Source organism: Cajanus cajan, chromosome 3 (genome assembly GCF_000230855.2).
Source record: "Cajanus cajan strain Asha chromosome 3, NIPB_CcT2T_4, whole genome shotgun sequence".
NCBI lineage: Eukaryota > Viridiplantae > Streptophyta > Magnoliopsida > Fabales > Fabaceae > Cajanus > Cajanus cajan.
In genome coordinates this window covers 75629219-75701307 of record NC_138519.1, presented here as the reverse complement: position 1 = coordinate 75701307, position 72089 = coordinate 75629219, and the positions used below count along the sequence as shown (strand labels likewise).

The following is a 72089-nucleotide window of genomic DNA, read 5'->3' as shown; positions in this document are numbered from 1 at the left end:
CAGTTCAGTTCGTTTTGCCCACCCCTATTAATAACTATTTGGAATCACATACGAGATGAGAATTGTTGCTTCTGAAGCAATAAAGAATACAAATAAGAATACATCCTATGAAAGAATAAATATAAACATGAAAAATTCAACAAAAATGCAGAAAAAATGCAATAACAAAATAAATAAAAAATAAGAAAAGAAAATATAATAGATTTAAGTGATTTAATCAATTTGACCTATATCCACCACAAATTCTACTATCTTAAAATCAAGATCAATTTACAATAAAGTAACATCTTGTTCTTCTTAGAAATCCTTTGATCTCTCTAATTGGTTTTTTTTTTTCACTTAACATCTTTTTTCTAACTCTCTATGCTCATATTTAGCACTTTGTTCTTACATTTTTTCTTTCTATGTCACACTTAAAAATGATCTTCAAATAAATATATATAGTGATCCAATAAACTAAGACTAAGTCTTATAAATAAGGTCAGACTGAATCCACCATACTAATGAAAAATATACTAGATATAGTTTGAGTCCATCAAATGAATGAAGACAAATTGAATATATAATATGAATCCATCATATGAATGAAGAGAGATTGTACATGTAAAATTGTATAGATGAAATATTTTATAAAGTATACAAATGATTTATTAGATTTTGAGTTATAATCAATAACATGAATAATTTGTAGGAAAATTCTACCGTATTCATTATAATTGAAGGGTACTAAAACATTTTAATATATTTTTTATATTATAATTACCTGTTTTTATTTTTATCTTAATTTAATATTTTTAATAATCTATTTTTATAAAATTTTCTATATTTTTATATTATTTATATATTTTTTTTCCTATCTTAATGTAGCATCTATTATAATTAAATAGTTTAATATTAATATTTTGTTAATATATTTTAGTTTTTCTTTGATGTTAATTTTTTTTAATTTATAGTATAAATTAGTTTTTCAATTGTATTATTTATTATTTTTCTTTTTTATTTTAATGTTTTTAAGTATTATTACAATTTTTTATTTTTTATTTTTTAATTCTATCACATATAAACAAAATTTGTTATAAAAATTGACCTGTTGATTATTTTTTTTGAATTAATTTTTTTTATTGATTCATCTTATACTAATTTTTAATCTAAAATTTATATTATTTAAAATTTATGTTTTTACTTATATGCTCACATAATTTAACGTACCAAAATTTTTTCGATTTTTATGGATACCGTTGCCGTTCCTTAATATGTATCCTCCTAATAAAATTATTATTTTCTTGAAGAATAATCTAGAGATAATTTTCCAAATAGTGACCATTCTTTTTAGCTATTATGGAGATCGACAAAAGAAATGCTACCAATTCAACATTCTCATTTTGGTAGGTGGGGAGGTCTCTTTTGTTATTTAGTGTTGTGGAGCCATATTCTTGAAAGATAAATAACGTGTAAAGGAAATCATATAAAAAAATGTAAAATTACCATAAATATGTCGGCCATATCCATATGCTAGCTAGCTACTATAATGGCAAAAGATGAATTCATGTAAAAGTTGATAAAAAAAAATGGCATTTTATAACCAAACCGATAGCATATAAGGAAACAAGAATATCATCTTTTGAAGTAGTCTTGCACCGAAAGCTACGAAATTTGAAAAATCTCTAAGAACAAAAATTAATCTTAGCTTTTGTGGTACCACCTTAATTAAGAAAGAATGAATCAAAAGATTACAACATAGTTATGCATGTGAAAGTCAATTAAGGTAGCTATAACCTTGCACTATCAAAGGCTTAATTTTTGCAGAAGGGAATGGAGATATTTAGCATCAAAGTTATACTTCGCACCCACTATAATAAAACTATTGACTGTTGACATTAATACATCAATAAACAGTTGACAGATGTGACTTCGTGGATTAATTGGAAGCTCTGAAAGCTATTCTCCTTTGATTCTATGTCTCACATTTCTCATTTCATATCTAAAGTTCATAACTTCTTTTGCAAGTGGGAAAACTAGTTTTATTGCACTATATTAATTAAATGATGCCCAAAAAAATCCCCTCAAATGTTGGGAGCATCTACACTAAAGCCTAGATTCGTTTAGAAAAATTGAAAGCTGTCAATTAATTTTAACAAAAATATTAATTTAATTTAAAATTTGTGAAAGTTTCACAAGTCGGAGAATTGTTTGGCCAATTCGTTTAGAAAGCGGAAGTATTTCTCTATGAAATATCAAACTTATCAATAAATTATATACAAAACAATTAAATATTCTGTATTCTCTTCGATCAATCTATATATTGCATGCCTAGAAAATTAAGATGAGCAGCAAAGTCATACGTGCAGCAGAACTATTTTAGTGATGAAAACATATAATTTTCATTAGCGTTGATGAAATTATATATAGTGTTACATAGTCAACACTCATAGAAATTTAAAATCTTTAGATGCCTAAACCATATTACCGTAAACATTAGCAGATTTGTGTATTGCATTTTAATGCAAAATTACAATATTCTACTTAAAGTGTATTATATTTATCTAATTTAATTATTTCATACCATATATATTTAAGAAATTTATAACTAAGAAGAGACAAATTCATATCATTGAGATGAGACTTTAGAGGTTATTGATTTATGTAAATACTCTATTTTTTTTTATAAGACTGGATTATCTATTTTATCGTGATTGAGAAAATTAGTTAATTTAGTTGATAATATTAAATTTGTTAAAAATTTATACCTTTAACACTATGTAACTCTTAAACTACCAACTACTAATCGAATCTTAATTATAATATAAAAGACTAAAAACGAGAGTATTACTTTAATGTAATGCCTGCACTATGTAATTCAAGATAAGTCAAAACACTAAAATTCTATATAGATGTATTACTTTAAAATTTAGATAGTTGATTTAGTAAATTTTACCAGCAAACTAATTAAATTGAATGAATTGATATAATTTATGATAACACGTATAATTATAGTATAATATATATATATATAAATAAGATCTAATAGTTTATATTTATAATTTCTTTTCTCAAGATAAAAGTAATTTACGTTAGCAATCTAGACGTACACCTATGACCGAACCAAAGATTAAAAAATGAGTCACGCTACGCACTATGACGAGAAAACCGCGTGGAGGAAAGTAAAACAATTTATGTGCATTCATGTTAAAAGATATGTTCACATACAAATTAGGAATATTTTTAAAGTTTTTTTTTTTTTAATAAATAACTCTAAAAAATACTTCTAATTTTGCACTGAACAGAACACATACGAAGAAAGAAGGCAACAAACGAACGTGTTCATCTTTACCTATAATATATATTAGTTGTGTGCCCAACCAAACATATACGAAGAAAGTAGGAAACAAACGTGCTTCAAAATAAAATAATTTGAAATCTTATAAACATAATAAATTATACACGTGATGTGTGTTTAGAAAGATCACTAATCTTTTCTTATAACGATCAGTTTTAATAAAAAGCTAATTTCGATCGTATTTAAACATGTTTACTATTTTTTTTTTTCACAACGTTTTGTTTTTAAGAAAAGATATCTTAAGTAAATTACCACAAGTTTTTTCTTTTTTTTCATTTACTCCCAACTAGAGGTGAAAACATGGCAGGATAGGAATGACAAAGTAATTCATGTATTCATATAAATCCAATTTATCTACAAGAAAATCAATATATTACACAAAATAATTTTAATAGATTAAATTCAATTCATTCATTTAATTTTATGGATAGATAATGATCCATCTAATATATATATATATATATATATATATATATATATATATATATATATATATATATATATATATTTATTTATTTATTTATTTATTTTTTTACATATTTGAATTGAGATTTTAAAAGTTTATATTAGTATAAAAAAATGTCTTTATAATTTTAAGAAATTGTATAAAAATGTGATAACTAAAACAGTTTTTTCAAAACACATTTATAATGAAAATTTTATAGTTTAGATTTCATTATATCATATAAATTTATAAGATTTGAAAAGACTTTATAGAATTATAATATTTGAAAGAGTTCCATAAATTTTAGTAAAATTTAATATTAGAAATGAAAGAAAATATAATAAAAAATTATACGATGTGGATTTTGATAAAGAAAAGTGAAATATAGTATTTTTTTAATAATTAATCATTTAATTTCTCTTTTCAAATGAATATAAAATCTCTCTTTTACAAAATAAACAACAAATTTGCAACATTAATAATTTTTGTGGGCAATATAATGATAAAACATCATAAAATTTAAGACAATAATTGTTAGCTGAAAATTAGATATAGGAGAGTAAGAGAAAAGATAGACAGAGAGAAAAATAATATTTCAAAAAAAAAAATATTATTTTCATAGATGGATTGAATATACATCAATAAAAAAATTGTTAATGAATAATTTTGATAGATGTTTTTTCTTAAATGGATCAAATGCATTATTTTTTTTAATAAATTTAAATGAATTATTTTTATTTGATATATCCATCAATTTTTCACTTATAGGTAGAGATTGGTAGTAGGTCCTCATCATCTATCTCGTTTAGTATAGATATTCATTAATGTTTTATATATCTGTGAGAATCTATAGGTATTCATGAATATTCATTTGAATGTAAAGGTTTAAATAAAAAAGTAAAAAATAAAATAATTTTAAAATATTTATATTCAAAATAATTTTGTAACATATAGTTGCACTAAAAATAAATAATAATGACACATATTTATTGTAAAAATAAATTAAACAAAATTATTTTATTTATGATTAAACTATTTTTAATATTTTTAAACTGTAGGTATGAGTACCTTACTATTTGTTCTTTTTCCATTATTAAGCGAATATTTATTTAAAATCTATAATAAATTTTATTCGCAACTATCCGTGTTTTTTTAATCACTACTCTCAATTGTTTTAAATAAATTGATTTCAAACATTATACTATTATAGCTATAACACTGTTAATCTTATGATTGTTTTATTAATTATATGAATTTTTGTTGTTTAGATGCCAATTGTTAAGAACCCTAAGTCAAAAGATCCTGAGAGTAAGTTGGTCTCTTGATAGTTGAACTAGAATTGGAGTCATTTTAGGAAGATATAAAAAGATTTTATTAAGTTTTGAGTCTCATAACTTAAGTTTTCAAAATTTTAGAGAAATAGACCAGTGAGAAGTTCTTTAAACTTGAGTAGACCTTCACCCTTTTCTTCTCAAGCTTAGAAACCTATTCATTCCTTCTTGTAGCTGATAAGATTTGTTGAGTTAAAGGATCTGGTCTGGTGAAGTTGGAGTTGGGTTTTAGTGTCATACAAGATAGTTCTACTTCTCTTCTCCTCTTGTTGTTTTGGTGTTCCAAGAGGTAAGAGAAGTTTGTGTTGTTATTGATTGCATGTTGATTTGTGTTGATTCAAGTTCACATAGTTGTTGAATACTTATTTTTGAGTGAAGATGAAGTGATGAGTTGTTGAGCCTTTGGTTCTTGATGGTATTTTGTGAGGATTTGGTGATTCTTGGTAATCTATGGTTGCATGCTGTTTTTGATGATGAAATCATATTGTACATGTTGATTTGTATATATCTTATATTTATTTTTGGCAAAAATACATTTTTCGTCCTTTATATTATTTCGGCTAAAAACCTATTTTGGTCCCTTATAATAATTGTTTATTTCAATTTAGTCCTTGTAACGACCCGGCTGGTCACTACACACGGCATAGCACACTAAAACACCAGACAGATAGAACAAGTATATAAATATAGGATCTAGAATATATAAATATACAAGATTCCAGTCTGACTAGAGTTAAAGTGTACCAAGGAAAATTACAACCAAATGCTACTATCCCAAGTAGCTACAAGCAAAATATCCACACAAGCAAATTAGCTCCAAAGTCCGCCGGAGACTCATCCCAAGACGCCCACCTATTTCTGCTCTGCTCCCATACATAGTATGATCATCGCAGTTCCAACCACATGGAAAACATGCAAGGGTAAGCTAGTATTCTTTAAAAATCAAAACATACTAGCAAAGGATTAGCAATGTAAATAAATTCATCGTTATAATTATCAACACATCTGCACAGCTTATATTGCTCAACAACATCAGCACCGCAATGCGGCTATATCAACACTGCTTAATAGCAGCAACAGCACCACTCTAGTGGCTATAACGGCACCGACTTAGCGGCAACAACAACACCACTCTAGTGGCTATAACAACACCGACTTAGCGGCAACAACAGCACCACTCTAGTGGCTATAACAACACCGACTTAGCGGCAACAACAGCACCACTCTAGTGGCTATAACAACACCGACTTAGCGGCAACAACAGCACCACTCTAGTGGCTATAACAACACCGACTTAGCGGCAACAACAGCACCACTCTAGTGGCTATAACAACACCGACTTAGCGGCAACAACAGCACCACAATAGTGGCTAACAGCACCGACATAGCGGCTATAACAGCAGCAACAACACCACCTCAAGTGGGTATAATCAGCATACAGCTCAGCATTATATAGTACAGCAAATCAGCATACAACACAGCTAAGTAGTATTCAACACAACTTACTACTCATAACTCAGTTCAAGATCCTTATAGTACAATACTGTTAAAAATCAACATATAATTCAGCTCGACTCAACAACAAAATTTGACACAGTTCAAAAATATTCATTTATTATTAATCATCAAACAATTAATAATTTCAAAAACTAACTTCCCTTACTTGGATAATCCTGAACCGAAATTTGAGCAGAACCTCCTCCTCTTTCTCCTCTTTTCTTTATTCTGACAGAACCACCTCTACCGGATTCCTCTTCCTCTTTCTCCTCCTTTCCTTTCCTCCCTCTTTCTCTAAGGATTTTCTCTTCCCAAGGTATGAATTTTCGTAACTCCCCAAGCCCCTATTTATAGCAATTCTGGCTCCTCTACCCGGTACGGCCGTTCCAAAAAGCGGAACGCCCGTTCTGGGCTCGAAAAAGCTACGCAAATTTTTGAACTGGAACGGCCCGTTCCAAATACGGAACGGCCCGTTCCCAATTTCCAGCAGAACGGCCCGTACTCCTTTTGAAACGGCCTGTTCTCCCTTTAGAACGGCCCGTTTCACAATCAGAACGGCCCGTTCTCCTTGTCGGAACGGCCGTTCTGAGCCCGTTCTCACTCAAGATTTTTTAGTTAAATTTTAAAGCTTGGAACGGCCCGTTTTGCTTTTGGAACGGCCCGTTCCAAGTTACCAAAACACCCTTCAAACTTTTTGAAAATTGCGAAAATGCCATCAATAATTACAATAATACCCCTATACCTTTATAAAATTCACGAAAATGCCATTTTAATAATAAATAATAATAATAATAAAAAAATAAGGTATTACAGTCCTACTTTTATTTTTTGTCTCAATTTGGTCCTTAATAAATTAATTGGTTGCAATGTGGGACTTCCGTCTAAATTATTTAAACGAAGTTAACTGTTGGCCACGTAGATGCACAAGTGGGTGCCACGTGGATGCCAAATTTCTTGAAAACACCTGAAACCAGAATGGGCCGTTCTAGGTGCACACTTGGTGTGTTAATTTTGCATATGAAACGGGTCGTTCCAGATGCGAAATTAACACACAACGATTACAAAAAAATGGCCTGTTCTGAAACCAGAACGACCCGTTCTGGTTTCAGAACCGGCCGTTCCGGATGCAGAACAGCCCGTTCCAGAACTATAATAATTTTGAAAAATATTTTTTTATGATAAAAATTTTAAAATTACTTATTTTTGTAAAATACAATTGTCTTATAAATAGAGTGATAACTTTTCCTTTTTCTCTTTCTGTCTGAAGAAATATTTAAGTGTCACTTAATAATTTTTTGCAACTTATTTAAAATTATAGGAATAAAATAATAAAAATTAATAGGATAAACATAATAAAATTATTAATTTGTTTTCTTTTAGTGTCCTCTAAATTTTTACACTCATTTAAAACAAAAATATTTTATATGTTATTTTGAATTAATTTAACGAAGTATCATATAATTTTTAATTTTTTAAAAAATTTTATAAATTTGATCTATATATGAAAAGATTTTTAATTTTTTAAAAATTTGATATAGAACATTAATTATCAAGTAAAATAAATCTATCAAGACTTAATCTTGAAGTAAGTAAATTTTTTCTTCATTAAAAATAAAGATAATTTTACAAAAAAAAATAATTAAACAATAAAATAAAATATAAAAAAATATATTAATGTATTTATTATATTAGATATAACAAGATAATTAAAATATAATTAATAATATATATTTTATAAAATTATTAATATTTTATATATAAAAAAAAGAATGAAAATTTTTTTAACTTAGATTCATCCCTGCATGTGGTTGTGGGGTGAAATGTTAGTCCTGTATATCCTCTACCTTTACTTCAGGTTCTACCTCTTCAAGAACAGGTTATTTTTGTTGGGGTACATCGTTAATGACTTCAAGAAAAAATACCATGTCATTTCATCCTTTATAGTATAGTGTCAATTTGGTAGTAAGTGATTCACTCCAATTTGACTAACAATGAAATAAAATCTGTTACCATTGTCTTTAGTGATACACTGCATTGTCCTTAATGATACACTGTATAACCCAACTGTTTAGCAATTGACGTTATCAATTTCCATTGACAATATTACCAAATCCAGTGTTTGAAATGTTTTGTACCTTGGGTCTTTTTTCTTCCACGATTCACAACCGTGAACTATAATCAGTGACAGTTTGCGTTTAACAGTCTAGAACCAGAACGGCCCGTTCTGAAACCAGAACGGCCCGTTCTGGTTGCACTTTTAGTGTGTTAATTTTGCACCTAGAACGGGCCGTTCTGGATGCAAAATTAACACACCAAGAGTACACTCAGAACTGCCCGTTCTGGTTCCAAGTGTTTTCAAAAAAATTGGCATCCACGTGGCATCCACCTATGCATCTACGTGGCATCCACGTGCATGCCACATGACCAACAGTTAACTCCGTTTAAATAATTTAGACGGAAGTCCTACATTGCAACCAATAAACTTGTTAGGAATCAAATTGAGACAAAAAATAAAAGTGGGATTAAATTGAAACAAATAATTATTATAAGGGACTAAAATACTATTTTAGCCTATTATTTATTAGTGTTAATTTAGTCTCACTTTAATTAATTGAATCAATTTAGTCCTACATCTTTAAAATGTATCTCAATATTTAATTTTCTATTTTTCCGTTTAAATACTTAATGGATGTGACACGTGTCATGTTATCATGACATGTATCATGCTATTATGTCACGTGTCATGTCATCATGTCGTGTGTCTTGCCATGTGTCATGATATCCAATCATGTAGCATGACATGTGACATATCTATTAATTATTTAAATAGAGGAGACAAAAAATTAAATATTAAAATATATTTTAAAAATGTAGAACTAAATTGATACAATTAGTTAAAATAAGACTAAATTAAATATAATAAATAATATAAGGAACTAAAAATATATTTTTCCCTTATTAGTGCTATATAATTGTATTGTGTAGTGTGACAGTTATGATCAATGTTATAATGTTTATAAAATAATTTTTTATTATTTTAATATCGATATACCTCGATACACGAATCGTCTTATGTAATATTTAAATACACGATTGGCCTTCTGTAATATTTTTTGTAAATTCTTTTTAACAAACTAGCGAATCGAAAACAGAGAAGACATCATCATGCCACCTTTTTATATATGAACCAATCTGATTTTTTTTAAACACTGTCAATTATGAACGTGGATCGTCTTATAAAATAGAATAATAATAGATGTTTTTCTATATTCTATACTTCATCAATATTTATTATTACTTTTTTTCGATCTACTTATTATATTATATTATTGACTATATTTAAATATATCCATGTTAATTAAATATTATTAATCACTAATCTTTTCATATAAAATATTAGTGAATAATGTCCCTTGATTTGATAACCTTACCATCTCTGTTTTCTATTTAGGAAAAGATAGAAATATCTTGAGAGAAGATTCCATGATTTCCATCTTTCACATAAAGTATAACCGCGTGTTCAATGCATTTTATATTTTATTAGTGGAGACAGCCAGACAGGTACTATATATTATTTAAAAAATAAAAATTAATGAATAAATAATTAGTTAAAAAAAAACTAAAAGAAAGAAAATAAAAATGATAATGGGAGATAAAAATAGGGAAAGGTATTAGTGGTTTGAAAATAGTATATAAAATAAAATAGTATAAAAATTTGTGCACAAACACACGTTATTATTATATATTTATATATATTTTTAAAATATTAAAACTTTTATTTTTACATCTATAAAAAAGTTTAAGGTTATTGTAAATTAATATTTTAGCCTATGTAATGCACAGACTATAATGATCTATCAAAATTATTACACTTTGTAAATCACTAACTAGTAGCGAAATTATTATTTAAAGTCATATATTTATAAATACCTAGATATGTACTATATAACATGGATATATGTGTAAAAATAACTATACAAATATAAATAATATGAGTACAATCATTTAGTAAGAGTCAAATATATGATCTTAGTGACAGTCAAACACAAATTGTACAACTACCACAAGAGGTTAGAACAAAATATCCAAAAGTACAACCATCCACCTAATGGCCTCCACTACAGTCCTATACAACTTATTCTTACTCTACTCTCATATCAAATATGATCATTGCAATCCACACTATATGGAAACAAATAAGGGTAAACTAAATTTTAAAAGAATCAAGCAAGTATATGATTAAAAACATTTATACTATTCACCCACATATAAACCTTCAAACCAATAACACTAGGGTCACATCATACAACAATCCTTAAAATAACAAGCAGTTTGAAAGTTACACATCAAGAAGTCAAACCCCCCACCAAGTAAATATCATACAATAAGATATTGAACCAAGGTATTTGATCCTTCATCTTTAACATTACCAGTTAATGAAGATCATACTTTTGAGCTTATTATTCGACTCAGGAGCAAGAACGAGAAGACGTTAATACTTGGAGGACAAATATAGCTATGAATATATGGGTGAATGTTATTTAAGAGAATATGATATTGTGGAGAATTATTATTATTATTATTATTATTATTATTATTTATCTAGACATTGTTGTTCTTTTTTTATTTTTGTCTTTGACTCTTTTTAAATTTGAATGTATCAAAAAAAATTGTAATCTTATCATATGTTAAAAATCCACGAAAATTCTACAAAATCCACAAAATCCCGTAAAATCCATTAAAATTCTGATTTAAAAGTCTTACAAAATCCATTAAAATCCTTATTTAAAGTCTTGCAGAATCGTACAAAGTCTTAAAAGTCATAAAAATCCTGCAAAGTCTTTTAAAATCTGCAAGATTTTTTTTTAACTAAAAAGTCCTTTAAAATCTTAATCCAATACACCTCCCTTAATTAATCTATTATATAGAATAAGTTTCTTTTTAACTTTAATAATAATCACCTTTAAAAATCACATGTACCCTAATAACTATTGATGAACGATGTAAAATGTGTTATATCAATGATTTATAAAATGACTTTTTTTTTTTTTGTTAGTAAAGGGTGGAGAAAAGAGTAGCATTTATAACAAACGTCCTCACTTGGCGACCATCAAAAGAATAAACATATTTAGTCAAAAGATCTTGAGGTTGATTCGCTCCACTTAAGGCATGTGATCAAGTAAAAAAAAAAAAAAAAAGAAGAAGAAGAAGAAAACCATCATTTGCAACCAGCAAAAGGATTCTACTCGCCAAGGAATAACACGGGTGAGCCTTAGAGCAACCTTTGTTCATAATGTTAATGGCACACAAGGAATTTGATTTCACCAAAGTTAGCCTAATATAAATCGACCACAAGTTTGAATGATTAATTGAACAAAAGCCAATATCAAGAGCATAAGAGAAGATAACATTCTACTGATGATCTCTAAGTAAACCCCACAATAGCTCGTTTATGGTATGTTTTGGATGAAAAATTTTAAAAATTTAAGAAATTAAAAATTTTTAATATTTGAATTACTTTGATTTCAATTTTCATCATTCTTAAAATATTTTGTTTGGATAAATTAATTTAAATTTTTTAAATTATTAGTTTAGATATGGTAATTTGATTCTAATATTATAAAATTGATTTTAAAAATATATCATATGTTGAGATTTTTAAATTAAGTTTTATAAAAATAAATATTAATCAATTTTTAAATATTTAATAATTTTAAAAAGTAATATTAGATAATATTTATTAATTTCAAAAATATTTCTTTTATATATTTAATAATTAAAAGCACGAAGAAATAAGAAATAAAATAAAATGTATGAGTGAAATAAGAAAGAAAAATATAGGAAATTAAAATTCTTACTTTTTTTGAAGAATTTGAAATCCTACTATTTTAAAGAATTTTACAAATATTTGAATTTCATAATTTTTTGTAAATTCTCCAATTAAACAAAGCATTTCACCTCAAAGAATTTGAAATTTTTCAAAAAAATAAATTATTTCATTTAAATTCTTCATTCAAATACATTCTTGGATTCCAAATGCATTAATCCATCACAGTTTAATTTGAATTGACCAATAAAAGGAGTTTGCCAACCAATCAATGCATAGTTGAATTCACTATGACCAATTAGATTAAGGTCTCCTTTGTGAAGAAGACTCAATTGAATGACTTCCTTTGTTGTTGAATGCTGATTGATTTCTTGCTCTTTCATAAAGTCTCAAATTATTCTTTAGACAAAAGTTTAATTCTTTATGTTGTGAATTATAATTTTAAATGAAGTTTGAAGTTTTTTTGTAACTACTCACTATGGTTCCTACACTTAACAACTCCACTCAAAGCAATGAAAAATATAAATAATCAACTAAAGACTTAAGGATATCATCATGCATCAAATGAACCCTTAACAATTACTACAAACATAAATATTTACATCTATTAAGAAAAGGATACATATGTGTATATACAATTGTACACTAATCCATATGGTCAAAATATCCCTAAGTGTCGATCAAACACAACCATGCAATGTACTACACAACAGTAACATCAAAATATGGATGACTCCACCATCCATCTGATGGTCATCTCAATACAACTCCTCACACTTATTCTTACTCTATTCTAATACCACGTGTGATCATCACAGTTCAAATAACATGTAATAGTAAGCTAGAGTTAAAAGAAAATAACATATATAATGAAAGAACTATAAGCAACATTACTCATCATTACATCTTGTATTTACTAACATCAACCACTCCAACAACATTTAGCTCACTCAACAGAAGCAACTCAGTGCATAGCAACCCAAGGTTAACACAAGCAACACACATCATCTTATAACTCAACACATCAACTTGTTTCATTATAGATCAATATTGCATATGAACAACACAGTTTAAGTAGCACATCATATGCACAACACAACATTTACATGCGTCATCATGCATTTCAACTAAGAGATCTTCTATAACACAAATGATCAATTTAATTGGCTAAACCCTACTGAACCAACAATATAAGGTGATCTTTTTTGCTTGCTAGATCAACAACAAATTGGATATCAATATACAACACAACAACTTGGTTTCTTAGATGTTACCCCTTAAACAAGGAAGTCTAGTACTACTATCAAGGTAGAACAATTAGGTATAGGCCTACCACGTCATTAGCTAGCTTAACTAAGCCTCTTATGGGATTAGCTCATCGGTTACCCTCCAAATACAACATCATTCTGATACTCGATTAGGAATTAAGTTCCCTACTTTGTACTTTATTGAATTGGTCAATTTATACATGTATAGTTCAACCTAGTCCCCATACGATATCAACTAAAGACCTAAAAAAGACTAAACTATCCTCTTCAAAGGTCAACTTCTTAAGAAGGATTTTCAACAAAGTTTGGCTCTTAGAGCACCACAATACAATATGCACACAATGTGATATGGAACTTGAAAACAACCTTTCTTCTAGTCATAGGTTGATCAACACAACTCAACAACATCATACCTAAATTCCTAAAGCATTCTCAATGTTCATCACCTTAGCAACACAACATCATGCAAATTCATCACATCTACACACCCCTAGGAGTCTTGATATGGTCACTTCAAGTGGGCCAACACTCACTCAAAGTGAGCATAATTCGCTTAGAACGTTTAAGAATTCACTCTAATCGACGATAGATAGAGACTACCCTTGTAACAGCATGTCAACTTGCTCTAAGTGAGCAAGTTCTCTCTTTGAACCTCTACATCTCGCTCTAAGCACCCAAAATTCGTTTAGAGTGAGCCAAGTCAGAGAGCATACCTAACTTGATCGCACCTACTCGCTTTCAGCGACCACATTAACACTTTGAGTGAGCAAACCCAAAAAAACATACATAATTTAGAAGAAGAAGAAGAAGAAGAAGAAGAAGAAGAAGAAGAAGAAGAAGAAGAAGAAGAAAGAACTCAGAATAAAGTTTCTCAACACTAAACAACTTACCAACCACAACAACATATAATTTAAAAACAACAATGGCTCGAAAAGACTCAAAGTATTACATTTCTACTTTAGTTGATCAAATGATTTTTATTGAGTTAATGTCACTTTTGTTTTTTTCCCTGCGTTTGATATGGAGGAAAAAATGAAGGGAATAGAAGATAAGAAAAGAGAGAGAGAGCAAGAGAGAGAGAGAGATAGAGAGAGAGAGAGGACAAGTGTAAGGAAGTGCTGAAAAATATAGTAGAAATAAAAGTTATTTCGTAAGAGGGAAATAAAGTGAAAGTTGATTTCTTTTATAGATAGTTTAATTTAAAAATAAATATATTATTATTTTAAATTAAAAAACAAATATATTTCTATAAATAAATTTATTTAAAATAAAAATAATTTTATTATATTTATTTATTATAGTTATATTATTTTTTAAATAAATATAATATTCACAATTAAATTTATTGAAAATATAAATGAAAATTATTTATTATTTATTGCTATGATTTTTGTTTTTATTTTATTTTTATTTATTATATATATAATATAATCACTCATTCTTATTATTATTACTAGCTGAAAAGAAAGCACATCATGCCTTGAGTCTTCTTTTTAATACAAATATATTAGTGTTGGTAGTGGATAGTTACCAACAATTTCAAAGATAAAACTTCAATGAAAAAAACTTTTCTTTTATTTATTAATTATTATCATACGATTTATGCAGTTTTTATAAAGGGTTAAAGTTGTCAAAATAATGTGTACACCAAAAGAAAGAATAGTCTTTATATAAATGTATAGATTATTAACTTTCCCACACTTTCCTTCATTTTGGAGGAGAAGTTTTTGTGTGGGTCCTGCACTAATATTTTCACATTTTTTTCTCTCGATTCTCTTTTATAAACAATACTCATTTTTTAACTAACACTTCTCTTTCCCACTCTTATTTCCCAAACTTATTGATAGATCAAAAAATAATCTTAGATTCTTCTGATTTTAAGGTTTTGTTGCTAACAAATAAATGAGTTTTGGATCAATAGAAAAGTTTCAAAATGACTAAGACTAATCTTCTGATAAGACACAACTTCTCATTCAGACACAACTTCTCAATAAGGTAAATCCTTTTATAAGACGAAAGCTTTACTAAGATGATCTTATTACTTTTTCTAAACTTCGATGAAACTTTATTTGTAAAGAGAGATATACATTTAATTTTTATCATTTATGATCTCCAAAAAGGAAAGTGAATGTATTTGAATGTTTCATTAACAAATCAAATTAAAAAATGTTTCATTGTTACCTACACTTCACGAAAAGAAAAGAAAGACATATTTTGTATTAAAAAAAGGATAAACTCTCCCTGTAAATATGAAAAGTTGTTGTTAAAATTATTTAAATACTATGCAACTTGACACACACATGGTTTTACCCACTTGATACCTAAAAGGTAATAAATAACTTATTTAATCAGATAAGAAATGATAATTTGGTAAAAATATTTAATACAGACATTTATCACACCAAATAACATTTTTCTCCTCAAGAAGCAAAACATGATGATAGGCGAAGCAAGCTATATGAGAGAAACTCAAGGATTTGCAACAATCATCTTCTTTTAAGTACTTATATAAGGAAGCTTAGTGATTCAGATAAAAAAATACATAGACACAAGGACATAGAGACAGAGAACGCACATACGAAGAAATATTATTTTCTCATTCTTTTTGAAAATTACTTTATACATCACTGATTGTATCATGTCTTGAAAGGTAGACGAATCAACTTTTTAAAACTTTTACAATTTTAAGTTATTAGATTTGTACCTAAAAAGACTTATTTATAAAAGAATATTTGATGTTAAAGTCTAAAAAAAAATTGTGTAAAAAGAGTACTTAGATAATTACTTAAAATATAAGTAAAAAAATAGTTAGAATTAAATTAGAAGTGATTTAGTAAAAAATATTTGTATTTTGAATAAAAAATCTTATATTTATTATATTTATCCGATTTTAATGATTAAAACGAAATCAATATAAAAACATCTAGTGTTTATTATATTTACCCACTCTTTATCGTGACATTATTATTTCAATATCTTTTAATTCTCCTGTGAGTGACTCACATTCCTTTGAGTATTTTCGTTTAAAAAATTTGTTCAGACGTACGGTGGGAAAATGTGACTTGAAAATGCACAAGAATATTTCTTTTAAAAAATAATATTTTTTATTCGCAAAAAAAAAAAAAAAAGAGAGAGAGAGAGTATTTACGATGACGTGAATGTGAAAACGTGGGGAGTTATATGACAAGCTGTCAAAGAAAGTCGTCAGTGTTAAACTAGAATATTCTATCAAGTATCAATACTCGGAACGTGCCTTTGAGAATATACCTATTTTATTTCTCCTATCAAACAATATTATTACTTTAGTCCATGGTTAAAAATTATGATTTTAGTTCATGTAATTTAAAATATTATTTTAATTATATATATATATATATATATATATATATATATATACTTTTTTACCTTCAAATTTAAAATATATATTTTTAATTTTCAAAATATAAAAATTATTATTATAGTATATCGGATCTTTAGTCTTCAAATTTAAAATTAATTATTTTAGTTTATATAATTTTAAAAATATTATTTTATATTTTCATGATCGTTAGTAGCATAATTAATATTAATAAATTAAAATAATTTAGTAATATTAATAGATTCAATATGATGATTTTTTCTGATAATGACATTATTAATAACAATAAATGATAATGATAAATAAAGATAATATTGTAGTATTAGTAATAATAGGGATAGGTTAAAATAATTTTATAATATTAATTGGTCTAATGTGATATTTTCACAAATAACTAGTTAATGATATTAATAAAAAAAATTTATATAACATATTAATTAATAATATTTAAGCAGATGACTAACATAATAACATTTATATTTTGAGAGATAAAAATACAATTAAATTTGAGAAATTAAAGAGAAAAAATTTTAATTTGTAAGACCAAAATAATAATTTTTTTAATATGTTTTAATTACAATTTTTTTAAAAAAAATTAGGGATAAAAAGATACATAACTCAAATTTAAAAGAGTAAAAATATAATTAAGTCTATAAGAAAATACATTGTAATAATTAATTTATGATGTTTAAAATTACTTTATTACATATTTCGGAAAATTGGAAATAAATATTTTATACATTACAAAATCTAACCAGAAATACTAAAATAATTTATATTTCAATTGTGGAAAATATATTTTGAAATTTTCAAAAATAAAAAATTACTTTAAACCAAGTTTAGAAAATTGAAACATTACTCAAAGTTGTAACGTAGTAAGTTGGTTCAGGGTTTAGTGGATACTAGAGAGAAGAGTATATAAGGTTTTCTCTTCTAACAGAGCCTTATAAGCTCGTTCTCAAAGGAATTATAGAAAGAAGTTTTAAAGAGAAGGGCTCTGGGTCTGTGAGCTTCTTTCTCTCCCAAATTTCTCTGTTTGATTCTTCTTCTCCTCTAGATCACTAATTTCTTTTGTCTTTTCTTGAAATTCAGGCTAAGAAGCTTGTTTTTGGAGGATTGAAGTCCGCGAGTCGAGCTTCGGGAGAATTCTTCTTCTTCCTCCTCTTCTTGGCTGTTCTGAGCCAATCTTCAGGTGAGGAAAGCTAGAATATAGGTTAATTGGTTGCATGTGAGTTTAGAAACTCAATTGGAGCATGAATTTTTAGAATTAGTGGTCGAATGGAAGGACTTCTCATTTTTTTGGGATTTTGGAAAAAATGAGGTTTTTGGTGATTTTGATGCATTGAATGGGTGCATGTTGAATCTGAGTTTGTTTTCGAGTTGTATGGAGCCTATGTGTTATGTTTTTTGGATTGCATGTGGTTGGATCTCCTGATTTTCAAGTTTTGATGGAATTTCTGAAGTTTTTGGAGGCTACTGTTTGAATTTGTGTCGGGCACATGTTCTTGGCGTCAGGCATGCATTCATCAGGAACAACTATTGCCTAATCACGCCGAGTGTGAGATTAGTCGCTCTGGTGTGATTTGAAATGGGAGTCTTTGTATGAGTCACGTCGAGCGCGATATCAAATAGTGGTCCTATATGACATGTTACTAGTATGGCACCGGGCGCAGGGTGGGTGCGCCGGGCGTGGAGACTCCTGTGAATCTCTGCCTACAAGAATGTCGGGCGTGATAATTCTACGCTGAGTGTGAGAGCGAGCCTTAGAGCTCTCGGGTTGGGTTCAGGACGGGCGTGAACTGACTTGCATCGGGCGTGAGCATGTTTGGTATTAGGATAAAAAAAAATGATGAAAAAACATATTTATGTAGAGATGTTATATGTACGAGTTGAATGAGTTGTGTTGTTAAAATGTGTTGTTAAATAGTGTTGATGAGTTGTTATGCTGATAAACTGTGTTGTTAAAGTGGTGAGATGACTGTGTTGTTCAAGTTGAAAGTTGATTGAGATGATGAGTTGAAACCTGTGTTGATTGGGTTGTGATGATGAGTTGTTGATCACTAGGACTAGAGGAGAAGTTTTTGAAGTTGTTCATCCCATTGTGCGGATTGATATAGTTGTGGAGCTCTAAGAGCCCAGTTTGTTGAAAACCCTTCTTGAGAAGTTGTCCATTGGAGTGAATGGTGTGTTGTTCTCCTCTAGGACTTAGTTGGTCCTGTGTGTGGGCAAGGTCGAGGCACACGTGTATAAAGCGACCACGGTATAGGGGTCAAGTCGAGCTATACCGATTACAATCGACCATTTCGAGTAAAGTACGAAGTCGAAAACTTAGTTTCTAACCGAGTATCGGAGGGTTGTAGTATTTGGAGGATAGTCAGTAGGCTAATCCCATAGGTGGCTTAGTTGAGCTAGCTAATGTCGTGGTAGGCCTAAACTCAGTTGTCTTATCTTGACATAGTATTATACTTCTTTGTTTAAGTGGCAAAGTCTGAGAAATCGTTATCGTGTTGTGAATTTTTATCCAAATTTGCTATTTAGCTAGCAAGCCCAAAAAGGTTCTGTGTTATCGGTTCGGTAGGACCTAGCCACTTAGACTGCTCACCCTGTGTTGTAGGAGATCTCTGAATTGAAATGCATATGTGTTGATGTGTTGATATAACGTTGATATGTGTTGTATTGTTGAAGTGTTGTTAAGATGTGTAATATATGTGTTGTTTGTTACTTGCGTACCATGTGAAAAATGAATTATGTGTTGATGTGTTGCGATGATCATACGTTGTATGGGAGCAGGGCAAGGATATAAGGGAAAGTAGCAGTGGAGCCATAGGTGGTGCTTGGAGTTGGATTTTATTTTGTAGACTACCTGTTGTTGGTGTGAGACCCGCTCCCTCCTTCTCCCCCCTCCCTCTCAACATTTCCTTTCATTCTCACTTTCTCCTTCCCACTCTCTTTGCTCGAGTTTTAGGTTCTCATTTCCTTGGTTGTTGTAGGTGCTGATTAGAGGCGTACGAAGCTAGCTGAGGGCGCAGATTCCCTTCTTCCCTTGTCCATTTCTCTTCTTCTTCTCCTCCTCTTTCCTAGAAGCTCGGATTCTTCTCCTCCGAGGTAAGGGAAGTTAGTTTTGTGCAGATTGGTTGTGAATGAGTGTAGGGACTCAAATGTGATTGAATTTCAGAAGATTGATAGTCGGATTTGAGGAGTTGTGCATTTTCGGGGTTTCGGAAAAATTGGGAAAAATGGGGGATTCTAGGTGTTTGATGGTTGCATGTTGAAAAAGAGTTGATTTTTGAGTTGTATGCTGAAAATGTAGTTCATTTGATGGATTGCATGTGTTTGAGCTGTTTGATTTTGCAGGTTTTGAGTAAAAAATTTTAAGTTTGAGGGTTGTTGTTTGATATTGCGCCGGGCGTAGTTCTTGGCGCTGGGCTATGTTCATCAGAGAGCTCCATTGTTCAAGCAGGCCGGGTGAGCTTGGAAATGGAAGCCCCTGGATGGCTCACGCTCATGCTGGGCGTGATATCAGATAGGGACTCAAGGAGTGGAGTTACTGGTATGGCGCCGGGCCTGATTAGATCTCGGCGGGCGTTGAGACTCCCTGGGGTCTCTGCCAAGGGTGGCGCCGGGCGCAGAATGAGCGAGCCGAGCGTGAGACCTTGGAGAGGTCTCTGCCTTACTTGCACCGAGCGTGGGTTTGTGAGACCCTTGGATGTCTCTGCCTTCTATTGCGTCAGGCGCATTTGGAATTGCATCGGGCGCGTAAGAGCTTTAGAGCTCTCTGGTTTGTCCAGGCCGGGCGCAAATCCTATTTTGCCAGGTGCGGATGCGTTTTTTTTATATAACTATGCTGATTCTTGTTGTTAATGTTGTATGATGTAAAGTTGAGCTGTGTTGTATGATGTTTATGCTGTATGATGTAAAGTTGAGTTGTGCTGTATGATGCTTATGCTGATGAATGTTGTTATGTCGAGCTGTGTTGTATGTTGTCTAAGATGTTAATGCTATTAAGTTGAGCTGTGCTGAGTGTTGAATATGCTATTTAAAATAGTTGAGTTGTGTAGTTGAATATGAGCTGTGTAGGCTGTAATGCCGAGCTGTTGATCACTAAGACTAGAGAAGATGTTTTTCGAAGTTGTTCATCCCATTGTGTGGATTGAGGAAGCTGTGGTGCTCTTAGAGCCCAATTTGTTGAAAACCCTCCTTGGGAAGCTGTCCCTTGGAGTGGTCATTGTGTTGTTCTCCTCTAAGTACTTAGTTGGTCCCGTGTGTGGGCAAGGTCGAGTCACACATGTACAAAGCGACCACAGTATAGGGGCCAGGTCGAGCTATACCGATTACAAGCGACCAATCGAGTAAAGTACGAAGTCGGGAACTTAGTTCCTAACTGAGTATCGAAAGGTTGTGGTATTTTGGAGGATAGTCGGTAGGCTAATTCCATAGGTGGCTTAGTTAAGCTAGCTAATGTTTTGGTAGGCCTAAAACCCAGTTGTTCTATCCTGACATAGTATCATACTTCCTTGTTTAAGTGGAAAAGTCTGAGAAATCGTGAAGTTGTGGATTGATATCCAAATTTCTGTTTACCTAGCAAACCAAAAAGGTTCTTTGTTGTCAATTCGGTAGGACCTAGCCAATTAGGATGCTCACCTTTGCTATAGGAGATCTCCGAGTTGAAATGCGTGACGATGCATAAGTTGTTAGATGTTGATTTTGCTGAATGATATGAGTTGTATGTGTGTTGTGTGTTGTGAAGCTGAGATGTAAATGTATGCTATTATGTGTTGCATGTTAACTTTGCTGAAATTGATGATGTGTTGTTAAGTTGAAGCTGTTTATAATCATTTATATGCTAATTCTTTTCACTAGCTTACCCTTGCCTATTTTCATGTGGGTTGGACTGCAATGATCATACTATGTATGGGAGTAGAGCAGGGATAGGTTGGAGTGTAGTAGCAGGACTGCAACTGGCAGATGGAGCTGATGTTTTGTTGTTTATGCCTACTTAGTGTAGCTATTTTGGTAGTTGTGTATATTGACTTGTTGAGCCCCAGGCTAGACCTATGTATATATATATTTTCTTTTTATATGCATACTCTATTTTGTGTGGTGTTGTTTATTGTGCGACGACTAGGCGGGTTGTTACAGTTGGTAGATACTTTTTGTATAGATATTTGTATATAGATGTTGGACAAACAACATAGTTGTACATGTTCATGAGATGTATATGTGCTTATATTATATTACTATTTCAGTATATGCGCAGTTAGTTGTGTGTTGCCTCGTGTGACGAATTTTTTTTTTTTCTGAAATAATTTTTTTTAAAATATAATTATATAATTGGACCTTGACACAATATATATACAAGAATAGACATGTTCACTGTTCACAACTAGAATTCGTGTTCCTGAAAACCGAATTCTAAGCTGTGATGGTGTTTTCTATGGTTTTGCTAGTGGTCGGAATTCGGTTTCCGGGAAATCGAATTCCGGGCAACCCATTTTTTTTTTTCGTTTTGAATAATTTGAATTTTTTTATATTAAAATTATAACTTAATAAAATTATACATTATTATAAATTTTAAAACACATATATATTAAAATTATTACTTATTAACATTATTAATAATTTATAATTATTAATTATCAAAATTATTAATATTTTATACACATATATATTTATAATTTATTTTTACACTTTTTATAATATTTATTATATATATATATATAATTTTTTTTATATAAATATATATTTATATTAACATTATAACTTATTACAATTTAAATTTATTAATTTGAAAATTAATTTTATTTTTTAAAATTTTATTAAATAATTATTTTTTAAATATTACATATTTTTAAATTATTTAAAAACTTTAAAAAAATTTAAAAGATTTTAAATTAATTAAAACAAAAAAACAAAAAAAAATTTAATGGTAGCCAGCAAATCCACGAGTGACACCATCAGAGCTTAGAATTCGATTTCCTGGAACATGAATTCTAGCTTTGAACAGTAAACAAGTCTATTCTTGTAAATATATTAGGTCAAGGTCTAATATATTTTAAAAAATTTAATTTCAAAAAAAAAATTTAATCATGGCGGATCGTTACAAAAGTAATATTTTAAAAATATTACAAATATTAAAATAAAATATTTTGTATGAAAATTCATTTTGTTTAAATAATTTTTCCACCTAGTAGAATAAACTATCGATTAGCTCAAAAATATATTTTTAATCTCAAATGATTTACCACATCCACACTGCTCAAACAAAAATGTTGTCTAACGCACTCAATGTAAAAGGCAACTGATGTTTTTTTTTTCTTTTACAGTAATATTTTATTCCTTCTAACCACCAAGATTTTAACCTTCTTCACCAATGTCAAGGTTCAATTTCAAGCCTCATTTCCGTTTTGTATACGTAATGGTATTTATATAATAATCAAAATTACAATTAACATAGCTGTTTAAATTCTCTGTACCAGCTTAAGCTACACACAAAAAAAAATAAATTATACACATTTGTTTGCAAAGGTTTTTTTTTTTGAAATATAAATTTAATATTAAACTTTTTAATATATTCCATCCATTTTTTATTTATAATTGTTTTAACATTATTTTTTATTCTTTTTTATTATTATTTTTTTTAAAATTAATAACTTATTAATTTTTTTATTTTTATTTTTAATAATTAATGCATGTTTATTGAATAATGTATTTATTCATTTTTTAATGTATTTTTTTTTTCAACTACCTAAAAGATATAACAGAAAAATAAATAATAAATACTTAAAAAATTAAATTATTAATATTTTTTAATTTTTATATATAATCTTAAACGTAAAAAAAGAAAAAGAAAAAGAAAACACGGTGAGAGAAACTTTAAAGTAAAAAAAGAATTTGAGAGAAGACGCGTTTTAAGGGTACGTAGCTCAACACTATAGTCATTTAATTTCCTTTGCATTTGATTTGTGGATTGGAAGTTGAATTTACAAATAGGGGCTCACTTGGACTATTTTGAACGAAAATAACTTATTTGAGTTGTTTCATGCATTGAAAAATAAATAAAAAATGATTTTCAGTATGTCATGTTAATATTAAGCAACTCAAACACAAATTTACTCTAATAGTAAGAAATTTTAAGAAATTCAACTTTTAGAATTTTTTTTCTAATCATTTATGAACCAATTTTAAATTTTTATTAAAAAGAATAATTGTACTACAATGAAAGAAAATAAATTACGAGAAAAAATACATAATAAGTAAATATTAAAAATAAAATAAAATAGTAGTAAATACATACACATTATATGAAATTAGTTTTCATCGTTATTATTTCCGAAACATTCCTAAATATGTTTAATAAAATCTGTTTGAAATCTGGTAAGGAACGATTGCTTGAAGAAATAACTTTATCTTTTCTTCAAACAACTCATGCACGTTAGAGTCCTCCAATGATAAGAAATCGGAGGTTGAGTTGTTTCATGAACAAGCAACTTTCATGGAGTTGCTCTTATATCAGTGTGCCTCACTTCCAAGTTCCAACCCCCATCCCCAAACAAACTCACGCTTTTCATCACTCTGCCTTTGCGCCATGGTTCTTTCCAAAACCGTCTCCGAATCCGACGTCTCTGTCCACTCAACCTTCGCTTCTCGCTATGTCAGAACTTCACTTCCCAGGCAAGCAAGGGGATCCATATACTTTCTTCTTTTTTTCCCTCAATGAAATGAATATGTTGGTGATGAAGGAATGGTGTGTGTGTGTGTTTCATCGATTATGCGGCCGCCATGTGACATGGATCTGCGATGCAGGTTTAAGATGCCGGAGGAGTCCATACCGAAGGAGGCAGCGTACCAGATCATAAACGACGAGTTGATGTTGGACGGGAATCCGAGGCTGAACCTGGCGTCGTTTGTGACAACTTGGATGGAACCTGAGTGTGATAAACTCATCATGGCTTCCATTAATAAGAACTATGTTGACATGGACGAGTACCCTGTCACTACCGAGCTACAGGTATCACTACTTCTCTATCTCGCTCTCTCTTTTATTTTTATCTATTTTATAATTTATGACATATAAAAGAGATTATTTTATTTGGTGTACATATTTTTAAATAATTTTATTTTTGAAATTTTTAAATAATAAAAATAATATTAAAAATTAACTATCTTTATAAATATGAAATGTCAACTTAAAATTTTAAAAATTAAATATAATATCAAATAATCTAATAAATATTAATAAATTTTAAATATTATTATTAAATAAAATATAAAAACTCGATCTTACTAGTCATTATAATTTTTTTAAATATAAATTAAAATTAAGAGTTCTAAGAATATTTTCGTATATAGAAGTTATGCTTCTAAATTAATATCTAGACAAACTCTTATATTGTGTTTGATTGAGAGAAGAAAAATATGTGATAAATAGAGTATAAAGAAATAGAAAAAGGAGAAATAAGATAATATAAAATAAATAATAAAAACATAATAAAAATAAAGTTATTTGATTTAAAAAAAAATAGATAAGAAATAGAAGAGAAATAATATTATATAATTATTTTGTTTTAATTAATAAATTAAAAAAATATTATTAATAATAAAATTATAATATTATCTTTTTAGTAAAATTGTTGTTTATTCAAATAAATATGTTTATTTGAATAAAATTACTTTCAAGAAGGAATTTTATTGAATAAATAATGAGAGTTTGTGAGAGGTGAGAGAGTTATTTATGAGAGACAAGAGTGTAAAAATAAAACTAAATTTTATATATTTCTTATGAAAAAAATTGATATATATTATCGCATCTCATAAATTTTGTCATTTTTCCTTTTATTTTATTGATGTTTCTTTCTAACCAAACATAATTTTCATACTTTTCAATGATGACTATATATTATATTAAAAAAAGTGACATGAATAGTAGGTGAGTGAAAAAAAAACTGTTTAAATAAGAGGAAAAATGGTTAAAAAAAGTGAAAAACAAACAAATGCATTTAGAAATAAAATGTCTTCATTATGTGAAAATTAAAAAGTAATTAGGAAGAGGATATTTCTTCTATCTACAGTTATAGATTCCAGTCAAAGAAAAAAGTATAAAATGAAAACTTGTTGTATTTGTTCAAATTCAATGTGTGGTTAAGTTGAGTTTGACTTGTGTAAAAAAGAATCTATTCTCTTAATTTTAATAATAAATATTACTTATTTTAATCAATTTTTTCTTCATAACTTTTCAAAATGAGTTCCTTTTAACTTAGTTTATTTATTCTAATACTAAATGAAAAGCCACAAATGTTTGTTGAAGAAATTTGATTTATCTGAAGTAACATAAAAAAAAAGAGAAAAAGATAAGTGATCTTAGTTATTAATAAAAAAATTAATTCTTGATATTTGATATTATGTATGTACATATAATATTATTATTGTTCTCATCCGTGACTGACTTTACTTTTTAAAATTAATTGCGAGAAATAGTTCTCAATTTCTTTCTACTACCATGTTGATGGGTGGTTTGAATGGATCTTGATCTGAGAAATAGATTATTTTATTGAAACTGACGTTAATAATATTAAAATTAATTTTAATTAATCATAATTTAAAAGTATTTTTTGATACAGGTATTGCAAGTGTTTTTTAAGTTTTATTCTAAAATAATTCATAATATATATATATATATATATATATATATATAATAACATTTTACTACCAGCTAATTTGGAGGTATTAATGATAAGTGATTTAGGATTATCCAACCCAGGGACACAAGTACCCCACGTTTTTATTTTATCTTTAATTTTAATGTTTTTCAATACGTGGTATTTAAAATTAATAAAATTATTTTTATTTGGAGTTAAATGATAGAAATAATGATATTTGATCAATTTTTTTTATGATTACACTATGAAGAAAATGATATCATGCATCCACGTACGTACCGAAAAGTCTATACTGTGATTTTCAACGCTGCCGCAATTGTAATTGTGAGACAATATTATACAGAACACAAAATGTATATGAAAAACATTATGAGAATGAAAAAATAAGAATCACTAGGTGCTTGTATATTTTCAAACACTAGCATGGTATAATGTGGCATGCTTGCTCTAGTTTAAGGGTGTTAAGCAAATGATCATTTTATTGACGTACCATTTCTTACTTGTATGCAGAATCGGTGTGTAAATATGATAGCTCATCTTTTCAATGCACCATTAGGAGAGTCTGAGGCTGCAGTTGGTGTTGGCACAGTTGGTTCATCTGAGGCCATAATGTTGGCTGGATTGGCATTCAAAAGGAAGTGGCAGAACAGAAGGAAAGAAGAGGGAAAGCCTTATGACAAACCCAACATTGTCACTGGAGCCAACGTTCAGGTACACTTTAAAACATGTTTATTGCTCTATAGCATATCACTATGTTTTTCACAACCGATTAGGTGGATCAACTTATATGAAATTATTGTAATTTAATTAGTAGTCACAATTTTGAGTTTTGAGTTTGTAATAGTATTAAATATTTTAAGAGAGAATCTTACTGCTTAATTATAATGATTCTATCTAGTTTGACCGGGACTATTTGGATACATGTGATCTATGAAAAAATAAAACAAAACAAAATTATATATATATATATATATATATATATATATATATATATATTGTAACGACCCGTCAGGTCTCACACTATTTATAGCGTTCAAATACAAGTATAAAATAAAATCTCACTACTAAACAATTATATATATAATGAGAATACACAATTAAAAAGCCCCATAATATATATAACTGAAAGAAGGGAAATAATACCCTATACAAGAACTAGGTAGTCAAAACTACCAATCAACTAAATACAATGTTAGTCCTCCTCCTGAGTCCCGAAGCTCACCCAGTCCAGCAGAGCACCTATCCTGATTTGCTTGCATACCAAGGTATGGTCATCGCAGTCCCAACCACATAGGAAAAACACGCTAGGGCAAGCTCACAACAATAAACATAAAAAAAAAAATAGTATCAACATATAATAAACAGTGATAGAATTATACTTTCAACTTGCAACTTAAAGCAACACAACATCTACAACAATAGATATACAATATCATCTACTAGCAACAACATTTTCAACACATCGCACTTTATTCAAATTGGCCGCTTGTAAACGGTATAGCTCGGCCTGGCCCTTATACCATGGTCACTTCATACACGTGTGCCTCGACCTTGCCCACACATGGGACCAACCAAGTCCTAGAGGAGAATAACACATCATCCACTCCAAGGGACAACTTTCCAAGGAAGGTTTTTAAACAAATTGGGCTCTCAGAGCACCACAACTATCTCAATCCGCACAATAGGATGAGCAACTTTGAAAACTTCTCCTCTAGTCCTAATGATCAACAACTCATCAAAACACAATCACATAGTATTTATCACAATAGCTCAACTATCAACTCATTTATACAAAATTATATACAACTTGAATACAACAACCCATGCAATATCAACTAATGCGTCGTCACGCATATACAACTAGGAGATCTCCAACAACTGAGGTTGAGCAGTCTAGGTGGCATAAACCCTATCGAATTTAGCATTTGACCTATCTCAACCAGGTCAGGTATAGGACATCGTTAGGAACTCCGACGAGAACCAGGTATAGACAATAATAGGCGATTGCTCAAGTGTGCCACTTAGAGTCGGAGGTTCACTACTACTGTCAGGACAGACGGGTTTGGGTATGAGTCTACCACGGCCTTGGCTAGCATCACCGATCCACATATGGAGTTAGCCCACCCACTGTCCTCCAAGTACCACGCACCCTGCAGTACCTAGTCAAAGACTATATCTCTAACTAGATACCTTACTCAAATTGGTCATTCAACCATGACATGAATCGACTACCTCCATGTCGCCCACACAGTACTAAGGGATTCAACTTTAAAACAAATTTCAACTTGTCTCCTTAGTACTATGTATCTCAACATAGGACATATATCTTCACCATATGTCTCCAACTTTTTAACTTTACAACAATAGGCAGCTTTACAACTTTACTACAATAAACAACTTTATAACTTTACAACTTTACAACTATAGGCATCATAACAACTTTACAACAATATGCATCTTTACAACAATAAGCAACTTATAACAATACAACAATAGACTTCGTACAACAATAGACTTCTTACAACAATAAGCAACTTACAACTTTACTACAATAAACAACTTTACAACTATAGACATCATAACAACTTTACAACAATATGCATCTTTACAACAATAAGCAACTTACAACTTTACAACAATAGACATCTTTATACTACTTAATTAAACAACTATAGTCAACATAATATCAACTTTACAACAATGAACTACTTTAACTTATACATCTCAACTTATTAATAATTCAACAATAAACAACATAAAAACAACTTAGTTTCACCAAATACACAACATATAACAACTTTAACAACATATCACATATTATCAACACACAACATATAAACAACGTAAGCCAACAACTACTCAACTCATCTTCATCAGACAACTTAACAACTTTATCAACAACTTCAACAATATACAACATATTCGACACAAATTACAAATCAACCAACATATTTAGAGTTCATCTATCATGCCAACTTACACAATGCATAAAGCTTTCCTAACCTGAAGATTGGCTCAGCATTGCTAAGAGCTGAGAAGAAGCGAAATTTCCTTCCGAAGATCAACCCAGGAACCTTAATCTTCGAAAAGCAAGCTTCCTGGCTTAGAGTCCTTCTCTCTAAAACTTCTCTCTAAAACCTCTCTCTAAGTTTTCCTTTTCTTCCCCTCCTCAACGCCTATTTATAGAGGTCAGGAATGGCTAGAACGTCCCGTTTCAAATCCGGAACGGGCCGTTCTGGGCTCCATCGTTATGTGTAAAGTTCACATGCAGAACGGTCCGTTCTGGCACGTCTAGAACAACCCGTTTCCAAACTAGAACGGCCCATTCTGGAGCTAAATTTAACTCGCAACAACCACGTTTGGAACGGCTCATTCTAGTCTAGGATTTATAGGCCAATTTAGTCGTTTGGAACAGTCCGTTCCAGTTTGGGAACGGCCCGTTCTAAGCTACTAAATTATCCATCGTCTTCTAAAATACTTACTACGTTATATATATATATATATATATATATATATATATATATATATATATATATATATATATATATATATATATATATATATATATATATATATATATCACTTAGTTTCTCTGGCATTGTTTGATGTTGTGGAATTGATTCTCTAAAACAGGTTTGCTGGGAGAAATTTGCCAGGTACTTTGAGGTGGAGTTAAAGGAAGTTAATTTGCGTGATGGATACTATGTGATGGACCCTGAAAAGGCCGTGGAATTGGTGGATGAGAACACTATTTGTGTTGCTGCTATCCTTGGTTCTACGCTAAATGGAGAGTTTGAAGATGTCAAACGCTTGAATGATCTCCTGGTTGAAAAGAATAAGCAAACTGGGTATCTCTCTCTTTCTCTTCCCCTCCCTCCTCTTAAATACTCCATACTTTGTGCACCAAATATTTTAGACTTTGGCCGTATGGATTGACATGTATGTGAAATTCTTTGGTAGACGGGACACTCCTATTCATGTGGATGCAGCTAGTGGTGGGTTCATTGCACCATTTATTTATCCAGAGCTTGAGTGGGACTTTCGGTTACCACTGGTGAAGAGCATCAATGTTAGTGGGCACAAGTATGGTCTGGTCTATGCTGGAATCGGTTGGGTTATTTGGAGAAGCAAGGAAGACTTGCCTGAGGAACTTATCTTCCATATCAATTATCTCGGTGCTGATCAACCCACCTTTACCCTTAACTTCTCTAAAGGTAACACATTATTGAATTACTCAGTTCCAAGTACTACTAATGAAATAGCCAAGTTACTTGCACTTTCTACCACTTCCATTCACTAATGTATGCACGAGTTACTCACTGTTTTACAAGATATACATTGCAGGGTCTAGCCAAGTCATTGCTCAATACTACCAACTAGTTCGCCTTGGCTATGAGGTAATAAGACCAAGCAACAGATTCATAGTGCTTTTTATAACTCGATGATGATGTGTTGAGATTTATTTTCATTAAATGGGATTGCAGGGATATAGAAACGTGATGGAAAATTGTAGAGACAACATGATAGTGCTGAAAGAGGGACTCGAGAAAACAGGGCGGTTTGACATTGTGTCGAAAGAGAATGGTGTGCCTTTGGTGGCTTTCACATTGAAAGACCACACCCACTTTGATGAGTTCCAAATCTCTGATCTGCTGAGGCGCTTTGGGTGGATAGTGCCAGCATACACCATGCCCCCAGATGCTCAACATGTCACCGTGCTACGTGTTGTCATCAGGGAGGACTTCTCAAGAACCCTCGCAGAGCGTCTTGTGGCTGATGTGGAGAAGGTGCTGCATGAGCTTGATTCACTTCCAGGAAGGGTGATAAGTAGCACCTCTGTCACAGTCAATACAGAACAAAATGGCAAGGTGGTGGTTGCCAAGAAGAGTGCTCTAGAGACACAGAGGGAAATCACTGCGATTTGGAAGAAGTTAGTGTTGGAGAGGAAGAAGCTGAATGACAAGATGATGGTGTGTGTTAGACTTAGCTTTGATTGAAACAAGGGTGTGGTGTGCCTATGCTTGCCTTAGTTTTTAATATATGATATTTTGGGCAGTAAGTACTTTTGTTTGAGTCAAGCCATTTCTCTGATTTAGCTGTTCATTGATGAGAGCAAAAATTCAGGACGTGATTATTTGTATCATTATGATTTATGAATATGATTCTCAAAAGACTATTCAAATCAAGTACTCTTTCTTGTTAAATATTTTTTAAATCTTTTATAGGTGATATGAGACTCGAGTATTTTTAATATAAAATATTAAAATTATTGCATTTAATAGAATATGATTAAATTATTTTTTTAGTTCCTTCATTTATTTAATTTATCTTAATATTTTAAAGGGATTTAATGTGATCATTTTTGTCTGATTAAAACTAACATCTTTAACTTTTTTATATATGTAGTACAATATATAAAATTACGTATACAATATTTAATGTTGTTAGTCTCCATGGATGAAAAACACAACATTGTATCATTTTAGAAAATAAGTTTAAATTTTTAGTTATTAAGAAAACAATTTGAAAAATTAAATAAAATTAAAAAAAACTAAAATAAATTAATATTAAATATTCAACAAATATCCTTTAAAGAATCATACCGACCATCCACGTGACTGAAAATGAAATAGAGTATTAAGAATCCGTATCCTACGAAATTGTGGACAGGAATGCGATGCACAAGAGCAGTGCTTTTCATATATTTTCTATCCGAACTTGAAAATTTTGAAATTGTGCACATAAATATCATCATATATGCACGTGGGCTAAAATAAAATTCTGGTTTATTATTTCAATTTTTTAAGTTTAATCATCAAAGTTTTAAAAGTTTCATTAGAGTGTTTTAAACCAATTTTTTTATCAACTAAATGTTTCCATCAATTTATATGACTAATTTAATTAATATAATGATAAATGTTAAGGTGTGAGAATGTAAAATCTAGCAATAATGACAATATGATCTCGTAGGAGTGAATAGTAAGCTTCCTGTCCCGATCTTTAGTTCATATTTACAAGACTATCCTTTAAGTGGGTAACGAATTTTATAAATACTCATGCATATTATAAAAATTTGTGAATTTTATTTAACAAATTAAAAAGTAAAAAAAGTAATAAAAATAACTGTAAATTTGTATTTGATATTGATTTCATTAAAATATTAATGATAAATAATTAACGTTAAATTTTAAATTTATATTTTAATGTTAATTTTGTTTAGATATTAAAATAATGAAAATATAAGATAAACACTAATTTAAAATCACGAATTTAAATAAATGAAAGTTTCAATTCATAAATTTACCATGATAAAAAAGTGTAATGACCTGCTATAGTTTCTACACTTAGTGGAATCGCACTATTATTAGTGAACTAAGAAAAATATTAAAATTGGACAACTCATACATATAAACACATATATATATGAGAAAATAATTGAACTTCTATGTACAAAATATAACATCATATATGTACAGTCATCCTAAAATAACATTACCCTAGTGTCGGTCAAGCACACACAAAACAGTTACCCAGCACGGTAACTCTAACACGAGGACAAAACTCCCCGTCTCGCAGCGATCACCTCAACTCCAAGTTAGCCCTGACCTGCTCCCATACAAGTATGATTATCGCAGTCCACCCACATGGAAATAAAAGGGTAAACTAGAGCTCAAAAATCAATCATACAAGTATAGAACAAAATCTATACTACACATTCATCCAATCAAGTCCCAAAGAAACTCCCATCTCAATCAATCATCAATTCATCAAACATGAAATCACACCACACACTTCATCATAACATCAATCATGCAATAACTTGCAACTCATGAGAGATATCAATGCATATCAATCATCTAATGCGTCGTCATGTATACACCTAGGAGATCTCCCTAACAGCAGAGTAGTGTAAATGACATCTCAATCCTACCGAAACGACCCCAACCGTTTCACGCCCAAAGCGTCCGCTCGATCACAGCTAAACAGGATAAAAATCCTCACTCGGGTTTACTCGGATGATGTCAATTACACAATTGGAAGTCCGGATCCACCGTAAGGTATAATACAGCTAGGTACAGGCTTACCACGACCTTGGCAGGCATTACCAAGTCACTTGTGGAGTTCGCCCACTGACTATCCACAAGGATCCACGTACCTACTTGGTTAAGGGAATAACCTTCGACCTCATACTCCGCTCCAACACTAGCTAAGGACTTAGAGGAGACTCACCCAACCTAGTCGCCTACCTGAGCACCACTCTCACCTAAATCTAGTGGCTTACCTGAGCACCACTCTCATATATTAGTGGCCTATCCAAGCACCACTCTCAAGAGACTTTATGTGAGCTCTTCCAATTCGAAAACATTTTCCCTCCTCAAGTCCTAGGCTAGACTCATGCCATAAGGCATCACATGCAATAATGCATCACACATCATACATGGTCTACCCACCACCATGATCAATAATCATATTCACGCCATAAGGCATCACATGCAATAATGTATCATACATCATACATAGTTTACCCACCAAAACCAACATGCACTCATCCGATGCATCAAAATCATCAAAACTCCAATTTTTCCCAAAACCCCGAAAAATGAGCGAATTCTTCGATCCAGCCATGGATCCTTGACTTTCATGCATCAATTGAGTCACCAAACTCACATGCAATTAAACAACAAACATTCTAACTTCGCTCACCTAAAAATTGGCTCAGAATTCACTCTAATCGATGATAGATAGAGACTACCCTTATAACATCATGTCAACTCGCTCTAAGTGAGTAAGTTCTCTCTCTGAACCTCTACATCTCGCTCTAAGAACCCATAATTCGTTTAGAGTGAGCCAAGTCAGAGAGCATACCTAACTTGATCGCACCTACTCGCTTTCAGCGACCACATCAACACTTTGAGTGAGCAAACCCAAAAAATATACATAATTTAGAAGAACAAGAAGAAGAAGAAGAAAGAACTCAAAATAAAGTTTCTCAACATTAAACAACTTACCAACCACAACAACATATAATTTAAAAACAACAATGGCTCGAAAAGACTCAAAAGTATTACATTTTTACTTTAGTTGATCAAATGAGTTTTACTGAGTTAATATCACTTTTGTTTTTTCCCTGCGTTTGATATGGAGGAAAAAACGAAGGGAAAAGAAGATAAGGAAAGAGAGAGAAAGAGAAAGAGAGAGAGAGAGAGATGACAAGTGTAAGGAAGTGTAGAAAAATATAGTAGAAATAAAAGTTATTTCGTAAGAGGGAAATAAAGTGAAAGTTGATTTCTTTTATAGATAGTTTAATTTAAAAATAAATATACTATTATTTTAAATTAAAAAACAAATATATTTCTATAAATAATTTTATTTAAAATAAAAATTAATTTTATTATATTTATTTATTATAGTTATATTATTATTTTTAAATAAATATAATATTCATAATTAAATTTATTGAAAATATAAATGAAAAATATTTATTATTTATTGCTATTATTTTTGTTTTTGTTTTTATTTTTATTTATTGTATATATAATATAATCACTCATTCTTATTATTATTACTAGCCGGGAAAAAAGCACGTCATGCCTTGAGTCTTTTTTTTAATACAAATATATTAGTGGTGGTAGTGGATAGTTACCAACAGTTTCAAAGATAAAACTTCAATGAAAAAGACTTTTATTTTGTTTATTAATTATTATCATACGATTTATGCAGTTTTTATAAAGAGTTAATGTTGTCAAAATAATGCGTACACCAAAAGAAAGAATAGTCTTTATATATATGTATAGATTATCAACTTTCCCACACTTTCCTTCATTTTGGAGGAGAAGTTTTTGTGTGGGTCCTGCACTAATATTTTCACATTTTTTTCTCTCGATTCTCTTTTATAAACAATACTCATTTTTTAACTCTAACACTTCTCTTTCCCACTCTTATTTCCCAAACTTATTGATAGATCAAAAAATAATCTTAGATTCTTCTGATTTTAAGGTTTTGTTGCTAACAAATAAATGAGTTTTGGATCAATAGAAAAGTTTCAAAATGACTAAGACTAATCTTCTGATAAGATACAACTTCTCATTCAGACACAACTTCTCAATAAGGTAAATCCTTTTATAAGACGAAAGCTTTACTAAGATGATCTTATTACTTTTTCTAAACTTCGATGAAACTTTATTTGTAAAGAGAGATATACATTTAATTTTTATCATTTATGATCTCCAAAAAGGAAAGTGAATGTATTTGAATGTTTCATTAACAAATCAAATTAAAAAATGTTTCATTGTTACCTGCATTTCACGAAAAGAAAAGAAAGACATATTTTGTATTAAAAAAAGGATAAACTCTCCCTGTAAATATGAAAAGTTGTTGTTAAAATTATTTCAATACTATGCAACTTGACACACACATGGTTTTACCCACTTGATACCTAAAAGGTAATAAATAACTTATTTAATTAGATAAGAAGTGATAATTTGGTAAAAATATTTAATACAGACACTTATTACACCAAATAACATTTTTCTCCTCAAGAAGCAAAACATGATGATAGGCGAAGCAAGCTATATGAGAGAAACTCAAGGATTTGCAACAATCATCTTCTTTTAAGTACTTATATAAGGAAGCTTAGTGATTCAGATAAAAAAATACATAGACACAAGGACATAGAGACAGGGAACGCACATACGAAGAAATATTATTTTCTCATTTTTTTTGAAAATTACTTTATACATCACTGATTGTATCATGTCTTGAAAGGTAGACGAATTAGCTTTTTAAAACTTTTACAATTTTGAGTTATTGGATTTGTACCTAAAAAGACTTATTTATAAAAGAATATTTGATGTTAAAGTCTAAAAAAAAATTGTATAAAAAGAGTACTTAGATAATTACTTAAAATATAAGTCAAAAAATAGTTAGAATTAAATTAAAAGTGATTTAGTAAAAAATATTTATATTTTAAATAAAAAATCTGATATTTATTATATTTATCCAATTTTAATGATTAAAACGAAATCAATATAAAAACATCTAGTGTTTATTATATTTACCCACTCTTTATCGTGACATTATTATTTCAATATCTTTTAATTCTCCTGTGAGTGACTCACATTCCTTTGAGTATTTTCGTTTAAAAAATTTGTTCAGACGTACGGTGGGAAAATGTGACTTGAAAATGCACAAGAATATTTCTTTTAAAAAATAATTTTTTATTCGCAAAAAAAAAAAAAAGAGAGAGAGAGAGTATTTACGATGACGTGAATGTGAAAACGTGGGGAGTTATATGACAAGCTGTCAAAGAAAGTCGTCAGTGTTAAACTAGAATATTCTATCAAGTATCAATACTCGGAACGTGCCTTTGAGAACATACCTATTTTATTTCTCCTATCAAACAATATTATTACTTTAGTCCATGGTTAAAAATTATGATTTTAGTTCATGTAATTTAAAATATTATTTTAATTATATATATATATATATATACTTTTTTACCTTCAAACTTAAAATATATATTTTTAATTCTCAAAATATAAAAATTATTATTATAGTACATCGGATCTTTAGTCTTTAAATTTAAAATTAATCATTTTAGTTTGTATAATTTTAAAAATATTATTTTAGATTTTCATGATCGTTGGTAGCATAATTAACATTAATAAATTAGTTGGTTCCGTGGGTACCCTCCTGAACCCGCCCCGATTTGGACGGGGAAAACCTGTGTTTATAGGGTTCGGGTTTTCCCCGATTGATAAAATCGGGGGCGGGGGCGGGGACGGGGATGTTAATACCCACCCCGCCCCGCACTCATACCCGCCCCCGACCCCGCCCCCCTTAATAATATAATTAAAAAATTATTTATATATATATATATATATATAAACCAAAATTAAAAATATTTATATGTAAAAATTTATATTATTTTTCTTTTCTTTTATTTTTTTAAAATTATTCATATTTATTTAAAAGAAAAAAAGAAGAAAAGAAAAAGAAAAAAAATAGGAGCGGGGGCGGGGACGGGGCGGGGAAACCCGAACCCCGCCGGGGGCGAGGATGGGGACCTAGATTTTACCCCCGGCAGGTATCGGGGGCGGGTGCGGGGGCGGTTTAAATTTGCGGGGGCGGGGGCGGGGAACGTAAAACCCGCCCCCGCCCCGCCCCGTTGCCATGCCTAGTGGAGCCACAGGTGGTGCTCGGAGTTGGATTTTATTTTATAGACTACCTGTTGTTGGTAGATACTTTTGTATAGATATCTGTATATAGATGCTGGACAAATAACATAGTTGTACATGTTCATGAGATGTATATGTGCTTATATTATATTACTATTTCAGTGTATGTATATGCACAGTTAGTTGTGTGTTGCGTAGTGTGACGACCATGACGAATTTTTTTCTTAAATAATTTTTTTAAAAATATAATTATATAATTGGACCGTAACACAATATATATACAAGAATAGACATGTTCACTGTTTACAGCTAGAATTCGTGTCCCTGAAAATCGAATTCTAAGCTGTGATGCTGTTTTCTGTGGTTTTGCTGGCGACTAGAATCCGGAAACCGAATTCCGGGCAACCCATTTTTTTTTTCGTTTTGAATAATTTGAATTTTTTTATTAAAATTCTAACTTAATAAAGTTATACATTATTATAAATTTTAAAACACATATATTCAAATTATTACTTATTAACATTATTAATAATTTATAATTATTAATTATCAAAATTATTAATATTTTATACACACATATATTTATAATTTATTTTTATGCTTTTTATAATATTTATTATATATATATAATTTTTTTTATATAAATATATATATATTAACATTATAACTTATTACAATTTAAATTTATTAATTTAAAAATTAATTTTATTTTTTAAAATTTTATTAAACAATTATTTTTTAAATATTACATATTTTTAAATTATTTAAAAACGTTAAAAAAATTTAAAAGATTTTAAATTAATTAAAACAAAAAAACAATTAACAGTAGCCAACAAATCCACAGGGGACACCATCAGAGCTTAGAATTCGATTTCCAGAAAAACAAATTCTAGCTTTGAATAGTAAACAAGTCTATTCTTGTAAATATATTGAGTCAAGGTCTAATTGTGTAATTATATTTTAAAAAATTTAATTTCAAAAAAAATATTTAATCATAGCAGATCGTTACAAAAGTAATATTTTAAAAGTTACAAAATATTAAAATAAAATATTTTGTATGAAAATTCATTTTGTTTAAATAATTTTTCCACCTAGTAAAATAAACTATCGATTAGCTCAAAAATATATTTTTCATCTCAAATAATTTACCACATCCACACTGCTCAAACAAAAATGTTGTCTAACGCACTCAATGTAAAAGGCAACTGATGTTTTTTTTTTTTCTTTTACAGTAATATTTTATTCCTTCTAACCACCAAGATTTTAACCTTCTTCACCAATGTCAAGGTTCAATTTCAAGCCTCATTTCCGTTTTGTATACGTAATGGTATTTATATAATAATCAAAATTACAATTAACATAGCTGTTTAAATTCTCTGTACCAGCTTAAGCTACACACAAAAAAAAAATTACACATTTGTTTGCAAAGGTTTTTTTTTTTAAATATAAATTTAATAGTAAACTTTTTAATATACTATATCCATTTTTTATTTTTGTTTTAACGTTATTTTTTTATTCTTTATTATTATTATTATTTTTTTAAAATTAATAACTTATTATTTTTTTTCATTTTTATCCTTAATAATTAATGTATGTTTATTAAATAATATATTTATTCATTTTTTAATGTATCTATTTTTTTCAACAACCTAAAAGATATAAGAGAAAAATAAGTAATAAATACTTAAAAATTAAATTACTAATATTTTTTAATTTTTATATATAATCTTAAACGTAAAAAAAGAAAAAGAAAAAAAACACGGTGAGAGTAAGTTTAAAGTAAAAAAAGAAATTGAGAGAAGACGCGTTTTAAGGGCACGTAGCTCAACGGTCTAGTCATTTAATTTCCTTTGCATATGATTTGTGGATTGGAAGTTAAATTTACAAAGAGGGGCCCACTTGGGCTATTTATATCAGTGTGCCTCACTTCCAAGTTCCAACCCCCATCCCCAAACAAACTCACGCTTTTCATCACTCTGCCTTTCCGCCATGGTTCTCTCCAAAACCGCCTCCGAATCCGACGTCTCTGTCCACTCAACCTTCGCTTCTCGCTATGTCAGAACTTCACTTCCCAGGCAAGCAAGGGGATCCATATACTTTCTTCTTTTTTTTCCCTCAATGAAATGAATATGTTGGTGATGAAGGAATGGTGTGTGTGTGTGTTTCATCGATTATGCGGCCGCCATGTGACATGGATCTGCGATGCAGGTTTAAGATGCCGGAGGAGTCCATACCGAAGGAGGCAGCGTACCAGATCATAAACGACGAGTTGATGTTGGACGGGAATCCGAGGCTGAACCTGGCGTCGTTTGTGACAACTTGGATGGAACCTGAGTGTGATAAACTCATCATGGCTTCCATTAATAAGAACTATGTTGACATGGACGAGTACCCTGTCACTACCGAGCTACAGGTATCACTACTTCTCTATCTCGCTCTCTCTTTTATTTTTATCTATTTTATAATTTATGACATATAAAAGAGATTATTTTATTTGGTGTACATATTTTTAAATAATTTTATTTTTGAAATTTTTAAATAATAAAAATAATATTAAAAATTAACTATCTTTATAAATATGAACTGTCAACTTAAAATTTTAAAAATTAAATATAATATCAAATAATCTAATAAATATTAATAAATTTTAAATATTCTTATTAAATAAAATATAAAAACTCGATCTTACTAGTCATTATAATTTGTTTAAATATAAATTAAAATTAAGAGTTTTAAGAATATTTTCTTATATAGAAGCTATGCTTCTAAATTAATATCTAGACAAACTCTTATGTTGTGTTTGATTGAGAGAAGAAAAATATGTGATAAATAGAAAAAGGAGAAATAAGATAATAGAAATAAATTAAAAAATATAATAAAAATAAAGTTATTTGATTTAAAAAATAGATAAGAAATAAAAGAGAAATAATATTATATAATTATTTTGTTTAAATTGATAAATAAAAAATATTATTAATAATAAAATTACAATATTATCTTTTTAGGAAAATTGTTATTTATTCAAATAAATATCTTTATTTGAATAAAACTACTTTCAAGAAGGGATGTTATTGAATAAATAATGAGAGTTTGTGAGAGGTGAGAGAGTTATTTATGAGAGACAAGAGTGTAAAACTAAAACTAATTTTTATATATTTTCTTATAAAAAAAATTGATATATATTATCGCATCTCATAAATTTTGTCGTTTTTCCTTTTATTTTATTGATGTTTCTTTCTAACCAAACATAATTTTCATACTTTTCAATTATGACTATATATTATATTAAAAAAAATGACATGAATAGTAAGTGAGTGAAAAAGAAAACTGTTTAAATAAGAGGAAAAATGGTTAAAAAAAGTGAAAAACAAATAAATGCATTTAGAAATAAAATGTCTTCATTATGTGAAAATTAAAAAGTAATTAGGAAGAGGATATTTCTTCTATCTACAGTTATAGATTCCAGTCAAAGAAAAAAGTATAAAATATAAACTTGTTGTATTTGTTCAAATTCAATGTGTGGTTAAGTTGAGTTTGACTTGTGTAAAAAAGAATCTATTCTCTTAATTTTTAATAATAAATATTACTTATTTTAATCAATTTTCTCTTCATAACTTTTCAAAATGAGTTTCTTTTAACTTAGTTTATTTATTCTAATACTAAATGAAAAGCCACAAATGTTCGTTGAAGAAATTTGATTTATCTGAAGTAACATAAAAAAAAAAGAGAGAGAGAAAAAGATAAGTGATCTTAATTATTAATAAAAAAAATAATTATTGATATGTGATATTATGTATGTACATATAATATTATTATTTTTCTCATCCGTGACTGACTTTACTTTTTAAAATTAATTGCGAGAAATAGTTCTCAATTTCTTTCTACTACCATGTTGATGGGTGGTTTGAATGGATCTTGATCTGAGAAATAGATTATTTTATTGAAACTGACGTTAATAATATTAAAATTAATTTTAATTAATCATAATTTTTTTTTGTTTCAGTGCTTGTAAAGTTGGTTATCTGATACACATAAATTTAATTTTTTATTAATTAAAATAATATTTAATCAATAATATTATATTTTACAAATACATGTTAGTTTTGATTGTCAACTTAAAAATATTTACGGATAATTATGTATAAATAAAAAATTAGATAACTTCAAAAAAAAAAAAAAATCTGTATATGCCTTTCTTCCGTGACTTATTCAAAGTACGAGTCCTTTTCTGGGCTGTCATAGTGTCATTATTAATCCTACGAATGCCGCAGCTCTTTACAAGGATCCGGATTGTCTACAGTAAGACGCAAACTGCACACAGTGCACTACCGGATCTCACAATTAAGTGCGTGTTTGATTGTGTAGCTTCGCTTAAACGTGATTTTTCACATTTTAAAAACATAAACTAAGTATAATGAATTTAATTTAATTTTTATTTTTATTCTTTATTTAAATAAAGATAACTAAACATTACAAAAATAATCATAATGAATATTCAACATAAATTTTCATGGTATCAAAGCTTATATTCCGATAAATTTTTATTTTATGAAATAATAATAGGAAAGGTTAACGGGCGAGAATCATGCCGTTTGACTTTAAACTACCGTCAATCAAAATCCTAATTCATTTGAGTTGCCTTTTCATCGTACTACCAATCAATCACGCGAGCTAAATTTTAGAAGTTATTGTCGTATAGTTTTATTAGACATGTATTTATAATATATAAATAATAATAATTTAATTTGACATATATATATATATATATATATATATATATTAGATAATTTTATTTTTAGATTTTTAAGTAGAGAAAAAAGCATTTAAACTTCTTAAGTTTTACCCTTTTATAAATAATTATCATAAACTTTAAGTTTATTTTAATTGATTTTTAAAATTTGTCTTATTAATAAATAAATATCATAAAATTTAATTTTATTATAATTTATTTTTAAATTTATTATTTTTATAAATAAATATCTTGATTACAATTTTATCTTAATTATTTTTTTATTATAAATCTCTTATACTAAAAATTAATTACTTTAGAAATACAACATTCAAATCTAAACTTTTAAGATTTAAAGATGAAACGTAATATTAATTAATCTGATATTTTTAAAATATTTTTATTAAAAAAATATAAAAATATGAAATATTTCAATTCTATTAGTTATAATAAATTACTCTATTAATTAATTATTTTTTTACATCGCAGTTGCTTTAAAATTTGATTAAGTGAAAGCCAGTGAGCTAAATTTATTAATATAGTAAATAAATTTCTTTAACGCGTATATTTTAATTTATATAACGAATCAATTTTATTTTTTGATATCTACGGCGACATGTGGTGGTCCAAAGTACCTAGTCAAATTGATTTTAAAGGGAGTGGAACATGTTATTTTCAAAGAGAGGTAAATAAAGATTTAGTTTTAAATGTATAGAGAAACCAAAAATCTAATTAATCGAATTCTAAATCCAGTGATGAACGATGGCCCACGATTTGAACCTGATAGCCTTGTGTGGTCTCCTTTCAATATCCATTTCCTTTTGCATCTGCTGTTTTTTGGTCACGTTCCTTTTACATTTTGTCCCCCCAATCCTAATCTATCTCTTCTGATTTATCACCTGTGGTCAGGCACGAATCCACGTTTTAAACAGTGGACGTTCTAAACAGTGGGGACATTTGCCCCACAAAAAAAATTAATATATTTTTTTTAAAAAAAAGTATATTTTAATAAAATATATATATATATATTTAAATTATTATATATATAAAATATAGATTTAGAAAAGATATTTATTTATTTAATATTTATTAAATTTTCTAAAAAAAATAATTTTTTTTATATAATAAAGAATACTCCTTAATAACAAATCAATTTTTTTAAAAAAATTTCATTATAATATATATATATCTTAATATTCATATATATTGTAATATGTTAAAAAATTAATTTTTGATAAAATAAAATTTACGGTATATATGTTTACATTTTGTGTTTTCTATTTATTGTATACGTTGATTAAAAAAATTAAAATAAAAAAATCAAAAGATTTATGTTCTATTTATAATTATTATTATAAAATATATTTTAAAATAAATTATTAACTAAAAATATATATTAAATATTAAAAACATATTTATATTATAAATAAATTAAACTTGATTTTTATAAAATTTAACATATTTAACTTTATATTTTTAATAAAGTTAAATTATTATAAAGTAGGTCTTTAAGATTGTAATACTAACTAAACATTTTAAAAATGTCTATGATAGATAATTAAGTTATACTTATGATATATTTTTTTTAAAGTATGGATACAGATTCCAAAAAATTTTCCGATTCATCCTCCGAACAATTAAAATAATAATATTTTTTTTAATAAATTTATTATAAAATAATTATTTTATAATAAATTTATTAAAAAATATTATTATTCTAATTGTTCAGACAAAAATTTGGACTAACGATTCAAAGATTGAATCATTAATCTATTTTTATAGAAAGTTAGGTTCAAACCTACTAAATTATAATAAAATTTAATCTAATCTAATTTATTTTCATCTTTAATTATAATCATAAATATAAAAATTTGTAAAAAATAATTATAATATATATTTATATTTTTAAAAATTATATATAAAATTTTTAATATTATAAATATATAAATAAATATTATTTTTATTATTTAAAATTTTTGGATCCATCACTATATATGTGATATTCAATTTTTTAAACCGAAACTAACCGAAAATGAAATAAAATAATAAGTATAAACTATCCCTGTCTTACTAAATGGAATGAAATGCACGGCACAAGAGTCGTGTTTTTCTTGTCTTTTCTATACGAACTTAAAATTTTGGACACAAACAGGAATATGATATTGATCTACTACATTCGTAAATAGGGATGGCATACATTCGTAAATATGGATGACAAAGAGATAGTAGAGTCATGCATGTTTTACTATTCGCGGTTTTTGTTTCCTTATTTTATTAAATTTTACGGATATAAAATTTGTTTTCTCATTCTCATTTTTATCTTTATTCTCGTATTTTATATTTGATGTTTATAAAATTTATATTTTTATCTTTATTTTTGTTGAATATCGAATATATCTATATGTATTTTATATTTGTTTAAAAATGAATTAAATATTTTTTTAAAAAATATATAAGACAAAATTTTTAATATAGAATAATAATACAAAATTACATTAATTAAATTTTATTTAACATATATTTAAAATAAAATAAATATTAAATAAATATTAAATAATTTTTTAAAAAAATAAATTAAATGTCTAAAAATTTAAAACAGATATAGATATCAGATGAATAAATATATATCCATTTATATTCTTGTACCCGATTTAGTAAATTAGATATTAGTCATACTTGTACTCAATTAAATTAGATATTGTTTCATTAAAGTTATAACATCCGAATTTACTTTTCATTCATATTTTGTAAACAGGGTTTTTATGCTGCACCAAGATTTTTTACCTTTTGATAGATATAAAGTTGGAAATATTAGTTTTAGTTTATTATTTAAAAACTAATATTTCTAGAAATATTTTTTAAAATTTATTTTTATATAATCTTCTCAGAAAATTATTTTTTGACGAGTTAAAAATCTAACATTTTTTAGCATCACATTATCTTTATTTATTTAATACGTACAATAATAAATTTTAATTCTCAAATACCATGAATAAATGTTTCTAAAAAAATCTATAACTAATCAAAAAGATTTTAATATTTTGATAATAATGATTTTTAGGAGTTTAAAACTATTACAATAGTTATAAACATTTTTTATATACTTTTTTTTTATAACTTTTTCGCAGTTAAATACTGTTGCAATAGTTTTTGGCAGTATAAAACTAACAATTTCTTCCACAAAACTAATTAAAATCGATTTTCAAAGGGTCAATTTACAGTAATTTGATAATTTAAAAAAAAAACATATTACTTTGATAATTTTAAAAAGTAAACTAGTCCATTTTGGTTAAAAAGTGGTTGACAATTGATATTCGTTCTCGCATATTCTGTAACTTTAGAAAGCATCAGCATCAAAAAGCTGTCAGTAAATGTTCTTCTAACCCATGGAACTGGAAGTCTTCCCCTTCAAAAGCTCGTGAATATTTTTTCTCTTTTCATACAAACTGATTTTTTAAGACGAGACCATTGAGTAAAGGTGTTACTTAATTCACAATTTACTAATTTAGTTCTTAAATTTAGATGAATTGGACAATAATTATATACGTAGTATCGTATAATAGATTAAATAATAAAATAATATAAAATTGTAAAAAAAATGAATTAAAATTTTAGTTAACATAGAGGATCATATCATAATAAATATTATAAGACAAAATTTATAAATTATTTTTTTAGTGAAAATTATTTTAGAATAAAATTCAAAAAACACTTATAATATAACACTTTTAAAGTAATTTTTGATACAGGTATTGCAAGTGTTTCTTAAGTTTTATTCTAAAATAATTCATAATATATATATATATAATAACATTTTACTACCAGCTAATTTGGAGGTATTAATGATAAGTGATTTAGGATTATCCAAACAAGTACCCCACGTTTTTATTTTATCTTTAATTTTAATGTTTTTCAATACGTGGTATTTAAAATTAAAAAAAAAATATTTTTATTTGGAGTTAAATGATAGAAATAATGATATTTTATCATTTTTTTTTTAATGATTTCATTACGAAGAAAATGATATCATGCATCCACGTACCGAAAAGTCTATACTGTGATTTTCAACGCTGCCGCAATTGTAATTGTGAGACAATATTATACAGAACACAAAATGTATATGAAAAACATTATATGAGAATGAAAAAGTAAGAATCACTAGGTGCTTGTATATTTTCAAACACTAGCATGGTATAATGTGGCATGCTTGCTCTAGTTTAAGGGTGTTAAGCAAATGATCATTTTATTGACGTACCATTTCTTACTTGTATGCAGAATCGGTGTGTAAATATGATAGCTCATCTTTTCAATGCACCATTAGGAGAGTCTGAGGCTGCAGTTGGTGTTGGCACAGTTGGTTCATCTGAGGCCATAATGTTGGCTGGATTGGCATTCAAAAGGAAGTGGCAGAACAGAAGGAAAGAAGAGGGAAAGCCTTATGACAAACCCAACATTGTCACTGGAGCCAACGTTCAGGTACACTTTAAAACATGTTTATTGTTCTATAGCATATCACTATGTTTTTCACAACCGATTAGGTGGATCAACTTGTATGAAATTATTGTAATTTAATTAGTAGTCACAATTTTGAGTTTTGAGTTTGTAATAGTATTAAATATTTTAAGAGAGAATCTTACTGCATAATTATAATGATTCTATCTGGTTTGACCAGGACTATTTGAATACATGTGATCTATGCAAATAAATAAATAAATAAATAAAAAATAATATATCACTAAGTTTCTCTGGCATTGTTTGATGTTGTGGAATTGATTCTCTAAAACAGGTTTGCTGGGAGAAATTTGCCAGGTACTTTGAGGTGGAGTTAAAGGAAGTTAATTTGCGTGATGGATACTATGTGATGGACCCTGAAAAGGCCGTGGAATTGGTGGATGAGAACACTATTTGTGTTGCTGCTATCCTTGGTTCTACGCTAAATGGAGAGTTTGAAGATGTCAAACGCTTGAATGATCTCCTGGTTGAAAAGAATAAGCAAACTGGGTATCTCTCTCTTTCTCTTCCCCTCCCTCCTCTTAAATACTCCATACTTTGTACACCAAATATTTTAGACTTTTGAGGCCGTATGCGTTGACATGTGAAATTCTTTGGTAGATGGAAGACTCCTATTCATGTGGATGCAGCTAGTGGTGGGTTCATTGCACCATTTATTTATCCAGAGCTTGAGTGGGACTTTCGGTTACCGCTGGTGAAGAGCATCAATGTTAGTGGGCACAAGTATGGTCTGGTCTATGCTGGAATCGGTTGGGTTATTTGGAGAAGCAAGGAAGACTTGCCTGAGGAACTTATCTTCCATATCAACTATCTCGGTGCTGATCAACCCACCTTTACCCTTAACTTCTCTAAAGGTAACACATGATTGAATTACTCAGTTCCAAGTACTACTAATGAAATAGCCCAATTTACTTGCACTTTCTACCACTTCCATTCACTAATGTATGCACGAGTTACTCACTGTTTTACAAGATATACATTGCAGGGTCTAGCCAAGTCATTGCTCAATACTACCAACTAATTCGCCTTGGCTATGAGGTAATAAGACCAAGCAACAGATTCATAGTGCTTGTTATAACTCGATGATGATGTGTTGAGATTTATTTTCATTAAATGGGATTGCAGGGATATAGAAACGTGATGGAAAATTGTAGAGACAACATGATAGTGCTGAAAGAGGGACTCGAGAAAACAGGGCGGTTTGACATTGTGTCGAAAGAGAATGGTGTGCCTTTGGTGGCTTTCACATTGAAAGACCACACCCACTTTGATGAGTTCCAAATCTCTGATCTGCTGAGGCGCTTTGGGTGGATAGTGCCAGCATACACCATGCCCCCAGATGCTCAACATGTCACCGTGCTACGTGTTGTCATCAGGGAGGACTTCTCAAGAACCCTCGCAGAGCGTCTTGTGGCTGATGTGGAGAAGGTGCTGCATGAGCTTGATTCACTTCCAGCAAGGGTGATAAGTAGCACCTCTGTCACAGTCAATACAGAACAAAATGGCAAGGTGGTGGTTGCCAAGAAGAGTGCTCTAGAGACACAGAGGGAAATCACTGCGATTTGGAAGAAGTTAGTGTTGGAGAGGAAGAAGCTGAATGACAAGATGAATGGTGTGTGTTAGACTTAGCTTTGATTGAAACAAGGGTGTGTTGTGCCAATGCTTGCCGTAGTTTCTATATATATGATATTTTGGGCAGTAAGTACTTTTATTTGAGTCAAGTCATTTCTATGATTTAGCTGTTCATTGATGAGAGCAAAAATTCAGGACGTGATTATTTGTATCATTATGATTCTCAAAAGACTATTCAAATCAAGTACTCTTTCCTGTTAAATATTTTTTAAATCTTTTATAGGTGATATGAGACTTGAGTATTTTTAATATAAAATATTAAAATTATTGCATTTAATAGAATATGATTAAATTATTTTTTTAGTTCCTTCATTTATTTAATTTATCTTAATATTTTAAAGGGGTGTAATGTGGTATTTTTGTCTTATTAAAACTAACAACTTTAACTTTTTTATATATGTAGTACAATATACAAAATTACGTACACAATATTTAATGTTGTTAGTCTCCATGGATGAAAAACACAACATTGTATCATTTTAGAAAATAAATTTAAAGTTTTAGTAATTAAGAAAACAATTTGAAAAATTAAATGAAATAAAAAAATCTAAAAATAAATAAATATTAAATATTCAACAAATATCCTTTAAAGAATCATACCGACCATCCCACGTGACTGAAAATGAAATACTGAGTATTAAGAATCCGTATCCTACGAAATTGTCGACAGGAATGCGATGCACAAGAGCAGTGTTTTTCATATATTTTCTATCCGAACTTGAAAATTTTGAAATTGTGGACATAAATATCATCATATATGCACGTGGGCTAAAATAAAATTCTGGTTTATTGTTTCAATTTTTTAAATTTAATCATTAAAGTTTTAAAAGTTTCATTAGAGTGTTTTAAACCAATTTTTCTTATCGACTAAATGTTTCCATCAATTTATATCACTAATTTAATTAATTTAATGATAAATGTTAAGGTGTGAGAATCTCAAATCTAGCAATGACAATATGATATCGTAAGTGAATAGTAAACTTCCTGTCCCAATCTTTACTTCATATTTACAAGACTATCCTTTAAGTGGGTATCGAATTTTATAAATATTCATGCATATTATAAAAATTTGTGAATTTTATTTAAGAAATTAAAAAGTATAAAAATAATAAAAATAACTGTAAATTTGTATTTGATATTGATTTCATTAAAATATTAATGATAAATAATTAACGTTAAAATTTAAATTTATATTTAATGTTAATTTTGTTAAGATATTAAAATAATAAAAATATAAGATAAACACTAATTTAAAATACATGAATTTCATGAATTTAAATAAATGAAAGTTTCAATTCATAAATTTACCATGATAAAAAAGTATGACAAATTAGATAATTTAAAATTATTAACCTTTATATATAAAAGTATTTAAATAATACTACTGTTCTTACCGAAAATCTGCTGTAGAGCTGATTCGCCATGTAAGATCGGTGAGCCTCCTTTGCTGGTACGCTTGATGCTCCAAGATGGGGGTGGTATCTGCAAAAGAGACTTCGATGCTAAAGTTAGTGTTTGTGTGAGTATTAGTCTCGTATAAGTAATGCACGTACCTAGATGTGAATTAGGGTTGCTTTGGGCCTTGGGCCTGAGATGAGGTGTAATATGATTAGATAACGGACCTCGTCTGGGGCGAGATCCTCGGGGATCAGTTATCATTCGCTTAAATACCGAGCTGATATCACGTGGTGCGTGTCCGAGGTCGGCTTGCGTTATGGTGTCGAGCTCGGAGCTCGGTTACGCAGTACAGATAGTACAACTACCATTACTTAATCATATATATATATGTGTGTGTGTGTGTGTGTGTGAAAATATGGATTGTTCTCATTAGGCCTGGGCAAAAATTTCTGGCAGATCCGAAATCGACCAGACTGACGGTCAGATTGGGTGAAGCGGATTGATTCTCAGGTATTTCAGATTTTTTCGGAAGCAACTTTCAGGTTCAAACGGGTTTGAACGGTTGAATTCGGTGTTGGAATTTTCTCATCCGATGTACCCGAATCTGACTGTTTATCTTCTTCGTCTTCACCGTTTATCTTCTCCACCTTTACCGTTTCGTCTTTTACTTTGTCTTCTTTCTTCTTCTTCTTCACTCCGTCTTCTTTCTTCTTCTTCTTTCTTCTTCTTCTTCATTTCGTCTTCTTTCTTCTGCTTCTTTCTTCTTCTTCTTCACTCCGTCTTCTTTCTTCTTCTTCTTCACTCCGTAAACATCCTCTTCTCTTTCCTGCCATGGCCACTGCTGCTGAGAAGCTCCTCGTTCCCCTGGTTGACGAAGGTGGTGATGCGAAGACCTGAAACTCCACGATTTCTCCCAAATGAAGCAGTGGCGGAAACCGGCGAAGGATGACAATGAATGACGACACGAGACGCTAGAGGAAGCTTCTGAAACCGATGAACCCGTAACCCACACGGATTGAACCCGCCAAAACCTGAGTTCTTCGTCGATAAAAAATAACCCCTGATTTTTCTTAATCGATTTCAGACGGTTTTAAGAATTTTGGTCCGAAACCGACCGTGGCCGACCGATGCTCAGGCCTAGTTCTCATTTTCAAAATGTCGGTGAAAACGAATGGTCCAAATTTTTTTATTACATGTGTTTCTTACTGACCGACAAATTCGCTTAAAACAATAGACGGCTGAAATGTTGTAAAATTCTAGTAACATAAACTTAGTTTTTTAGTTGTTCTCAGCCATTCTTTTTTCGATTTTAATTAAAAATAAAGAGAAATCAAAAACATTATTAATTGTCGATAGTAATTTCTAAAACAATATTTTTTAAATTAGACGATATAAATCATCCATTTAAGTATTAATTTAAAATTCAATAATTTAATATAATTAAATTGCGATTGAATAATTATTAATAAAATAATAATAATTAATGTCACAAAAATAACATTAAAAAATATAATATTATATATAAACTCTTAACTTATATATATATATATATATATATATATATATATATATATATATATATATATATACACCGTATGGTGGCTGACTAGGCCGAATACCCGAGTCCGTGGATGACCAGGTCGAATACCCGAGCCCACCGACCACTCACAATCTGAACGGAACGTGTCGGTGTGTTCGGTCAAGTCACGGATTTACGCCAGGATAATTATGGAGAGGTTAATTTATGTAATGCACCGGATTAGCCCCCTAATTTTCCGGGGCCCAGTCCTTAATCGCGGCCCAATAAGAATCATTATAAATAGGACCCCAGCGAGGTACGTAACTAACTTTTCAACTACCGCATTTAATACACCGAGCACTTACTTGAGCGTTGGAGTGTCTTTGCAGGCACCCCCCTCACTTCGGACTACTCGGAGAAGGACGAGAAGACCTAGACCCCGGACCCGACCCGCTACAACAAGGATAATTGGAGTGTGTATCCTAACAGGGACAATATATATATGTTCAAACTTAATATAATATAATATTTAAATTTTAATTTTAATAAAGTATAACGGTGTCTAATAATAATAATAATAAATTAATATATAATAAAATAAATAAATTAATATATATTAATTATAAAATTAAAGATATAAAAAATTATAAAATAATATAAATGATTAGATTATATTTTTAATGAGAAAGAATTATAAAAAAAAAATTTATTCTAAATTGTAATTTTTTTAAATATATATTTTTTTTTTATTTTTCATAAAATGTTTTAAATTATTTTTTTAAAAAGAATTGTAATAAGACCAGTTCAAACCCGTACCAGTGATTGATTTTAAACTGGTTTCGCTCGATTCATATGAATCATGACCAATTCATATCAGTTTTAATGATCAAATCGGTTTTTAACTTGACTTATCAAATTCGTGGATCCAATTCGAGCCAGAACATCTATGATTCTTTTTAGTTTGTTACTAGTTGACTCTCTGGACTGTGTTTAAGAGAGATTAAGTTTTATTTCTCATTTCAATAAAAAAAAAAAAAAAAAAATTGGTCGATCCAATCCTTTTGTTGTTATAAAGTCAATTGAAGAATAGAATTATATAAAAAAAAATTGTACAGCAAATAAATAGAAATAATTATTTTATTATTGGTATAAATTATATTATTAAAATAGAGTTAACTTTTTTTAAAATTTTAGTTGACATACAGGATCATATTATAATATTATAGAAAAAAATCTAATAACAATTAGTTAAATAATGTGCTTATGTGTTTATTAAAATTATTTTGGAATTAAAATTAGAAAACATTTTTTTATATTCCTAAAAATACAACAACTGTACGAAAAAAAATTTAAAAGAGTTATTTTAGTCAATAACACAACTCACAATAAATATTGAATTTAAATCATCAAATCGTTAGATTAAAAATTTTATTGAATAAATAAGATTACAAATATTTGTAAAGTTTAAATACTATTTAATATTTTATTATTTAAATTCAAATTAATAATTATTAAAAATATATTGTATGTTTTCTAAAAAATATTATATTAATTTAAATATATGTAATAAATATTATATATAAAATATGAATTTTCATTTATGTGAAAGAGTTTTTAGAAATTTTTCTTCAACAATTAAGTTTTGAAGATTCTTTTAACTTTATGTTTAATTCATTTTTTATTTATTATAATTATTTATCAATTAAATTTTATTTTTCTAAAATAAATTATCAATAAATAAAAATAATATTGTACTACAATATAAATTATTTATTATGAATCTAAAATATAATTTATATATTTAAAATATCTATTTATTAAAATTTTAAATATAATTATATTTAAATATAATATTTGTTTATATAAATAATTTATTTTAAATTTTAATTATATATAACAAATAGCACAAATTAAAATGATAATACAATGGGATGAGCACCACAACTATCTCAATCCGCACAATGGGATGAGCAACTTTGAAAACTTCTCCTCTAGTCCTAGTGATCAACAACTCATCACAACAAAATCACCTAGTATTTATCATAATAGTTCAACTATCAACTCATTCATACAACATTATATACAACTTGAATGCAACAACCCTTGCAACATTAACTGATGCATCGTCACGCATATACAACTAGGAGATCTCCAACAACTGAGGTTGAGCAGTCTAGGTGGCATAAACCCTACCAAATCCAATGTTTGACCTATCTCAACCAGGTCAGGTATAGGGCATCGTTAGGAACTCCAAAGAGAACCAGGTATAAACAATAATAGGTGATTACTTGGGTGTGCCACTTAGACTCAGAGGTCCAGTACTACTGTCAGGACAGAAGGGTTTGGGTATGAGCCTACCACGGCCTTAGCTAGCATCACCAATCCACATATGAAGTTAGCCCACCCACAGTCTTTCAAGTACCACGCACCCTCTAATACCTAGTCAAAGACTACATCTCTAACTAGATACCTTACTCAAATTGGTCATTCAACCATGACATGGATCGACTACTTCCATGTCGCCCACACAATACTAAAGGATTCAACTTTAAAACAACTTTCAACTTATCTCTTTAGTACTATGTATCTCAACATAGGACATATATCTTCACCATATGTCACCAACTTTTCAACTTTACAATAATAGGCAGCTTTACAACTTTACGACAATAGACAACTTTACAACTTTACAATTATAGGCATCATAACAACTTTACAACTATAAGCATCTTTACAACAATAAGCAACTATAGTCATCAATCTCAACTTTAACAACTTTAAGGCAACTTTCAACTTTACAGCAATATGCATCTTTATATTACTTAATTAAACAACTAGAACAACTATAGTCATTACAATATCAACTTAATGTAACTTAACAACTTTACAACAATAATCTACTTCAAGTTATACATATCGAATTATTAATAATTCAATGATAGACAACATGTAAACAACTTAGTTTCATCAACCACACAACCTATAAACAACTTAAGCCAACAACTACTCAACTCATCTTCATCAGGCAACTTAACGACTTTACAACCTTACAAACAACTTCAACAATATACAACATATTCGACACAAATTACAAATCAACCAACATATCTAAAGTTCATCTATCATGTCAACTTACACAATGTAAACAACATAAATCAACTTAAGCGCCCAACAACTCAACCATTTCAACAAAAAAAAAAAACACAATGCATAAAGCTTCCCTAACCTGAATATTGGCTCCGAACAGCCAAGAATTCGGGAATAAGAAAAACTTTCATCCGAGCTCGACTCCTGAACTTCAATCCTTCAAAATCAAGCTTCCTAGCGAACTACAGTCCTTCTCTCTAAACTTCTCTCCCTTCCTCTCCCTCTTTCTTTCCCTTTCTCTCCTTCCTTAACGCCTATTTATAGAGGTCAGGAGTGGGAAGAACGACCTGTTTCAAATCCGGAACGGCCCGTTCTAGGCTCTTTCATCATGTGTAAAATTCACATGCAGAACAGTCCGTTCTGGTTCCGTTCTGAAACCAGAACGTCCCGTTCTGGCATGTCTAGAACAGCCCATTCTGGAGTTGAATTTAACTCACAACAATCATGTTTGGAACGGCCCGTTCCAGTGTAGGATTTTTAGGCCAATTTAGTAGTTTGGGACGGCCCATTTCAGTTTGAGAACGGCCCGTTCTGGACTGCTAAATCACCCATGACCTTCTGAAATACTTACTACGTTACAATTTGTATTGAATTTTATTTTATTTTTACTTTTATTGTTATGAAATATATATCAGATTTGAAGATAATTAATTTCGTAAGAGAATTCACTAACAACATTTAGCAGGTTTTTCTCTCTTAATCATATGTTATTTTATAAACAAATTTCGAATTTGAAACTTTATTTAAGGAGATAAAATTCAGTATAACACTCGAACTAATAATTTGTTATTTATTTATATTAATTTAGTTATAATTAATTTGAAATACGAAATATTTATCAAATTTAAAGATAACTAGTTTCTATCTGAGAATTCACTAGTGACATTTAATATATTCTTCTCTCTTCACTATATGTTTTTCGATGCACAAGTCTTAAATTCGAAACTTTATTTAAGGAGATCAAATTCAGTATACCACTCAAACTAATAATTTATTATTTATTTATATTAATTTAATTATAATTAACTTGAAATAAAAACTATAACTAATTATTAGTGTGTTTATAAAGCAAGTTTAATGACTTGTTATCTATTTATATTAATTTGATTATAATTAACTTGGAATAAAAACTATGCAATTAATTATTAGCATGTTTGTCTCTCAATCTCTCTCTATACACACATTTCTCCTCTTGCCCATTTTATTGTCATTATTTTTCAGATTTCAACATGCTTCTAACACACATATTTCTCCGCTTGCCCATTTTATTGTCACACACACATGAACCTTGCTAACATGTAAAATGACATTCGTAATATTGATTTTATTAAGCATGGTATAATGTGACATGTGTCTAGTTTAAGGTAAGCAAATGGTTATTTTATTAACGTACCATTTCTTACTTGTATGCAGAATCGATGTGTTCACATGATAGCTCATCTTTTTAATGCGCCATTAGAAGAGTCTGAGGCTGCAGTTGGTGTTGGTACAGTTGGCTCATCTGAGGCGATAATGTTGGCTGGATTGGCATTCAAAAGGAAGTGACAGAACAGAAGGAAAGAAGAGGGAAAGCCTTATGACAAACCCAACATTGCCACTGGAGCCAACGTTCAGGTACACTTACAAACATGTTTATTGTTCTATAGCATATCACTACGTTTTTCAACACCGATCAACCTGGTCAATTGGTACAAGATTATTTCAGTTTAATTAAATGATCTCGAATTTTATCCTATATATGCAGTTGCATTAAATATCTGAAGAAAAAAATTTCCTGTTTATAATAGCTTATCTAATTCAAAAAAGATCGGCTCTGATTAAGGAAACTTGTGTTCTATTCCAGAAAAAATATCACTAAGTTTCTCTAGCATTGTTTGTTGAGTGTTTAATTGATTCTTTAAAACAGGTCTGCTGGGAGAAATTTGCAAGGTACTTTGAGGTGGAGTTAAAGGAAGTTAAGCTGCGTGATGGGTACTATGTGATGGACCCTGAAAAGGCCGTGGAGTTGGTGGATGAGAACATTATTTGTGTTGCTGCTATCCTTGGTTCCACACTAAATGGAGAATTTGAAGATGTCAAACGTTTGAATGATCTCCTGATTGAAAAGAATAAGCAAACTGGGTATATCTCTTACTTTCTTCCCCTCCCTCCCCTTAAATGCTTCTTACTTTGTACACCAAGTTTTAATTGAATAAAAATCTTAGAATTCTAGGCCTTATGAATTGACATGTGAAATTCTTTGGTAGATGGGACACTCCTATTCATGTGGACGCAGCTAGTGGTGGCTTCATTGCTCGATTTATTTACCCAGAGCTTGAGTAGGACTTCCGGTTACCTCTAGTGAAGAGCATCAATGTTAGTGGGCACAAGTATGGTCTGTTCTATGCTGGAATCGGTTGGGTTATTTGGAGAATTAAGGAGGACTTGCCTGATGAACTTATCTTCCATATCAACTATCATGGAGCTGATCAACCCACCTTCACCCTCAACTTCTCCAAAGGTAACAAGTAATTTAATAACTCAGTTAGTCTAAGTAGCAAGTACTACTAACAACAAGCCCGATTCACTTGCACTTTCTACCATAACCATTCATTAGTTTATGCACAATCGTACTCATTTCTTTCACAAAACAAGCAATGCAGGTTCTAGCCAAGTCATTGCTCAATACTACCAACTAATTCGCCTTGGCTATGAAGTAATAAGACCAACCAGCAGATTCAATTATAATTGCAGTGGTGTTTCCACAATCCTCTTAATTCACATAAGAGAAATGTTGCTAATATACTCTTCGATATACTTTTTTTTTTCCTAAAAAATACAGACTTAAAATACTTTTTTTACGTTAGTCTCAATAATAATATTTTTATTGGTTGGCAATGGAGAAAAATTTATACTGAAAATTAAACTCATATTTGGCAAGGATAAAGAATGTGCAAGAAAGAGTGTTACTAGAGAGTGTGATGCCTTTCTCATTCACATATTAATCATTTTGTGAAAGATTCACATCGCTTGTAATTTCTTGATGGTGTGATTCTTCATATTAAATGGAATTGCAGGGATACTGAAACGTGATGGTAAATTGTAGAGACAACATGCAAGTGCTTAAAGCGGGACTCGAGAAAACAGGACGGTTTGACATAGTGTCGAAAGAGAATGGTGTGCCTTTGGTGGCTTTCTCACTGAAAGACAACACCCACTTTGACGAATTCCAAATCTCTGAACTGCTGAGACGCTCTGGGTGGATAGTGCCAGCATACACCATGCCCCAAGATGCTCAACGCATCACAGTGATTCGTGTCGTCATCAGGGAAGACTTCTCAAGGAGCCTTGCAGAGCGTCTTGTGGCTGATGTGGAGAAAGTGCTGCAAGAGCTTGACTCACTTCCAGCAAGGGTGATAAGTAGCAACACCATTGTCACAGTCAATGCAATAGAAGATGGCAAGGTACTGGTTGCTAAGAAGAGTGCTCTGGAGACACAGAGGGAAATCACTACAGTTTGGAAGAAGTTTGTGTCGGAGAGGAAGAAGCTGAATGACAAGATGAATGGTGTGTGTTAGACTTAGCTTGGAGTGGAACAAGTGTGTGTTGTGCCTATGCCTGCCTTAGTAGTTTTTTTATGTATAATATGGGCAACAAGTACTTTTGATTGAGTCAAGCCATTTCTCTGATTTAAGTATTTGGTTGAATAAAATCCAGACTAAACTTCCACTTGAAGTATTGGAAAAGAGGCCTCATTCATTGGTTTTCGCTATTTTCCAATGATCAACCAACTTGAGACTTTCAAGTCCAGCTGTCAATCATAGAAAATAAATAAATAAAAGTTAGAAAAAGACTGAAGTAGTAAATGATTCACTCAGTCCATGTACAAATATCAACAAAACAGTTGCGATGTCACCATCAAAAAATTGTAAGAAAGGTCAATGCGACAGACTTGGAGCCCTGGTGAGTTGTAACTGTATCATGAAGAGAAGCACAAGTAGAAGCCTAAACAAGGAGAACACCTTCAACTGTGAGACTAAAAACAAAGTTGGTGCAAGAAATGATCACATGGAAGACATTAGAAATAAATTACATAATTGAAAACAAATAGTGATGATCTTTCCTAATTTTAGCTAGATTGTTGTCCGTGGCTCGTGAGTTCAGATGTAATAATATATAATCAGCTAGATGCATAAGCTATCAGTCAAACACCTAGGGGAAAAAATGTTAATAGACAGATATCTGTCCTTCCAATCTTCCACAAAATGCTAAAAATGCATTTAGCAAATAGCAAAATGATACAAAAAAGACTTGGCGCCGCAACATTATACTAAAAAATTATGTTGCACCAAAACAGAAAAAGGAATAAATTGCCATTTCTTATGAGTGGAATCACAACCTGGATTTCTAGAGAAAAGGACAAGGCTTTTGCGAAATTGCTGTTTTCATTATACCAGGGTATGCGAAATCTAATTGTCCAAAGAAAATGATGTTTAGCACCAGTTACTCAGCTAGTCAAAATTCCGACTTGCTCTAAATCAATGGACATGAATTAGAAGTGGAACAACAATTTATGCAAATTCATGACCTTTAACCTTCCCTAGATTGCATGCAAGACTCAAACTCAGCACCTGCATCTCGCATTTCTCAGCATCAAGATCCACTAAATTTGTATAAAAAATGTACAACAGAAGCACTCTACCATAAACTAAACGCTGGAGGCAAAATTGCATAATCCCCAAAATTCTCACCTTTCTCAAGGCCTTCTTCAACTGTATGTTATTGGCGTTTACATACATGAACAAAAGAATACATATCATTCTATCTACACTTTGAGTAAATAATTAAAAAATGACAAGATCCCAGTTGTGATCTTCCATCAGACTATATCTCTGTCATTGAAGCTGTTCCCTGATGAAGAGGTGGAGATGGTGATCGTAGCAATGTTACAGTCTGATTCACTATCTTGCAAGCTCATTAAGAGGTGAGAAGTACTGTAACTAGTAGATGGCTTGGCTCTAGGGACGATAGGCACTTCAGCCTCACCCAACAGCATCTGAACCACTCCCCTCATAGTAGGCCTTGCCACTGAATCAGGATGTGAACAAGCTAATCCAACCAAGAGCACTCTCCTCATCTCCCCTTCCTCAAACTCGCCTTCAAGCTTTGGATCCGCCGCCATTAGTAACTTACCTTCTTGATGTAAACTCCAAACCCATTCCACCAAATTGCTGCTCCTCTTAGCTTTACCAGCCCCAACAAAGTCTTTCTCAATAGGCCTCCTCCCACTGGCCACCTCAAGAACCACAGCACCATAACTAAACACATCAGTTTTCTCAGTGGCCCTACCAGTAAGCACATACTCCGGGGCGAGGTACCCCATTGTCCCGGCAGCCACGGTGGCATCAGGAGACTTGTCATGCTCCGTTTGTCTTGCCAAACCAAAATCGCCTAACCGGGCATTGAACCCTTCATCCAACATAATGTTGCTAGTCTTAATGTCCCTATGAATTACCTGGTTTTCACACTCATGATGCAAGTAGGCCAAAACAGACGACACACCTAACAAAATTTTGAGCCTGTGAGGCCATGACAAACTCATCCTGGCCTCATACAAAGCCTTGTCTAAACTCCCATTTGGCATCAAGTCATACACCAACAAAATCTCACCTTTCTCATGGCACCAACCTTGAAGGTGAACCAAATTCCGATGCCGAAGACTCCCAATTATAGACAACTCAGACAGAAACTCACTCTTCCCCTGACCACTATGGTTGCACCTCTTCACAGCAACAATGTCACCACTCTCAGGCAACACACCCTTGTAAACAGTCCCAAAAGCACCATGGCCAATGGCCCTATTAGCACTGAACCCCCTAGTGGCCAGCTTCAATTCCTTGTAGCTAAACTCCTTAGGCATTCTAATGATCTCGGACTCAATAGAACCACCAAGCCTCTTCACAGGCTTCACCTTCTTAGAATACACCCAAATCAATGCACCAGCAAAGAGAGCAAGAACAAAGGCACCAGCACTGACAACCCCAGCAACCGCCCCCACATTACCCTTGTTAGAAGACTTACTCTCCTTCTCCTCTGGCGCTGACGTGGCGGAGGGTGCTGACGTGGAGGCAGGAGCCGCCGCCGCCGCCGGATCAAAGGAGGAGTTGAAACTCCACCACTCGACACTGTGCACCTCGGTGCTACCTTGTGTAGACCCAGAAAACCCCACATACATGAAATCCTTAAAATACAGACCCACATCGAGATCCGCCTTCAAAATCGGAACTTCGGGCTTCACATTCGAGTACGACACCCACACGCGCAACACTTTGGTGTTTCCGTCGTAATCGATCCACGCGTTCACCGTGTCCCCGCTTTTGAGATCCACCCCGAGTTCTCCCAAGTCGCTAACTTGCGTCGAAACGACGCTGTTTAGGTCCAATCCGACGTGGTTTCCGTTAATGTCGACGAATTCCACGTCCATGAGGGTGTCGAATTCCACGGCGACGCAGGCGCCGCTGCCACCGAGGCCTAGGAAGCCTCCGGCCCCCCCGACGGCGGAGGCATCCGGCGAGATGACGAAGGCGAGGCCGCCGCCGACGGAGGAGGGGTTGAGGTTGGTGACGGAGAAGGAGAAGAAGGTGGAGAAGCTCGCCAGAGAAGGGGTGCCCGGTTGCCGGAATCTGACGGGGGTGGCGTAAAGCGCTCTGCCGGCGACGGAGTTGGGGACGGCGGGGTCGCCGGTGAGGCTGATGGTGTTGTTGTGGAGGTGGGCGGCGCCGAGAAGCTTGAGCGTGCTCATAGTCAAAGTTCCGAAGTCAAATTGCGTGGCGAAAATCAAAGAGACGTTGAAGAACAGTATGATGAATGAGAAGCAAAGGTTGGAAGGAGTTGGAAGTGGCGACATTGGGAAATGTTAGTGATTCGGTGATGCCGAGGAAACAGTGAAAGTAATGCTGCAAAGGTTAAAGGTAAGGTTGTTTTTGCCTTTATTGTTTTGTTATGTTGTGTTTAATTGATTGTGCAGAAGAGAAAGTGTGAAACGGAAGAAGGAAAGAGGAGAGTGTGCGTACTCTCTCACTCTCATAACGGTTATGTTTTTCTTCTCGTTGCTCATAAAAAAAAAAAAAGATGTTTTATTTGATTAAGAATATTCTGTAAAAGGACAGTGCATTGGATTGGACAGTCTTGGCTGATTTACGTGTGACTGTGAAAGACTTACTCTGTTAGGTGGCTGTGTGAAAGACATACTATAGTAGTTAAGTTTTGGTTTCAATATGGATATGATGATCCAAGAAATGCTAGGAAAATTCTTACTCGTACCTTTGATTTCGAGTTTAGAAAGCTCTGTGATTTAGATAAATCTTTTTTATTTTGTTTAGGTTTTGTCTGAGTTTGGATTCTAAATGGTTATCACTAGAGATACAGACTAGAACACTAGCCAGTAAAAGAATTAAAGTGAATTATTTCCTTTTTCATGCCAATAAGAGAACAATTAAATACAAGATCAAAATGCCAAATTTATATAATTTAATTAATGTATTAAATGTTAGATCTACAATATCTTTTTTCTCGTATTTACCAAAAAAAAAATAATATATTTTTCATTAAAAAAACTATATAGCATTTTACAAATAGTCATTTGTGTTTTTTTGTTTGACTTCAATTTTAAAAATATTTTTATTATAATAAATAATTATTAAATAAATATAATGTGATTATATTTAGAATAATTATTTTAATGTGATCATAATTAGGATAATTATTTTAAGTCACAATAGTATTAATAAATCAAATTCATTAAAATAACTACTAGGGGTTGAGTCATTAGTATGGGATTGGATTGGAGTAATATGTTTATAGAGTTTAAATCACGTTATTATCGATGTAATTTGAATGGATAAAAAATTAAATTAATTGAAAAAAATAGAAAACTAAAGGAAATGTACATGGTGAGAATTTTTCAATGTTGGTAGCCGCATAGCATTGGCAAAGATGTGTCAACAAACATGTTTAGGAGGCTTTTTGACCCATGTAGTGATGTTATAGAAACATTTTACACATGAAATTGTTTTGAAATAATTTTTAAGTCTTTGGGATAATTAATCTTGGGTACATTAGTCAACCAAGTGACACTTGTGCCACATTAACTTTTTTTTTTTTAATTTTTGTTAAAATGGCTCAAAAGTGGGACATATGGCATCAAGGAAGGTGTCATTGGAGTGTTTGCGGGTTGATGTGTCACGTTATCATCACTTTTTATTTATTTTTACCATTGTAAGTTGTAGTAGCATTTTTTTTTTTTCAAAAATATTATTGTGGGCACTAGAAATACTTTTTTTTATATATAAATGTAGCATTGTGGATAGTAGCACCATTTTTTTCAAAGGTGTTGTTGTGGGCAATAGGAGAGCTTTTTAAAAAAATGTGTTATTGTGGACGGTAATACTATTTGTGGTATCCTTGTTTTTAAAAAAAATTATGACGATATGGATCGTAGAAAGACTTGTTTACTTTTTTTACATTTGTGCCACAAGGGGCTCTTACAATAAATGTTTATATAGTTTTTACACGTGTCACTAGTAGGTATTGCATGATTTTTCTTCTTTATATAGGTATTCTGCCATTCTTTTACAACATCGTGTAGTAGAACCTTTTTTTTTTTGTAATGTGTTGTTGTGGGTAGTAACACCATTTGAGGTATCCTTAATTTTTTTTATATATAGAAAAAAAAAAATATGACGTTATGGACCCTATAAGGGCCTATTTGATTTTATTTTTTTTTACATTTGTGCCACAAGGGCTCTTTACAAGAAATGTTTCTATATTTTTTATGTGTGTTGCTCGTGAGTTTTGCATGATTTTTCTTCTTTATATAAATATTCCACCACTCTTTCATAACACTGTGATAATCTTATGCATGATTGTTTGTAAATTGAGTGGTAAGAGTGTATTTTTTAAATATATATTGTTAGCTTTTATTTGTTTATTGATATTCTTTTTTAAGATACTTCACTAGGATATTATGGATCAAATCGTGACTTTTATTTATTTTGAAAATTTTTAAAATTTTAAATGTGTTGTATTTAATGGTTGAAAGAAAGTAATGTATATTAAAAGTGATATAACTTTGAATATTTTGAAGAAAATGATTTACAACAAACTTTCTCTTGGAGATTATCAAGTCATATTATTTGTATAATATCATTTTTTAGTTGGAAATAAATATACTCATTTAAAAGTCAATCAATCATGTCAATAATAGAATCATAGTTGAAACTAGTGTTGAAGGGACATCTTCAATTCTATTATAAATTTTGGCACTTTGCTAGGTAAATTAACAACAATTTCAATTTTTGCTAACTATGCCAAGAGAAGAAGATGAGGATAATGAAAAGTATCACGTTGTTGTTTTTTCAAAGTAGAGACGAATCGAGTGAAAATTGCATAGATGATTGTCCATCATCTAATGACGATGTTATTAAATCTATTTTTGTGTATCATTTTGATGAAGGTAATATTTCAAATAAAAGTTGCTATTGTTATTATTATATTTAATTTTTTTAATTATTATCAATTGTAACAAGTGGAAGTCCATTTTGGGATAATTTACCTCATCATACAAACATTAATTAGAGTCATCTATATCAGGAAGAAATTTTAGGGATCAAACTCCCAAGTAATTAGTCAATTGGTGATAATTTGTATGTTGGTTTGGAGTTTGATAATAAAGATATTGTGAAAATTACGATTAAGCAAAATATGATGAAAATGTATTAAAGTTTTTGCGTTGTTGAATCTTTAAAAAAAGAGGGGGGGGTGTAAGATATCCAAATGCAGTTGACGGTTATAAATGGTACACGAGGACAATTGAATCAAAGAAATTGGATAGTTGAAAAGTGACTCGATAAGGTGGACTTCATACTTCTTTAAACATGTCCTTATATAAGATCACAAGTAAGTTTTTGTAATGTTCATTTTGTTTTTTCTAGATAGAAAATTGAATTGAAATATAATTATTAATAAACATTGTAATTAGGAATGGCAAACCAATATCCAGCCATCAAGATCAACCTTATATAAGAAATGATAACATCACAAACTAGATTTAAAATTTCATACAAAAAGGCTTGGATAACAAAACAAAAGACAGTAATTAAAATATTTGGTAATTAGAAAGATTCATTCGCTTATCTACCAAGATGACTTAAATGCATGAATGAAATTGTCTTGGATCTTATTACAATTTGTGTTACGATAAATTTTTTATTGGTAATTGCGTGATGCTCATTTTTTTGTCAATTTTAATGCCTTTTTTGGACGTTTATGTCATGTTGTGACGCCTTTAATTATTGCAAATTGTTTATACAAATTGATGACACTTTTATATGATAAGTATTGAAGCATATTACCTATTATCACAACATAAAATGATAATAACAATATTCTTTCTCTTACCTTCGTCGTTGTTGAGGGAGAAACTTTGCTTGTATAAATATAATCATGACTTTTGCCTCATTTGATAACTGCGCCACATTTAATGTTATGTTATTTTCAAAATGAAATTTTTTACAATAATGTTTAATTTTATTTTTTAATTTAATTATAAAATTACTATAGTTTTTAAATTTATTTATTTATTTCAATTTTTTTCACAGATGACACTACTAATATGGGAGATGATTTAATAACAATAGTTAATTTAATGATGATGATAGTAGTTGTGTCACATTCAACCATAACAACATTACATGGGTAAAAAAAAACCGCTTAGGAAGGAAAAAACTTTTGATGCCCAAAAATCACATTCTTATAAATGACTATAATATGTCTTTTAGAAATCAATTATTTTTATGTTTAATTTTACAAAAAAAAAACAATTATTTACCATATCAAATGAAGTAATCGAAGTAATATTATATTTTTAGCATAATGAAATTTTTCTTTTAATTAAAAAAATTGATTCTAACATTTTGATGGAAATAATTTCATTGAAAATATAAATGAAATAATTTGAAAATTTGTTTTTTAATTAATGTTATTTTTAATAATAAACCAAACATTTTTTTAAAAATTTATTGAAATATATATATATTGAAAACTCGATCAATTTTTCATGTTCATATAATTGAAGCTTCATTTGCGTTATCTTCTTGCATGGCTCGTTTTCTTTTCTCTCACGTACAATTTGAGACATATGTTTGGGTTTAGGGTGTGACTCAAATGGTGCGTTACCTGATCCATTGTGTTCTCTGTGTGTGGCTCGTGAGTGAGATATGGCTCGAGTCATGGTTAGTGCTATGCATTATGCTTGTGCTAGTCTCCATGTAGTGTATGCCTTCAAATAATATGTAGCTTTAATTATTTTTTATTCTTATATTTAATAAAATGTTTTTTTAAGCCTTTATAATTAAAATATTTCATTTTAGTTCATATGTATCTATTGATTCTATTTTATCTCTTTTTAATCTTGATATATAGTTTTATAAATTTTATATTTTTGTATCTATACTAATAGATGATACAGATTAAAAAAAACAAAAATAATATAAATAGACTAAAAGAAAACATTTGTAACTATAGTGACTAAAAGATAAAACTTATGAGACTACAGTACATAGACTTAAAAAATAATTAAACTTAATATTTATCTTCTAATTTTTGAAAGAAAAAATAAACTTATTATCACTTTTCATTTATTTTAATTTTTTTCTGTCATGATCTTCTTTTTTTTTTTTTTTTTTTTTGCTGGAAATGGATTAATAAAAAAAATAAGTAGTAAATTTTTCACTACATTGTTTATATATTTATTTTATATTGCAAGAGAATATATCTACATAATTTTAGAAATATATCATTTTTTACTCTTTTTCTTTCTTTTGGTTTTTTTTTTTCAATTCCAATTTCTTCCTTAAACCAAAACATATACGCAAAGTGATGATCGTGGCATGAGAAATGTATTAGGAAAACATTGAGACAAATTTATCTGTGCAAGAATTTGTTTAGCATAAGAAGAAAAATGGAAGGAAGTAAAGTTATAGGAAAAATGAGTGAAAACAAATAAAAATAAGGTGAAATTTGAGATAATTTTTTAAGTTGTTTGATAAGAGAAAATATGATAAATTTTGTTATCATGTTTAATTGTGTACAAAGTTTAAAAAATACTAATATATAAATGACAAATAGCTTGAAATAAAAAATACTATTATTATTTTGTTAATAAAAATATATAGTTAGAAGTTATTTCTATCGTTGTTATTATATAAATGTAATATGACCTAGATATTGAATGATTTTGGATAGTTAGGCAAGTGCATGTAGTTTTGCATGCTTTATATTTTAGGTTTAAATGTATTTTTATTTTTAGAAAATGAGCTTGAAAAATAATAGAGTTTTGACTTTAGTTTTTATAAAATAGACTTAAATATATTTTTAATTTCTAATATAATTTTTTTTTGTTTTTATTCCTATAAAATTAAAATTATTTATGTTTAGTCCTTGTTTTTATGTAATCATTTTTTAACTATTTTTATTTGTTAAAAAGTTAAGTAACCATCTTAAATGTCACATATAATTACTATTGACATCATATCAATATTTAATATCTCTAAAAAAAATTATAGATCTTTTAAATAAATATTATTTATTCACCTTCAAATGATCATTAAGAACTAAAAATAATTATTTTAAATTTTAGATGAATAAAAATCAAAGAAAGATATTTTACATAGATCAAAATCAAAATATACTTATTTTATAAGGACCAAAAATAATGTTTTATAAATTTTAAAAGGATGAAAAATAAATAAAAAAATTTAGAGAGACCAAAATCAAAATCATCAAATTTTATAGACACTAAAAATATATTTAAGATAAAAAATTATTTAATTTTTTGATTGTATTTTTTCAGTTAGGCTAATAGCTTGATCGTCTAATATGGGTTAAGTTAGGTCAAAAAATGACAATCCAAAAAGAAAATATAGGCTAGAGTAGTGTAGTCTAAAATAACATTTGATCCATGTAAGTTAGGTTGAATCATGTCAGTTTAACCTGTTTGACACCTCTACGATAATATATGCAGTATCCTAAATTTGATCGTTGATGTTATCATTATAATTCTAATAGATAAAAGAAAATTTTAAAAAAGTTACAGAAAAATGTATCCAAATAAATCTTTATTAACTCGTATTTGTGTGTTTGTTTATTAATATATTTACTAATTCTTATGTGTTTATAGATTACATCTTGATTTTATTTTAAGTTAGGTTGTGTTGATATATGAACGGAAGCCAAGATTTTTAAATAATATAATTTTTAAAACTGTAATTTTATAGAACTACGGATTGATAAATTATGTATGTGTAGTGTTTTGGATCTTATACTTTTAAATTTCCCATATACAAATACTTGGGACCTTTTAGCACATATATAGATGCACAAAATGATTTTTTTTATTTATAATAATCCAATTATAACTCATTATCTTATTTTTTTAATTAAAATTTCCATATCTGACAAAAAAATTAATAATAATAATAATTTAAAAATGCACATCACGTTAATTTTAATGTAAAAAATGAAGTATTAAATGGTTTAAATTTTTTAATATAAATCACATGTGTTTTGCATAGAAAATAAATTTAAACACATGTAAGATTTTAAATATATTTTTTCATTCGCATATTTATAATTTGTTAATTTGTATTTTTTTATTTAATATATTCTATAATATAAACAATATACTTAATTATTAACGGCTCAGTTCTAGTTCAATATGAAATAATAAATCATTCGATTCAATTTTTAAAAATACACTTAATAATAATAATAATAATAATAATAATAATAATAATAATAAATATATGGCTAGTATAAGGGTGGGGGAAGGGACACCTGTAAGGTTTCTCTTTATTTATATTTAAATGTATGAAAATTACTATAGAAATATTTTATGGCCCCTAAAATTTAAAATAAATTATTATAAATTGATAAATAAAAATTATTATATTAGTTTAAAAAAAACGACAGATATAAGTATAACTGATATGTAATACGATAAAAAGAGATAAAAAAATGTTAGTAAATTATTTATTTATGACGTTAAAAATATCACTATATTACAACTTACAAGTATTAAAAAATTTGACTTTTCTTGGCGCCAAAAGCTAATACCTTGGCCATTGCATTCCAACATTTTCTGGCACCATCTGCTTCACCATCAATGCCTTCTCTTATTAGTTTTATTTATTACTGTACATAGAATGGAGCACAACAAATGCAAAACATAATTAAAATTGAGCATTTCCCTTCACCATATAAACAATTTCTTGAGACATTGCATATCATATTCAACATACATTTTTGAATAATACAATTTTTTATTAAGAATACAATTGCTTACGTATTTCTACTTTAAATTTTATTATATTTCTTTTCTTTTTCCTATATATATATTAAGATTAAAATTTACCATCTCATATATATATATATGAGGAGAGTTCAAAAGATACCGATGTAACTTTTATTAAGTGTTACACCGCATAATAACTTTATATTAAATGTGAATTTTAAAAATCCAACCGTTAGATTGAAAATTCATATTTCTTAGATCATATATGTCAAATTTTGTTAAAATTAAACAACAACTTGAAGGTAATCAAAATGTTCATATTTTAGTATATTTTGAAATGTATATATTACGTCAATTTTGTTTTATGAGAATGAAGTATCAAATCATCTTAGATTAATATAAAATTTGATATATATGATCTAAGAGATATGAACTTTCAATCTAACGATTAGATTTTCAAAATTCACATTTAATATAAAGTTATTAAGCGGTGTAACACTTACTAAAAGTTACACCAGTGTTGTTTGAACTCTCCTATATATATATATATATATATATATATGGGAGCATATCAAGTCAGAGGAATTTATTATGAGAGGGTGAGAGGGTTAAAATATAACCCTTAGATTAATTTTCTCTCACTTGATTAATCTAAGGGTTATATTTTAACCCTCTCACCCTCTCATAATAAATTCCTCTCACTTGATATGCTCCCAATATATATATATATATATCATCTGAGTCCCATTAACTTTAATGATTCGTTAAATTTCTTTTGTTTTTTGGTGTTGCTTTTATTTATATATATATTTAGATTTAGATTTATGTAATTATTGTCCCGATCTAAGTTTTTTACTTTTTTTATCTAATTAAAAAGACTTGACAATCATGTCATTACATTCTCGAGGTTTAGATTAGACAAATATGAAATAATTTGTTAAAAAAGTCATTTGGTAATTTACAATTATTTTATATTTTATATGTAGTAATTTTTCAGATAGATTAACTTACGTATCTAATTTGAAGCAATATTTTTAGTGATACATAATACACATATATTTTTGTAATGAATTAGAGTAACTCTTATACTCCCTTTAATTCCAATTATTTGACTTATAGAAAGAAGTTTACATTTAGCATATAGTTGATGAAAATTAGAGGAAAACTTCGACATTATAAATTGTCAATTGACATTAAAAATGAATGAATTCAGCGTTGAGAATTGATGTACAAGAAACTCTTTTTTCAAACAATATAATAATTAATAATAATTTGACAAATGATCCATTTGATAATCATATTTGAAAAGTCAAGACACCATTTTCTTTTTCAATGTTGACATCATTATATTTTTCACGTATGCTCATCCCACCTCAACTGCCCTGCACAAGTGGGACCAAGTTTTTGGAATTTAGGGTTTAAGTAGCATACTTTACCATTCTTTTACTCAAACAATCTTAAAATGTCACTCCAATTTCCATGCCAAATGCAATCAGAGACAAAAAAACAAAGAACTCTAACTAGTCCTAATTCCCATGCCGACAATAGAGAAAACATATAGTTCTCTATCTCACTCTTTGGCTTCTTTTATTAATTTGCTTTAACCATCATGAGATGAAATATTCTAGTAGTATGATATCATAATAATTTTTTCATAACAATTTTAATTATTTACATCTATTTTCCATCCACTTCATATTCTTTTTATCACCTTATTTATTTTATTTTTCCAAAGATTTGGAAGCGTCATTTTCCTTTTCTATATAAAAAATAATATTTTCTTATCCCCTAACGATTGCAATTGTAAATAAATGAATATACTTAAAAAAAAATTAAACCAATATATCACGTATTTTCAACTGAAAATAAAGTGTAATAAACTCTCGTACATTAAATGCTATAACATTTTTAGAAGTTATTTTTTTTTATGAAGATATTTGTAAAGTTTCCTTTAATTTCTTATCTAACTTAAATTTTTATTTATAATATTTATTTATAAAGTAAATCAATTTTCAACCTCTTTAAACGTGAACGATAATCTTGCATTTTAAGGACTATTATTTGATTAAATATTTTTAAGAATTATTTTAATTACTTATTTAATTTCTTTTTTTTATTTATCATAAATATTCATAAGTTAAATTTAAATATTTTAAAAATAAATTATCAATAATTAAAAATAATCTTATGCCACAATATAAATTATTTATCTTAAATCTAAAAAATAATTTATGCTTAAAAATATTTATTTATAAAAATTTTAAATATAATTTATATATTCAAAAATAATATTTATTTATATATATATATATATTTTATTATGAAATTTATTTAAATATAATAAATATTTAACTTATAAAATAATTAAAAAAAACTAAAATATTAATAGAACACATCGACATAATGAAGAGAATGAACTAATTCACCAACATTAACCTCAATCAATATTGTTACCCAAATGTAGAAATACTACACCAAAACTAGGAGCAATGGAACATATCCTAGGTTGGAGAACATTTCAATACATTATAAGTTATAAGGTGATTAATAGTTTGAAGAAGAGGAACATAAAATTAGAACGATAAAGAAGATATGAATTTAAATCTCTCTATTAATATAATAATTAATAATTAATATTTATCGATAAAAAATATAATATTTTCTTTAGAGTTCATGGATCTCGTTAAAAAAATCTAATTCATCTTAAATTTTATCAATATAATTAATGTCAACAATGATATGTAATTATTTAATAAATAAAACAACTCTATTAAATTCTAAGGGCATCTCCAATGGAAGCAACTTATTTGAGTTGCTTCATGCATTAAAAAATGAAAAAAGTGGTCCCTAGTGTGCCATGTCAACATTAAGCAACTCAAACACAAATTTATTTCAATGATAAGAAACTTTAAGAAATTCAATTTTTA

General features: G+C 29.3%; 4 protein-coding genes, 1 long non-coding RNA gene and 1 pseudogene across 5 annotated transcripts; 4 read left to right on the top strand and 2 right to left on the bottom strand.

Moving 5' to 3' along the window:
- Positions 1-5779: 5779 nt before the first annotated feature.
- LOC145956603 (uncharacterized) lies at positions 5780-8092 on the bottom strand. Its single transcript, XR_014432842.1, has 2 exons — positions 6777-8092; positions 5780-5976 (listed from the first exon to the last, which is right to left on the bottom strand). It is a non-coding gene; the product is annotated as an uncharacterized LOC145956603 (long non-coding RNA).
- Positions 8093-24580: 16488 nt separating this feature from the next.
- On the top strand, positions 24581-31905 carry LOC109796053 (glutamate decarboxylase 4). The gene is made up of 7 exons (XM_083071337.1): positions 24581-24734; positions 24867-25071; positions 27230-27430; positions 30353-30567; positions 30680-30933; positions 31064-31116; positions 31204-31905. The coding sequence occupies exons 1-7, from the start codon at positions 24649-24651 to the stop codon at positions 31714-31716; spliced, it is 1527 nt and encodes a 508-aa protein (XP_082927463.1). The 5' UTR covers positions 24581-24648; the 3' UTR covers positions 31717-31905.
- Positions 31906-39814: 7909 nt separating this feature from the next.
- LOC109817652 (glutamate decarboxylase 4) lies at positions 39815-48971 on the top strand. The gene is made up of 7 exons (XM_083071335.1): positions 39815-39971; positions 40105-40309; positions 46901-47101; positions 47412-47626; positions 47738-47991; positions 48123-48175; positions 48263-48971. Exons 1-7 carry the CDS (start codon positions 39886-39888, stop codon positions 48758-48760), a joined length of 1512 nt encoding a protein of 503 aa, XP_082927461.1. The 5' UTR covers positions 39815-39885; the 3' UTR covers positions 48761-48971.
- A 7165-nt stretch (positions 48972-56136) lies between these two features.
- Positions 56137-57155, top strand: LOC109790420 (glutamate decarboxylase-like). Its single transcript, XM_083072072.1, has 5 exons — positions 56137-56145; positions 56247-56360; positions 56480-56521; positions 56740-56954; positions 57080-57155. The coding sequence occupies exons 1-5, from the start codon at positions 56137-56139 to the stop codon at positions 57153-57155; spliced, it is 456 nt and encodes a 151-aa protein (XP_082928198.1).
- Positions 57156-57812: 657 nt separating this feature from the next.
- LOC109817799 (glutamate decarboxylase 3 pseudogene) lies at positions 57813-58622 on the top strand (annotated as a pseudogene).
- Positions 58623-59167: 545 nt separating this feature from the next.
- Positions 59168-61934, bottom strand: LOC109817581 (L-type lectin-domain containing receptor kinase VIII.1). Its single transcript, XM_020382901.3, has one exon. The coding sequence runs from the start codon at positions 61717-61719 to the stop codon at positions 59692-59694; it is 2028 nt and encodes a 675-aa protein (XP_020238490.1). The 5' UTR covers positions 61720-61934; the 3' UTR covers positions 59168-59691.
- Positions 61935-72089: the final 10155 nt, after the last annotated feature.

Coding starts and splice junctions, on each gene's coding strand:
- LOC109817581 (XM_020382901.3), bottom strand. CDS start 61,719: ATGTCGCCACTTCCAACTCCTTCCAACCTTTGCTTCTCATTCATCATA.
- LOC109790420 (XM_083072072.1), top strand. Junction 56,361..56,479: donor CGATAATGTTGGCTGGATTG/GCATTCAAAAGG, acceptor ATTGTTCTATAG/CATATCACTACGTTTTTCAA. Junction 56,522..56,739: donor CCGATCAACCTGGTCAATTG/GTACAAGATTAT, acceptor TCTTTAAAACAG/GTCTGCTGGGAGAAATTTGC.
- LOC109796053 (XM_083071337.1), top strand. CDS start 24,649: ATGGTTCTTTCCAAAACCGTCTCCGAATCCGACGTCTCTGTCCACTCA. Junction 30,568..30,679: donor GAAAAGAATAAGCAAACTGG/GTATCTCTCTCT, acceptor ATTCTTTGGTAG/ACGGGACACTCCTATTCATG. Junction 31,117..31,203: donor TAGTTCGCCTTGGCTATGAG/GTAATAAGACCA, acceptor ATGGGATTGCAG/GGATATAGAAACGTGATGGA.
- LOC109817652 (XM_083071335.1), top strand. CDS start 39,886: ATGGTTCTCTCCAAAACCGCCTCCGAATCCGACGTCTCTGTCCACTCA. Junction 47,992..48,122: donor TACCCTTAACTTCTCTAAAG/GTAACACATGAT, acceptor TATACATTGCAG/GGTCTAGCCAAGTCATTGCT. Junction 48,176..48,262: donor TAATTCGCCTTGGCTATGAG/GTAATAAGACCA, acceptor ATGGGATTGCAG/GGATATAGAAACGTGATGGA.